The sequence below is a fragment of the Ranitomeya variabilis genome, chromosome 3 (assembly GCF_051348905.1).
Source record: "Ranitomeya variabilis isolate aRanVar5 chromosome 3, aRanVar5.hap1, whole genome shotgun sequence".
Classification (NCBI taxonomy): Eukaryota; Metazoa; Chordata; class Amphibia; order Anura; family Dendrobatidae; genus Ranitomeya; species Ranitomeya variabilis.
In genome coordinates this window covers 250,814,819-250,886,907 of record NC_135234.1, presented here as the reverse complement: position 1 = coordinate 250,886,907, position 72,089 = coordinate 250,814,819, and the positions used below count along the sequence as shown (strand labels likewise).

Here is a 72,089-nt window from a genome sequence, read left to right as displayed (position 1 = left end):
GCCCTGCCCACCACATCGGAGGCCGAGGGGCCCCGCCCACCAAATCGGAGGCCGAGGGTCCCCGCCCACCAAATCGGAGGCCGAGGGTTCCCGCCCACCAAATCGGAGGCCGAGGGTCCCCACCCACCAAATTGGAGGCCGAGGGTCCCCGCCCAGCAAATCGAAGGCCGAGGGTCCCCGCCCACCAAATCGGAGGCTGAGGGGCCCCACCAACCAAATCGGAGGCCGAGGGGCCCCACCAACCAAATCGGAGGCCGAGGGGCCCCACCCACCAAATCGGAGGCCGAGGGTCCCCGCCCACCAAATCGGAGGCCGAGGGGCCCCACCAACCAAATCGGAGGCCGAGGGGCCCCGCCCACCAAATCGGAGGCCGAGGGTCCCCGCCCACCAAATTGGAGGCCGAGAGTCCCCGCCCACCAAATCGGAGGATAAGGGGCCCCGCCAACCAAATCGGAGGCCGAGGGGCCCCGCCAACCAAATCGGAGGCCGAGGAGCCCCGCCCAACAAATCAAAGGCCAAGCGGCCCCGCCCACCGAAGCGGAGGCCGAGGGGCCCCAACCACCACATCGGAGGCCGAGGGGCCCCGCCCACCAAATTGGAGGCCGAGGGGCCCCACCCACCAAATCGGAGGCCGAGGGTCCCCGCCCACCAAATCGGAGGCCGAGGGTCCCCGCCCACCAAATTGGAGGCCGAGGGTCCCCGCCCACCAAATCGGAGGCCGAGGGGCCCCGCCTACCAAATCGGAGGCCGAGGGTCCCCGCCCACCAAATCGGAGGCCGAGGGGCCCCGCCCACCAAATCGGAGGCCGAGGGGCCCCGCCCACCAAAGCGGAGGCCGAGTGTCCCCACCCACCAAATCGGAGGTCGAGGGTCCCCGCCCACCAAATCGGAGGCTGAGGGTCCCCGCCCACCAGATCGGAGGCCGGTCCCCTCCCACCAAATCGGAGGCCGAGGGTCCCCACCCACCAAATCGGAGGACGAGGGGCCCCACCAACCAAATCGGAGGCCGAGGAGCCCCGCCCACCAAAAGTAAGTGCGGCCCCAAAAGTAAGTGCGCCCCCGGGTGCAAAAGTAAGTGCGCCCCCGGGTGCAAAAGTAAGTGCGCCCCCGGGTGCAAAAGTAAGTGCGCCCCCGGGTGCAAAAGTAAGTGCGCCCCTGGGTGCAAAAGTAAGTGCGCCCCCGGGTGCAAAAGTAAGTGCGCCTCCGGGTGCAAAAGTAAGTGCGCCCCCGGGTGCAAAAGTAAGCGCGCCCCCGGCCCCGGGTGCAAAAGTAAGCGCGCCCCCCAGTCCCGTGTGTGAAAAGTGCTGCTGTAAAGCTGGTAGCGCTGTTCAAGCACCATGTATTTCCTTCAGGAAATGCCCATCTAATATATAATTGCCTAGAATACTACTTCCTGCAATTTGTGCCAACTTCCGTGGCTTTGTCCGGAGCTAATGTCCGGAGCTAACGTCCGGAGCTAATGTCCGGAGCTAATGTCCGGAGATAAGTGACGTCACCAGTGTCCTACACCCAGGCAGAGCACAGGGGCCCCAGGCAGCATATGGGGCCCCAGGCAGAGCACAGTGGCCCCAGGCAGAGCACAGGGGCCCCAGGCAGCCTATGGGGCCCCAGGCAGAGCACAGTGGCCCCAGGCAGAGCACAGGGGCCCCAGGCAGCATATGGGGCCCCAGGCAGAGCACAGGGGCCCCAGGCAGCATATGGAGCCCCAGGCAGAGCACAGTGGCCCCAGGCAGAGCACAGGGGCCCCAGGCAGAACATGGGGCCCCAGGCAGAGCACAGGGGCCCCAGGCAGAGCACAGGGGCCCCAGGCAGCATATGGGGCCCCAGGCAGAGCACAGTGGCCCCAGGCAGAGCACAGGGGCCCCAGGCAGCATATGGGGCCCCAGGCAGAGCACAGGGGCCCCAGGCAGCATATGGGGCCCCAGGCAGAGCACAGGGGCCCCAGGCAGCATATGGGGCCCCAGGCAGAGCACAGTGGTCCCAGGCAGCATATGGGGCCCCAGGCAGAGCACAGTGGCCCCAGGCAGAGCACAGGGGCCCCAGGCAGCATATGGGGCCCCAGGCAGAGCACAGTGGTCCCAGGCAGAGCACAGGGGCCCCAGGCAGCTTATGGGGCCCCAGGCAGAGCACAGTGGCCCCAGGCAGAGCACAGTGGCCCCAGGCAGAGCACAGGGGCCCCAGGCAGAACATGGGGCCCCAGGCAGAGCACAGGGGCCCCAGGCAGAGCACAGGGGCCCCAGGCAGCATATGGGGCCCCAGGCAGAGCACAGGGGCCCCAGGCAGCATATGGGGCCCCAGGCAGAGCACAGTGGCCCCAAGCAGAGCACAGGGGCCCCAGGCAGCATATGGGGCCCCAGGCAGAGCACAGTGGTCCCAGGCAGAGCACAGTGGCCCCAGGCAGAACATGGGGCCCCAGGCAGAGCACAGGGGCCCCAGGCAGAGCACAGGGGCCCCAGGCAGCATATGGGGCCCCAGGCAGAGCACAGTGGTCCCAGGTAGAGCACAGGGGCCCCAGGCAGCCTATGGGGCCCCAGGCAGAGCACAGGGGCCCCAGGCAGCATATGGGGCCCCAGGCAGAGCACAGGGGCCCCAGGCAGCATATGGGGCCCCAGGCAGAGCACAGTGGCCCCAGGCAGAGCACAGGGGCCCCAGGCAGAACATGGGGCCCCAGGCAGAGCACAGGGGCCCCAGGCAGAGCACAGGGGCCCCAGGCAGCATATGGGGCCCCAGGCAGAGCACAGCGATATTTTGGACCACTGTGCGGTGTTTCAGACCCCCTGTGTGATGTCTGGGGCCCTGTTCTTAAGTATATTAAAGATTAAAGTAATGTATATTAAAGTATATTATAGATCAAATTTGACACGTTTATGAGCACCATTGAGTGATATACTCAAGAATGACATAATTTTTCAACATTTTATGGTTTCAAACTGTAAACACTCAGAGTTTTTTTTACTTCAACCAGAAAACCTTAACGGTTCATAAAAAACTTGACTGTTCAGGATATGATAAAAGTCATAGTATTCTGAATCTTTAACTTATAAAGATACCTTTACATGGGGTGATTATTGGTTCCAGAGAGGCTTTCGGCCGATAATCGTACACATGGCTGGTGACAGGACAATACAATATAAACGTTCAAAGGTAAACACTGATAACATTAAAATCTAATATATAATTGCCTAGAATACTACTTCCGGCAATTTGTGCCAACTTCCGTGGCTTTGTCCGGAGATAATGTCTGGAGATAAGTGACGTCACCAGCGTCCTACACCCGCTCAGGGTGGACAAAGATATATGCCTTCGTGGTGCGCGGCACTTTTCTGATTGGTTGCCGCCTGCTGCGAGCGACCAATCAGAAATGTGCCGTACTGTCAAGAATTGTCAAGAGCTGGTGAGTGCAGCCATTTTTTGTTCTTTCTTACTATTATTTATTAATTGTATTATTCTTCCATTTGAATAAATAAAGTATATATGGATTCTAGACTCCCGATTCTTTAGAATCGGGCTGCCATCTAGTAATATATAAGAGACTTCATTATGCATAATAGGAAAGGATATAGTGTTCTAAGGGACAGCACAACTCATATCAAGAGAGGACACTATATAATAATGGATTGGCGCTATATATAACAAGAGAGGACACTATACAATAATAGATTGCCACTATACATAACAAGAGAGGACACTATGTAATAATGGATTGGCACTATACATAACAAAAGACAACACTATGTAAAAATGGCAAGTGTTGAAAACTTTTTCAAGACTGTTGAAAGGACTAGACCAGAAGGATTTGGGTTCTTAAAGCAGTCAACTAACTTTTTATTGGGGTACTTGTATTCTGCAGATAAATTGCACCTGAATGAAAGGAGGTCTGCTGTGCTGGGGAACAGAATAATTGCAGGGGTGGTAGAGAAATTAAACTATGGATAAGGTGCGGGGGGTAGGACAAGGCAGAAAATAATGAAGTATATAGGTTAGAGATAGCTCAGACAATATCAAAGAGTGGAGAAGAGGACTGTGTGGGGGGAGGGAGGATTAAGCCAGTGAGTGTAAAGCATGACACTAATCCTGCCCATTGGTGACCCTGTCACATGATCGCGATTCTCAAGTCACCGATGGGTCGACATGACAACCAGAGGTTTCCAACAGATGATTTCTATGAGCGCCGCCTGGTGGTCAGCGCTCATAGCAAGTGAGCATTTATGCTACATACAGGCGTTCTGATCATCGCCTGTGCATAACAGAGGCGATCGGGTTATCGCAGCTTCTACTCTCCCATGGAGACTAATGAAGCATGCAAAAATTTAAAAAAAAATAGTTTTTAAAAATTTAAAAAAATTAAAAAATATGAAACTTCAAGTCACCCCCCCATTCAAAATAAAACAATTTAAAAAAAATAAAACATACACATAATTGGTATCACCACGTTCAGAATTGTCCATTCTAGCAAGCTATAAAAAGAATTAATCCAACTGGTAAGCGACGTAGCGAAAAAAAAAGTCAAAATGCCAGAATTACTTTTTTGTTAGCCGCAACATTGCATTAAAATTCAATAACGGGAGATTAAATATCGTATCCACACCAAAATGGTATACTTAAAAATATCAGCTCAGCACACAAAAAATAAGCCCTTACCAAGCCCGAGATCACAAAAAATGGAGACACTACGGGTCTCGGAAAATGACACAACTGTTTTTTTTTACAAACTTTGGAGTGTTTTTACCATTTAAATATAAAACAACCTATACATGTTTGGTATCTACAAACTCGTAATGACCTGGAGAGTCATAATGGCAGGTCAGTTTTAGCATTTGGTGAACATGGCAAAAAAAATAAAAAAAACAGTTGTGGAATTGCACTTTTTTTGCCAATTCACAACACTTGGAATCTTTTACCCATTTTCGAGTATCCGACATGGTAAAACTAATGGTGTCGTTCAAAAGTACAACTGATCCCACAGAAAACAATCCCTCACATGGCCATATTGATGGAAAAATAAAAAAGTTATGGCTCTGGGAAGAAGGGGAGTGAAAAACAGAAATGCAAAAACAAAAAAGGGCAGCGGCATGAAGGGGTTAAAAAGTACCATTTTTCCAGACTTAAGTTTACACTTCAGGACCTTGCCTGGAAGCAGCTACTGTAAGATAGAGATAATAATGTAAATGTTAAATGGGAGTACCTAAAGCCCATATTAGACAATTTGCCTAAGGGTACTGTCACACAGTACCATTTTGATCGCTACGACGGCACGATCCGTGACGTCGCAGCGATCGTATGAATATCGCTCCAGCGTCGTAGACTGCGGTCACACGTTGCAATCACGGCGCTGGAGCGATGCCGAAGTCCCCGGTAACCAGGGTAAACATCGGGTAACTAAGCGCAGGGCCGCGCTTAGTAACCCGATGTTTACCGTGGTTACCAGCGTAAACGCAAAAAAAACAAACAGTACATACTTACATTCCGGTGTCTGTCCCCGGCGTTCTGCTTCTCTCCACTGTGTAAGCGCCATAGCCGGCAAGCACAGCGGTGACGTCAGACGTCACCGCTGTGCTCGCTTTCTGGCTGGCAGACGCTCACACAGTGGAGAGAAGCTGAGACGCTGGAGGACTGACACCGGAATGTGAGTATGTACTGTTTGTTTTTTTACGTTTACGCTGGTAACCACGGTAAACATCGGGTTACTAAGCACGGCCCTGCGCTTAGTTACCCGATGTTTACCCTGGTTACAAGCGAACACATCGCTGGATCGCTGTCACACACAACGATCCAGCGATGTCAGCGGGTGATCAAGCGACGAAAGAAAGTTCCACACGATCTGCTACGACGTACGATTCTCAGCAGGATCCCTGATCGCTGCTGCGTGTCAGACACTGCGATATCGTAACGATATCGCTAGAACGTCACGAATCGTACCGTCGTAGCGATCAAAATGGTACTGTGTGACAGTACCCTGAGTATAGATGACAAAAAACCACATGGCTTCAATCTACTGTTAGAAAGGTCATTAACCCCTTAGAGACAGAGCCAATTTGGTACTTAATGACCGAGCCAATTTTTACAATTCTGACCAGTGTCACTTTATGAGGTTATAACTCTGGAACGCTTTATCGGATCCCGCTGATTCTGAGATTGTTTTTTTGTGACATGTTGTACTTCAAGATAGTGGTCACATTTCTTCGATATTACTTGCGATTATTTATGAAAAAAATGGAAATATGGCGAAAATTTTTAAAATTTTGCAATTTTCAAACTTTGTATTTTTATGCCCTTAAATCAGAGAGATATGTCACAAAAAATAGTTAATAAATAACATTTCTCACATGTCTACTTTACATCAGCACAATTTTGGAAACAATTTTTTTTTTGTTAGGGAGTTATAAGGGTTAAAATTTGACCAGCAATTTCTCATTTTTACAACACCATGTTTTTTTTAGGGACCACATCACCTTTGAAGTGATTTTGAGGGGTCTATATGATAGAAAATAACCAAGTGTGACACCATTCTAAAAACTGCACCCCTCAAGCTGCTCAAAACCACATTCAAGAAGTTTATTAACCCTTTACGTACTTCACAGGAACTAAAACAATGTGGAAGAAAAAAATGAACATTTAACTTTTTTTGCAAACATTTTACTTCAGAACCATTTTTTTTAATTTTCACAAGTGTAAAAACAGAAATTTAACCACAAATTTTGTTGTGCAATTTTTCCTGAGTACGCCGATACCCCATATGTGCAGGTAAACCACTGTTTGGGCGCACCGCAGAGCTTGGAAGTGAAGGAGCACCGTTTGACTGTTTCAATGCAGAATTGGCTGGAATTGAGATCGGACGCCATGTCGCGTTTGGAGAGCCCCTAATGTGCCTAAACAGTGGAAACCCCCCACAAGTGACACCATTTTGGAAACTAGACCCCCCAAGGAACTTATCTAGATGTGTGGTGAGCACTTTGAACCCCCAAGTGCTTCACAGAAGTTTATAACGTAGAGCCGTGAAAATAAAAAATCGCATTTGTTTTCACAAAAATGATTTTTTCGCCCACAAATTCTTATTTTCACAAGGGTAACAGGAGAAATTAGACCACAAAAGTTGTTGTGCAATTTCTCCTGAGTACGTCGATACCCCATATATGGGGGTAAACCACTGTTTGGGCGCACCGCAGAGCTTGGAAGAGGAGTGTCGTTTTACTTTTTCAATGTAGAATTGGCTGGAATTGAGATCGGACGCCATGTCACGTTTGGAGAGCCGCTGATGTGCCTAAACAGTGGAGACCCCCCACATATGACACCATTTTGGAAACTAGACCCCTTAAGGAACTTATCTAGATGTGTGGTGAGCACTTTAAACCCCCAGGTGCTTCACAGAAGTTTATAACGTAGAGCCGTGAAAATAAAAAAATCGCATTTTTTCTACAAAAATGATCTTTTTGCCTCCAAATTTTTATTTTACCAAGGGTAACAGGAGAAAATGGACCCCAGAAGTTGTTATACAATTTGTCTTGAGTACGCCGACACCCCATATGTGGGGGTAAACCACTGTTTGGGTGCATGGCTGAGCTCGGAAGCAAAGGAGCGCCATTTGACTTTTCAATGCAAAATTGACTGGAATTGAGATCGGACGCCATGTCGCGTTTGGAGAGCCCCTGATGTGCCTAAACAGTAGAAACCCCCCAAAAGTGACCCCATTTTGGAAACTAGACCCCCCAAGGAACTTATCTAGATGTGTAGTGAGAACTTTGAATGCCCAAGTGCATCACAGAAGTTTATAAGGCAGAGTCGTGAAAATAAAAAATATATATTTTTTAACAATAAAGATTTTTTAGCCCCCAAGTTTTTATTTTCACAAGGATAACAAGAGAAATTGGACCCCAAAAGTTGTTGTCCAATTTGTCCTGAGTATACTGGTACCCCACATGTGGGGGTAAACCACTGTTTGGGCGCACGGCAGAGCTCGGAAGGGAAGGAGCGCCATTTTGGAATGCAGACTTTGATAGAATTGTCTGCGGGCGATATGTTGCGTTTGCAGACCCCTAATGTACCTAAACAGTAGAAACCCCCAACAAGTGACCCCATTTTGGAAAATAGACCCCCCCAAGGAACTTATCTAGATATGTGGTGAGAACTTTGAATGCCCAAGTGCTTCACAGAAGTTTATAATGCAGAGTAGTGAAAATAAAAAATATTTTTTTTCCCACAAAAAAGATTTTTTTAGCCCCCAAATTTTTATTTTCACAAGGGTAACAAGAGAAATTGGACCCCAAAAGTTGTTGTCCAATTTGTCCTGAGTATGCTGGTACCCCACCTGTGGGGGTAAACCACTGTTTGGGCTCATGGCTGAGCTCGGAAGGGAAGGAGCGCCATTTTGGAATGCAGACTTTGATAGAATTGTCTGCGGGCGTTATGTTGCGTTTGCAGACCCCTAATGTACCTAAACAGTAGAAACCCCCAACAAGTGACCCCATTTTGGAAAGTAGACCCCCCAAGGAACTTATCTAGATATGTGGTGAGAACTTTGAATGCCCAAGTGCTTCACAGAAGTTTATAATGCAGAGTAGTGAAAATAAAAAATATTTTTTTTCCCACAAAAAAGATTTTTTTAGCCCCCAAATTTTTATTTTCACAAGGGTAACAAGAGAAATTGGACCCCAATAGTTGTTGTCCAATTTGTCCTGAGTATGCTGGTACCCCACATGTGGGGGTAAACCACTGTTTGGGCGCACGGCAGAGCTCGGAAGGGAAGGAGCGCCATTTTGGAATGCAGACTTTGATAGAATTGTCTGCGGGCGTTATGTTGCGTTTGCAGACCCCTAATGTACCTAAACAGTAGAAACCCCCAACAAGTGACCCCATTTTGGAAAATAGACCCCCCAAGGAACTTATCTAGATATGTGGTGAGAACTTTGAATGCCCAAGTGCTTCACAGAAGTTTATAATGCAGAGTAGTGAAAATAAAAAATATTTTTTTTCCCACAAAAAAGATTTTTTTAGCCTCCAAATTTTTATTTTCACAAAGGTAACAAGAGAAATTGGATGCCAATATTTGTTCTCCAATTTGTCCTGAGTATTCTGGTACCCCATATGTGGGGGTAAACCACTGTTTTGGCACACGGCAGAGCTCGGAAGAGAAGGAGCGCCATTTTGGAATTCAGACTTTGATAGAATTGTCTGTGGGTGTTATGTTGCGTTTGCAGAGCCCCTGATGTACCTAAACAGTAGAAACCCAACCCCCACAAGTGACCAAATTTTGGAAACTAGACCCCCTAAGGAACTTATCTAGATATGTAGTTAGAACTTTGAAAGCTCAAGTGCTTCACAGAAGTTTATAATGCAGAGTAGTGAAAATAAAAAAATATTTTTTTTTCCAACAAAAAAGATTTTTAGCCCCCAAGTTTTTATTTTCACAAGGGTAACAGGAGAAATTGGACCCCAAAAGTTGTTGTCCAATTTATCCCGAGTACGCTGATGCCCCATAGGTGGGGGTAAACCACTGTTTGGGCGCACGGCAGAGCTCAGAAGGGAGGGAGTACCATTTGACTTTTTTAGCGCAAAATTGGCTGTCGTGTTTGGAGACCCCCTGATGTACCTAAACAGTGGAAACCCCCAAATTATAACTCCAACCCTAACTCCAACACACCCCTAACCCTAATCTCAACCCGATCCATAATCCTAATCACAACCCTAACGATAATCACAACCCTAACCCCAAAACAGCCCTAATCTCAACCCTAACCATAACCCTAATCAAAACCCTAAATCCAACACACACCTAACCCTAATCCCAACCCTAACCCTAATCCCAACCCTAATCCCAAACGTAACACTAATCCCAACCCTAATCCAAACCCTAACCCTAATCCCAACTCTAACCCTAACTTTAGCCCCAACCCTAACCCTAACTTTAGCCCCAACCCTAACCATAACTTTAGCCCCCGTAGTCACAAAAAAAGTTCAATGTAACCTTTTTTTTGTACGTCGCGTCCGCCATTTCCGCGCATGCGTGGCCGTAACTCTGCCCCCTCCTCCCCAGGACATAGACTGGGCAGCGGATGCGTTGAAAAACTGCATCCGCTGCCCACGTTGTGCACAATTTTCACAACGTGCGTCGGTGCGTCGGGCCGACGCATTGCGACCTCCCCGTACCGACGCAAGTGTGAAAGAAGCCTAAGGCTACTTTCACACTAGCGTCGTACTCAGCCCATCGCAGTGTGTCGGGCCGACGTACCGACGCTAGCGTTGTAAGCGCCGCACAACGGGTGCAGCGGATGCTGTTTTTGCAACGCATCCGCTGCCCCATTGTGAGGTGTGGGGGGGCGGGGGCGGAGTTCCGGCCACGCATGCGCGGTCGGAAATGGCGGACACGTCGCACAAAAAAGTTACATGTAGCTTTTTTTGTGCCGACGGTCCGCCAAAGCACGACGCATCCGTCGCACGACGGATGCGACATGTGGCAATCCGTCGCAATGCATCGCTAATGCAAGCCAATGGAGAAAAAACGCATCCTGCAAGCACTTTTGCAGGATGCGTTTTTTCTCCAACGACGCATTGCGACGGAAGCCAAAAAACGCTAGTGTGAAAGTAGCCTAACCCTAACCCTAGCCCTAACCCTAACCCTAAATTTAGCCCCAACTCTAACCCTAACCCTAACCCTAACCCTAACTCTAACCCTAACTCTAACCCTAACCCTAACCCTAACCCTAACCCTAACTCTAACCCTAACCCTAACCCTAACTCTAACCCTAACCCTAACCCTAATTTTAGCCCCAACTCGTCTTCTCCTGCCGGCCGGCAGATGGCAGCAGATGGCGGGCGCACTGCGCATGCAAACCGACCCCGATCATGTTCTTTGGGGTCTCGGCTACCCCCGGCAGCCGAGACCCCAAAGATCTTCTGGGTGCCGGGCGGCGGGCGCACTGCGCGTGCGCCGGCCATTTTTTCCCGGAAAAAAGATGGCGGCGCCCATCGGGAGCCACGAGGAGCACCGGGGGAGGTAGGTAAGTATCGGGGGGCTATTGGGGGCCATCGGGGACCACATTTCTCTGTCCTCCGATGTGCGATCACATCGGAGGACAGAGAAATTAAACGGCAAATCGCGTTTTTTTTTTTTTGTTGCGACCGCCGGTAAACGGTTAATTACCGGCGATCGCAACTCGGGGGTCGGTAAAAAACCCCCGAATCATGTTCTCTGGGGTCTCGTCTACCCTCGGCAACCGAGACCCCAGAGAAAATCCGACTCTGGGGGGCGCTATTCACTTTTTCCACAGCGCCGTTAATTAACGGCGCTGTGGTTTAAGTACCCTTAGCGGCCGCCGTTAAAAGGCGTATCGGCGGTCGTTAAGGGGTTAATATAAATCTGAGCGGTCAGCTCTAGTATTTAAAAATTACAAAGAGCTGAATAGAAAAATATTAAAATTTGAGAGTCCTCAGTGATTGATACATTTTAATGACTAACTGAAAAGAAAAGATAGTAACAAATAGCAAGCTTTCGAAACTACACAGGTCACTTCATCAGGCATAGTATAACACAAAATCTGAAGAGTTATATTTATAAACAATGCAGTAAATAAGTGATGTGAAGCAGCTGCCAGGTCAACTTGATCTTCCCTTAGTCGATTTTACCTAGATCAACTAAATTCCCCCCTTTCTCCCTATGCCCTGTGGTAGAGATTTTCACTTAATTTGTTCTCCAAGACTTCAAAGAAATCTCCACAAGTCGAAATGTTGATAATCTGACTGAGGCCCATCTCAATGCTCTAAAAGAATTGCAGTCATATGATGATATTGTAATCAGTTTGGGTATGCCCTGCCCTGCGCATACATAGGTTTCAACAAATTTTGATCTCCACAAACTGCGTTTACAGGAGATACATATACACATTTTTTATGTTATATATATTTTTTAAATTTTATTAATTGCTTTTAATTATTTTTATCTTGTCAATATCAATAAATATTTCAAGCATATGAATTGTTGTGGTGATATAATTGTGATTCTGTTAAAATAAAATTAATTTTTATTTTAAATTTTGTTTTTTATAAAAAAAACTTTGGTCTGATTAATATTTTTTGAGGGTTGTATTTTGTAGTTATATTCATTGACTATACAAGGTTATTATTTCTGGTATTTATTTTCTATATAGGAGTTTGCTTTGTTTCAATTCAACAAGGACCTTCGTCAAGAGAGCCGGGTTCCTAGTGGTTCTGGAGCAAGGATACAAATATCACCACATCCTTGCATTTTTTAGACTGGTCCTTGCCCAGAGAACGTAAGTATTTTTTGTGGTGTAATGGGTTGTGTTGTATTGCCTAAGCTGTTTTTTTCTATTCCACAGGAGTTGGCGCTTTACTATTGTAAATGTTTGGCACTAATGGTTTTTTTTTCACAGCACATGGAGCAGCACTCTTGACCCTGGTTCTGGAGCGGTCATTTGTCAAACAGCCACGAACCCGTCTCAGTCTTCCAGAAGCGCTGCAGGAAGTGGGCCTGCAACACAAACTGGAGACCAGGAAGCTAGTCCATCAGGTGTTCCCCTGTCCCAGTCCTCTGCCTTTTTTTGGGGGGATCTTCCCGGCAGTGGCAGAGGGCCTCAGACAGGTCACTCATGCCCGAGTTTTTGCACTTGAGCTCGGTCTTTCATGATGGACTCAAGGCGATGGGTGACCGACTGGGTAGTGCCATAAACCATATGAATACACTTATCCAGGAGGTCACCAAAAGCCTTGACCAAGTGAAAGCCGACCTCCAGAGTCAGGCACATCATTTTTTCATCAAATAGAGAAGGGCCTGTCGGAACACCTTACTCCTGATCTCCAACTTAGTGTCATGCAGGCCTGCAATGCTGCTTACGTGCAGCAGTCGGTATTTTCAGCAGCCAGTGGTGTCATTTCCACCTGTGCCAACACTGTGACGCTTGACCTCAATGCCGACCTCAGCTACATGGCCTTCCGCTCTACCACCATGATGCAGCAGCAGCAGAACCCAGGCAAGGCCTTCCACTCTACCACCACGATGCAGCAGCAGGACCCTGGCATGGCCTTCCCCACGACCATGCAGCAGCAGGACCCTGGCATGGCCGTCCCCATCACTACAACAATGCAGCAGCAGTGGCACACGGACCCTGACAGGTCAGCCACCATGACCAGGCCACAAGAAATGAGCCCACTGAGGCTCCCCAGACTGCAGCACCGATTCCAAAAAGGGAAAGGGAGAAAGAAACAGCAGACTATCGCTATCCCTCCCCCTCACCTCCCAATGTGTCTGTAATGTCAGGTTTGTCTCACCCTTCCAGTGTGTCTCTGCCCTCTCATGCATCAAGCATCATCCCTGAACTCCCAGACCCCAGTACTTTAATTGCCCCTTCACCTGCCACCCCTGCGTCGTCCACAGATAGCCAGGCTTCACAGCTACACACCCCCCAGTTCCGTCACTCTACCCCAAGCAGGCGCAGTTAATTTTTTTTATGTTTAAAAATAAATGTTAATGTTTTTTGCCCCAAATACTGTTTGGTTATTTGTGTATTTCGCCACTGGCAACACACACCGTGCGCCAAATAAACACACTGCGCTGTACACTTTGATTTTTTGCCACCTCATAGCTCCTGTAGTTAACAACACTGCAGCTTTGTGTGTTTGGTATGGAGCTATGAGCTGTCAAAAAAAAGTTTTATTTTTTCTTCATAATCTTTTCGGTTTGCTTAATCTGTGTCACAGACTGAAGAGACAATGGCTGTAATACAAAGCAGAACTATACTCAACAGGTCATGTGTGAAAAAACTCATTAGTTATGACACCTGACCTGGTGAGTAGAGAACTGCCTTGTATAAAACCCATTTTCTCTTCAGTCTACATAATCTATTTCACACAAACTGAAGAGACGATGGTGGTCATACAAGGCATATCTATACTCACCTGGACAGGTGTCAGAAATAGTGAATTCATGAGGCGGGTTTTGAGTTTATTTCTGACACCTGACCTGGTGAGTATAGATCTGCTGTGTGTTATACCTCCCTCTTCTCTTCAGTCTGCATCCAATAGATACTGCAGTACAGAATCAGGACACAATGATGTCAACTACCTTACCACTAAGAACATAAGTGGTTTTTAGAGGAAATACATAGGAGACTCAGTAAAAATATCAAAACACATAGTTTATTACCAAAAAATATTAGTGACATTTAAAACATAACTGGTACAGACCCAAACCCAACAGGACATTTTGCACAATATTATCTTGCCATGCTACACGTCTGATGTCAGAAACAAAATAGGCAGCAAATTGGTCCCGCATGTGAACAACTTCAACAGTTGACCGCGGCGGGTGATGCTGGTAATCTGGCAATGGGTTTGCAACTAGTTCATCCAGTTCAATGTTGGGTTGCTCCTTAGCCATTATGTAATTGTGGAGAACCACACAGGCTTTGACCACCTCATCGACTGTCTCCATTTTTAGATTAATGGCTGTCGCAAGAATGCGCCATTTTGAGACAAGAATCCCAAAGGTACACTCCACTGTTCTTCGGGCCCTGGTCAGTCTGTAGTTATAAATCCTTTTAGTGTGGTTCAAGTCCCAACTGGAATATGGCTTCAGTAGGTTTTCACATATCTGAAAAGCCTCATCCCCAACCATAACAAATGGCATCGTTGGGCCTTGAGTGTTGGGGAGAGGTCATGGCAGGGGAAAATTAAAATTTTTGCCATACACACGTCGGCCCATATCAGAGTTCTTGAAAATCTGTGAGTCATTGCCACGGCCAAAAGCTCCAATGTCCACGGCGATGAAGCGACAGTCCGCATCTGCTATTGCCATGAGCACTACAGAAAAATATTTTTTGTAGTTGAAGTACTCAGATCCAGTTCTGGCTGGTTTGATAATGCGTATGTGCTTTTCATCCACCGCTCTCAGTTCAACAGTTGGTGAAATCACACACACTCTAGAATTTTTCTGCAATATCCATCCACATTTCCGCGGTGGGTAGGGGGATAAATTCATCCCGGAGAATGCTCACAAAGCCCGGCAGGTGTCCGCAACTATTCCAGACAAGGTGGAAATTCCAAGCTGGTACTGAAAGTGGAGAGATGACAAGCTCTCTCCGGTAGCCAGAAATCTGAAATAAAATAATTAAAAAAAAAATTACAAACAATTCTATTTATGGTGGTGTTTAGCTAAAGACATAAAGGAAAATACAAAGAATACATGGCAGACCAACAATAATTATGACTGGCATTTGTGTAGAATTATTACGTAACTTAATGTGACCAGGAGACGTTCCTCTGCAGGAATCAATGTACGGAGCTGAGTGTCCTGTCTCCGGGTGGCTCCTTGGACACAACCAAGCAAATACCGAAAAGACTCTTGAGACATCCTGGTATATTCCAGGAATTTGTCCGGGTTGGAATTAAGCTCGCCATATAGTGTGTGGTAGGCTCCATGGTTCTCCCGGAGTTCAATAATGGGGTGTCCCCAAAAACGCCGACGTCGTGTCCTTCTCTGCCATTCTCTATTTCTTTGTTGCTCCCAAGCAAACACACAGAAAAGAAACAGCTTGATACTTAAATCCAGGTTAAAATAAAAGCTCTCCATGCGAAGATCTATCATGACACAGGATACAGTAGCAAAATCTGTAGGTCCAAGGGTCTGTATAAAGACATCCCATAATACACGCCCACTGTAGTCGCATTGGCGGTGTCTGTTTATCTAGATTTTTCTCCTGCTAAATTTTCCACCATGAGCACAGAAAACGCAAACACATGCAAAATGCATGAAAAAGAGTGAAAACGCAGCTTTTTTTAACCACATGCGTTACTTTACACATCTAAAAAACGCTGCGTTTGCACGTGTTTGCATGCGGTTTATTGTGCTTTTCAGGTTGCAGTTTAAACGCTGCGGATTCTACCGCAAATGTGAAACTAGCCTAAATGAGACACACTTTCCAACAGTGCAGACAGAGTCCTGCCCACGTCTGTACTGTGCAGTCAGGGCTCAACGCAATCAGGCAGTGTTACATTTAATATAAAAAAAACGATGTTCCAGCTCCAAAATTGATAAAATGAAAAAACTTTAATGAAAAACATTAAAAACAAATTGCACAGATGCTCCTGTAGCAAGGAGCATCTGTGCAATTTGTTTTTAATGTTTTTCATTAAAGTTTTTTCATTTTATCAATTTTGGAGCTGGAACATCGTGTTTTTTCTATTGCCACACGTCTCGTCAGGATCAAGTTCCGTGCTCCATTGGAAACGGTGAGCTGGCAATTTTTTCTCTTTTTTTGCTTATTACATTTAATATGCCTTTGAAACCATAATCACACAGCTCAAGAGTTGTGGACAGCTATCCAAGTCCAGTTACAGCAATGGCTGTCTCCACTGAACCTCAAGCCAGGGAAGGCCGTGTGCAGTAACTGTGCAATTTCTCAGCCACAATCTTGGCCTTGATGAGCTGCTGCAGAAAACATAGTCGCTGTGTGCACACTTCCAACAATCGTACCCCGCAGATTGACAACTTGCATCACCACCGAGGTCTTTCGGCCAACCATTGAACCAATTGATTTGCAATGTTCCAACACAATCGAATTCCACTCTGCTCATGTTCCAGTGACTGCGGCAGCAGCGACTAGCACTGGTGCAGGATGTACTTTTGCATTGCCTGGGCCAACGCAGTATGGACAGATGAAGAACCTCTGCACCTTCTGCACAGTTTCAAAATGGCTGCCACGATGGTTATCACTGATCACTGGTCATCAGCATCACTATTCCAGTCAACTACATGCTGGAGCACATTTTGAATAGTCTGCATGAGGAGGTCTTGGTCCCAGAGGGAGAGGTGGAAGCAGAGGAGGATGTGGAAGGGATAACAATATCTGTAAGTTCCGGACTGTCATCACACAGGCCACGGCCATGGGAGGGTGGATTACAGCGATCGAGGGAGGGCTCATGGAACCAGACAAACTGTTAGTGAAGGTGCAGGAGCCAAGGAACAAATTGAGGAGGACGAGGAGGAATGTAACAATTATAGTGGAGCACTCAGGAACCTTTTGGCTTGAGACAAATGAGTCAATTGAACAAGGGTATGATAACAAGTCTGTATTTACACAAATAAACCTAGGTGCAGCACTGTTGTGAATTCCGTTCTCGGACTCCCTCCTGTGGTCATGAATGGTACTTTGGTTAATTCTGCTCTTGGACTCCCTCTGGTGGCTTTGAGCGGAACTGCTGGTCACTGAGGTTGGCTTTCTCAGCTGCCCTCGTTTATTGTTATGCTGGCTTCTCTATTTAACTCCACTCAGATCGTTACTTCATGCCAGCTGTCAATGTCTCAGTATTGGTTCAGATCTCTCTTGGACTTCTCTGAGGACCTGTCTACTCCAACAGAAGCTAAGTCCTTGCTAGTTCATTTGTTGTTACTGCTTCCTGAATATATTTCTTAGTATTGCTAAATTCTAGTCCAGCTTGCTATCATGATATTCCCTTGCTAGCTGGAAGCTCTGGGGGTGCAGAGTTGCACCTCCACACCGTGAGTCGGTGTGGGGGTCTTTTTGCATACTCTGCGTGGTTTTTGTAGTTTTTTGTGCTGACCGCATAGTTCCCTTTTCTATCCTCTGACTATTTAGTGAAGTCTGGCCTCCTTTGCTAAAACCTGTTTCATTCCTGTGTTTGTGACTTTCCTCTTAACTCACAGTCAATATATGTGGGGGGCTGCCTTTTCCTTTGGGGAATTTCTCTGAGGCAAGGTAAGGCTTTTATTTCTATCTTTAGGGGTAGTTAGCTCTTAGGCTGTGAAGAGGCGTCTAGAGTTAGGTACGCTCCACGGCTATTTCTAGTGTGTATGATAGGAGTAGGGTTTGCGGTTAGCAGAGTTCCTACTTCTCCAGAGCTTGTCCCGATTTCTAGTTTACTCATCAGGTCATTTCGGGTGCTCCTAACCACCAGGTCCATAACACAGCACGTGAGCAACAGTTGAAGAAAACACAGTAAACAGGGAGATACTAAAGGTATTTCATATGCAGTACTGCTGCAATCAGAGTCTCTTGGGAGAGGCAAAAACACTGGGGAATGCTGATCAGAAGACACAGTACACAACAGAACTGGCAGTCACTGAATAAGAGTCCAAAAGCACTGCAGAGCGGAGAGTCTCTTATGAAGTCCAGAGCAGTAAAATATACCGCCACTGCACACGAGCAATATTAGCTGAAGCAGGCCAAGCTTACGAGTCCTAGGCAGGCAGGCTGAGGCAGATGAGAGAAACACAGACACACAACTTGTAGCACCACTGCGAGTTGGGAAGCTTTGCTGGAAGGGCTGAACCGGTTTCTCTGGTGAGGAACAGTCTCTTGCAACACAGAGCCAGGAATTCAAGCAGAATACACAAGCATGGACTGGAAGGCAAACTAGGGTTATAAAGACAGAGAAGGCAGATCACATGAGCAGGAGCGAGGCAGCAGATGCCATCTTGAAAAAGGGCTATAAAGCACAAAAGATGAACACGGAATCCTGACAAGGAATGATCGGGCAACAATCAGCAGATGAAGAGGATAATGATTCCCTCTCTATTGTCCGTGGTTGGCGGGAGGGGATATGTTGTGAATTCTGCTCTTGGGCTCCCTCCGGTGGTTATAAGTGGTAGCGCTGCTGTCTGTCCTTCACAGCAGTCATCAGGTGTGTCCACTTCGGACTGGGCTATTTAGTCTGGCGTCACCCTTTAGTCAGTGCCAGTTGTTCATTGTTTCTGGAGGATTCACATCCCTTCTGGTCTCTCCTGCTTGCTGTTCATTTCAACCATGATAAGTTCTGCTTGTTTTTGCAGCCCACATTTTGTGGGCCTTATTGTTCAGTGCATTTCATGTTTTTTCTTGTCCAGCTTAATCTGTGTAAGGATTTATGCAGCCAAGCTGGAATCTCTGGAGAGGCAGATATACCCTCCATGTCTTTAGTTAGATGTGGAGTTTTTGTATTTTCTGTGGTGGATATTTCCTAGTATTTTAATACTGACCGCATAGTTCTCTGTCCTATCCTTCCTATTTAGCTAGATTGGCCTCCTTTGCTAAATCCTGTTTTCAGTCTGTGTATGTTTTTTCCTCTCCTCTCACAGTCAATATTTGTGGGGGGCTGTCTATCCTTTGGGAATTTTCTCTGAGGCAAGATAGTTTTCCCTTTTCTAGCTATAGGGTTAATTAGTCCTGTGTCGAGGTATCTAGGATTGGTAGGTACATCCCACGGCTACTTCTAGTTGCGGTGTTAAGTTCAGGGTCTGCTTTCAGTACAGATACCACCTTCTCCAGAGTACGTCTCATGCTGCTCCTAGGCCACCAGATCATAACAGGGATGGAGGTGGATCGCCCCCACATAAGGGCAATGGGTACTTGGTACCGGGTCCTTCGGTTCGGGGGATTTCAGGGTGGCTGACCCGGTCCGTGGCCCTTAGGGGTGTCCAGTAAAAGAGTTTATATATGGGCAAGGTGCAATGAAGAATGAGGAGACAGGTTTGCAGTCTTTTACCTTGTTTACTGAAGACTTCAGATGGCTTCCTCAGCCCAGAGCGCCAGATGACAGGGCAGACAGTCCGGTCGGTCTGAAGGCAAATCCAGTGTCCCCTTATCCAGGTGGAAATCAGTAGCCTTCCTCTAGCGCCTGGGTGTTGTAGTACCTCTATGCTGAGCTTCTCGGTAAGGTCTCACAACTGTTGTAGATGTTCTGGATGTTATGTCTTCCTCTCTGTCCCTCAGATGGTATGGATAGGACAAACCCGTATGACTGATGGCCTGAGGCTTTTTACAGGGACCCTAGAGTCGCCCCGGCCCCCACAGTTGCCACCGTGCCTCCTGGGTATACGGTCAGGCAGCCAACGTGGAATTAACTGTCCTGCAAGTCTCTGAAGCAAGACTTGGAGACAATTGCTTCCTCGGTATCCTGGCTACCGGCTCCTGTGCCTCAGAAGGAGGCAGCCTTCTACAGGGCAGAACTCCTTCTATTTCTCTCCTGTGCTCTGCTTTCCTGCACACTCCCTGCAGTATGTTCACCTTTTAGTGTCTTTTCCCAGGAGTTACAGCACTTCATGCCAGCAGAGCTCCTCTCCTTCTGTCTGCCTGACAGGAACTGCACTCTGAACCCCTTTTTCCTCCAGATCAGGATGTTAAATTGGGGAGTTCACCCTAAACAGGCTTAGAGCTCCCCCTTCTTGTCTGGAGTGTGAACATGTTGCATGTGTGTGGATCGCCCCCACGTGTAGGGCAATGGGGTACTCGTTATTCGGTTCGGGGGATGTCACGGTGGCCCGACCCGGTCCGTGGCCCTTTGAGGGGCGTCCAATTAAAGGTGTATTTTGTCTGGTGTTCGTGACGCCACCTGTGGTATTCCGTCAGGGTGACCGCTGCTTAGGGGTCCGCTGGGGTGATGGAATGGCAGCTAGATGGTATACCTTCCCACAGGTGAAGTATGTCCCCAGGGCTTCCCAGATGTGTAGGTGGAAATAGTGGACGATGTAAGGCGCAATGAATAACGAAGACACAAGGTTGCAGTCTCTTTACCATTTACTGAAGACTTCAGCGTCCACAGTCCAAAGTACAGATCACAGGGCAGGCAGAGTCCAGCCGGTCCGAAGGCAAATCCAGAGCACTCTTATCCAGGTGGAAATCAGTAGCATTCCTACTAGCGCCTGTGTGTTGTAGTACCTCCCTGCTGAGCACCACGGGATAGTCCTCACAACCTTTGTAGATGTTTCTGATGTTCTCTCTCTCTGTCCCCCAGATGGTATGGATAGGACAACCCATATGACGGGGTAGGCCTGGAGCTTGTTTATAGGGACCCTAGAGATGCCCCTCTCCCACCATTTGCCTCCGTGTCTTCTTAGGTGTTAAGGTCGGGCAGCCAACTTGGAATTGACTGTCCTGCCGGTCTCTGAAGTAATGCGTAGAGTCAATTACTCCCTCGGTGTTCCAGTCACCGGCTACACGCCTCAGAAGGAGGCTGCTGATCTCGGGGCAAAACTCCTCCCGGTGTTTTCTCCTTGTGCTGTGACTTAGTTTCTCACTCTCTACAATACAATTCGCTTCGTGTCCTTTCTTAGGATGCTGCCGCACGTGGGGCTCCGTAGCTTTCTGCCTCGCTAGGCCTCTGTCAGGATCCCACCCCTGACAGGGACCCTCTGTCTGCAGCTCAGATGTTCCTCCTTTCCCCCTGTCTGCCTGACAGGTGTTGCCTGGGCAAAGCCCAGCCAGCGACTCCCTAACTTTCTATCCAAATCACCAGTTTTACCCTTCTGTGAGGAGTGCCCTACTAGATAGGAGCATGGCTCCCCCTGGTGGTCTGGAGTGTGAAGTGTGTTGTGATGCCGTGATACCTGGAAAGATGAACTCCTTTATTACCTTCAGATGTAATATCACTCCCCCTGGTGGAAGAATGACATTACTGCAGCAACCAGGACTCTGGGGCGCTGCATGTGTGATACCTGAATGTGGTAATCTTTCATTGCCTTCAGACATGACATCACTTCTCCCCTGAAAGGATAATGAAATCACTACGACGACCAGGACACTGGGGCGCCGCAGAGGAATCATCCTTGAGTGTTAGCATGCCACCAGCACACCATGGACTTGGACCACATGGAAGCACCCGACACATGAGCGCCTTCTTGCTGCACTATCTTGATGCTCATATTCTTAGGGTTAGAAATAATGCTGACTACTCGGTTGCCACTCTGTTAGATCCATAGTACAAGAGTAAATTTTGCCAGATGCTTCACTCCCTGGAAACGGACGCTCACATGCTAGAGTATCGAAACACGCTTGTAGACAATCTTAAGAGTGGTTTTCTCCAAGACAGCAGTGACGCTCACAGTGTGCATCCCAGTTCTAGACTTCTAACCCTGGGAACGTCAATGCATCATTTCAAAAACATTAGCAGCAGCCGCAGTATAAGTGGCATAACTAATTTCTGTGAGTCATTTCACACATTTTTTTTAGACCAGCCTGTGCACCAGCAAAACAAAGTACAAGTCTAACAGTAAACGACTTGAAAGGATGGTGCAGGAGTATCTTGAGTTCAATATAAATGCCATCAGGGGGAACTTGGACCCTTTTGGGAAACTAGAAGCTGTGATTTTTAGTAAGAAACTAAAAAATGAAAGTGTTGGCCCCCTTAAAAATAGTCTGGGGGAAATGGTGGATGAGGATGAGGAAAAAGCCAATATGCTAAATGACTTTTTTTCATCAGTATTTACACAAGAAAATCCCATGGCAGACAATATGATCAGTGATAACAAAAATTCCCCTTTAAGTGTCACCTGCTTAACCCAGCAGGAAGTACGGCGGCGTCTAAAAATCACTAAAATTGACAAATCTCCGGGCCCGGATGGGATACACCCCCGAGTACTGCAGGAATTAAGTACAGTCATTGACAGACCATTATTTTTAATCTTTAAAGAGTCCATAATAACAGGGTCTGTACCACAGGACTGGCGTATAGCAAATGTGGTGCCAATATTCAAAAAGGGGACAAAAACTGAACTCGGAAATTATAGGCCAGTAAGCTTATCCTCTACTGTGGGTAAAATCCTGGAGGGCATTCTAAGGGAGGCTATACTGGAGTATCTGAAGAGGAATAACCTCATGACCCAGTATCAGCACGGGTTTACTAGGGACCGTTCATGTCAGACTAATTTGATCAGCTTCTATGAAGAGGTAAGTTCCGGACTGGACCAAGGGAACCCAGTAGATGTAGTGTATATGGACTTTTCAAAAGCTTTTGATACGGTGCCACACAAAAGGTTGATACATAAAATGAGAATAATGGGGATACGGGAAAATATGTGTAAGTGGGTTGAGAGCTGGCTCAGGGATAGGAAACAAAGGGTGGTTATTAATGGAGCACACTCGGACTGGGTCACGGTTAGCAGTGGGGTACCACAGGTGTCAGGATTGGGCCCTCTTCTTTTTAACATATTTATTAATGACCTTGTAGGGGGCATTCAGAGTAGAATTACAATATTTGCAGATGACACTAAACTCTGCAGGGTAATCAATACAGGGGAGGACAATTTTATATTACAGAATGATTTATGTAAACTAGAAGCTTGGGCTGATAAATGGCAAATGAGCTTTAATGGGGATAAATGTAAGGTCATGCACTTGGGGAGAAGTAATAAGATGTATAACTATGTGCTTAATTCTAAAACTCTGGGCAAAACCGTCAATGAAAAAGACCTGGGTGTATGGGTGGATGACAAACTCATATTCAGTGGCCAGTGTCAGGCAGCTGCTACAAAGGCAAATAAAATAATGGGATGCATTAAAAGAGGCATAGATGCTCATGAGGAGAACATAATTTTACCTCTATACAAGTCACTAGTTCGACCACACTTAGAATACTGTGCACAGTTCTGGTCTCCGGTGTATAAGAAAGACATAGCTGAACTAGAGAGGGTGCAGAGAAGAGCGACCAAGGTTATTAGAGGACTGGGGGGTCTGCAATACCAAGATAGATTATTACACTTGGGGCTATTTAGTTTGGAAAAATGAAGGCTAAGGGGTGATCTTATTTTAATATATAAATATATGAGGGGACAGTACAAAGACCTTTCTGATGATCTTTTTAATCATAGACCTGAGACAGGGACAAGGGGGCATCCTCTACGTCTGGAGGAAAGTAGGTTTAAGCATAATAACAGACGCGGATTCTTTACTGTAAGAGCAGTGAGACTATGGAACTATCTGCCGTATGATGTTGTAATGAGTGGTTCGTTACTTAAATTTAAGAGGGGACTGGATGCCTTTCTTGAAAAGTATAATGTTACAGAGTATATACACTAGATTCCTTGATAGGGCGTTGATCCAGGGAACTAGTCTGACTGCCGTATGTGGAGTCGGGAAGTAATTTTTTTCCCCAATGTGGAGCTTACTCTTTGCCACATGGTTTTTTTTTGCCTTCCTCTGGATCAACATGTTAGGGCATGTTAGGTTAGGCTATGGTTTGAACTAGATGGACTTAAAGTCTTCCTTCAACCTTAATAACTATGTAACTATGTAACTATGTAACTATGTAACTATCATCTGATTGCTTGTGTTACACACAGCAGGGGTTCAGCCCTGCACTAGGTAGCTAAAATGCTCACTTGCTATGAGCGCCGACTGCTGGGCGTTGCTCAATGACAACCAGTGGTGTTTGCTGCAGACCCCGGGTTGTCATGCCAACCCATTGGCATCTATCCATCATGGCATCCGGCATTCTTACCATCTTTGTAACCTCCTGATAAACCGTGCTATTGACGGGGAAACGCTTCTGGATACATCTGATTCATGAATTCATACTCCAAACTATTCATAATGTTTATTTATCTGTTATATATGGGCCTATATTATCTATTTTTTTCACCAAGTTTATCATATGAGTTGTTGCATTGTGGAATATCAGTCATGATTTTGGATGTCAGTTTGGGGTGTATCTAATCCTTCCCATATTTTTAATTCTAAATCAATTATTCAGACTTCCTATTTAGATGTTATATTTGGGCCTGTGTTATGTGATTGTCAATTTTATCATATGGCATGTTACATTGTGCAGCATTAGTCCTGATCTTGTATGATAATTTCTGTTATCTGTTTCCATTGCAAGATACCCGCTGGGAACCTACATAGATTATAGTTATCAAAACTTTCTTTATTTCTGCTCTATAATACATTGTTTTCCCACCTATAATTGATAGGGCTGTGATAGGGAAGAGAGGGATAGCCTACATTGAGTGGGGGCACCAAAAAATCATTCTTTAGGGTGCCATCCTCCACAGCCAGGTAGGGGCATAATTAAGCCTATTGAAGGGTATCTGTTTAGGCTAGTCTTTTTCTAGGTCAGTATATATATTTTGTTTGGTATATTGCTTTTTTCACTGGGTAGGTGTTTTTTTAAGAATCTAATTATTAAAGATTGTTTTTAAAGGGAATATATGTTCAGAAAACCCATTGGAAATCCCCGGACATGTGACACAGACACCAATGGGCAGGATTGGTGACAATCTTCCAGCATGAGCATATTACATGCCACTGTCAGAAATTAACAGGGGTATTTAACATGTTAGCAGCCATGGGTGGATCACGATTCCTCCCGGGGTTGTTGGGGGCACATGTCAGCTATTCAAATTAGTTGACATGTGCCGGAAACTTTGCAGGCGTACCACACTGCAGCAAACAGGGGGAGCTCACCTTAGACGTGGGAAAGGAGTTAAACTTTCTACTGTGTGGAAATTGATGCCACTTTAGTGGTATGTGACAAAAAAAATTTGAAATGTGGAAACTCCAAGTTGGGTCTCCATCTGCTGGGTTGCCTGTATTGGAAGAAGTGTCAGAAATAGTGTTGAGCATTCCGATACTGCAAATATCGGGTATCGGCCGATATTCGCTGTATTGGAATTCCGATACCGAGTTCTGATATTTTTGCGATATCGGATACCGGAATCTGAAGTTCCCATAGTGCAATAATGCACTATATAATGAGTGTGGGCAGTGCGTGGGCGGAGACTGCGTGTCTCTGTGCGGGCGGAGTCTGTGCAGGACCGTGCAGGGTCTGTGCAGCCTGCCGGGGGGTCTGTGCGGCCGGACGGGGGGGTCTGTGCGGCCTGCCGGGTGGTCTGTGTGGCCTGCCGGGGGGGTCTGTGTGGCCTGCTGGGTGGTCTGTGCGGGCTGCCAGGGGCTCTATGCGGGCTGCCGGGGGCTCCGGGCAGGCTGCCGGGGCTCTATGCGGGCTGCCGGGGGTCTGTGAGTGTGTGTACTGCTACAGTGACAGTGATTGACACATTAGCCAATGATGGGACAGTAGTAGTCCCATCATCTGGCTGATGTGTTGAATGTAAAAAAAAATACTACCGTGTTTCCCCGATAGTAAGACAGCGTCTTACTTTCTTTTACCACTCAAAAGTCCCACTATGTCTTACTATCGGGGGGGTGTCTTACATTGAAAAAAAAACCTGTGTGGTCGCTGGAGAGCTGTCACACAGACAGCTCTCCAGCGACCAACTATGCGAAGTCCCCTGGTAACCAGGGTAAACATCGGGTTACTAAGCGCAGGGACTCGCTTAGTAACCCGATGTTTACCCTGGTTACCAGTGTAAATGTAAAAAAAAAAAAAAAAAAAAGTGAGGTGTCATATCTTGTTTTTTCCAGAGGTGATTTTGGAGTTTTTGGGCTGTCAGAAAGATACTGTTGACTTCCATCTCCGAGGGCGCCCCAGTGCAGGCTGCAGTAGGCCGGCTCTGGCGGCGGGTCCATGCAGGGTGGAGTAGATGAAGCTGGCCGCTGCTTGCTGCCCCGGAGCGCACAGTCCGTGCGGGGGATGGTGCACCGGGCCGGGGGAGGACAGGACGTGCAGGTATCCGCCGCCTCCTGCGCCAACCACAGCGCCGCCCCCGGCCACGAACTCCCCGGAGAAGCTGGAGCATTTGTCGGGGAGCAGCAGCTGGTCGTGCCCGAGGTGGCTTCCCTTTCTCATGGTACGGAGCCGCCGCCTTCTCCGCTCTCCTCCTTGTGACCCCAGTAATCCGCACTGCCCGGCCTGCACCCTACAAATAGCCGGGGCTGCAGTTAGAGCAGGTCCCCTCGGTGCTGAGGTGAGCTCGTCGGAGCGGGGGAGGCAGATGGAGGCGGATTGTACGGCTGTGTGTGCTCGGGCCCCAGCTCCGACCTCCCTGCCACCGCCGCGGCTGAAAAATGGCTCCAGGAAGCTGACAATGAATGAAGGGATGCGGTTCACGCGCGAAGGTCGGAGCTGGGGCCCGAGCACACACAGCCGTACAATCCGCCTCACGAGGAGAGCGTAGAAGTCGGCGGCTCCGTACCATGAGAAAGGGAAGCCACCTCGGGCACGACCAGCTGCTGCTCCCCGACAAATGCTCCGGGGGGTTCGTGACCGGGGGCGGCGCTGTGGTTGGCGCAGGAGGCGGCGGATACCTGCACGTCCTGTCCTCCCCCGGCCCGGTGCACCATCCCCCGCACGGACTGTGCGCTCCGGAGCAGCAAGCAGCGGCCAGCTTCATCTACTCCACCCCGCATGGACCCGCCGCCAGAGCCAGCCTACTGCAGCCTGCACTGGGGTGCCCTCGGAGATGGAAGTCAACAGTATCTTTCTGACAGCCCAAAAACTCCAAAATCACCTCTGGAAAAAACAAGATATGACACCTCACTTTTTTTTTTTTACATTTACACTGGTAACCAGGGTAAACATCGGGTAGCTAAGCGTGGCCCTGCGCTTAATAACCCGATGTTTACCCTGGTTACCAGTGAAGCCTTAGCTGAATTGTCTGCATCCCGCAGTTAATGCAGCAAAAGGTACCGGTACGGCTTATATTTTTCCAACGTGCAGTACTATGTCTTACTTTCGGGGGTGCGTCTTACATTAGCCGACCCCGCTAAAACCCCCACTACGTCTTACTATCGGGGGTGTCTTACTATCGGGGAAACACAGTAAATACATGCTACATACATACTACATACATACAACATACATACTACATACATACTACATACATGTTACATACATACTACATACATGCTACATACATGCTACATACATGCTACAAACATACAACATACATACTACATACATGCTACATACATGCTACATACATACTACATACATACTACATACATAATGCATACTGTACATGCTACATACATACTACATACATGCTACATACATACATACATACATACTACATACATACATACTACATACATACATACATACTACATACATACATACTACATACATACTACATACATTACATACATACTACATACATACATACTACATGCATACATACATACTACATACATACTACATACATTACATACATACTACATACATACATACTACATACATACTACATACATTGCATACATACTACATACATACATACTACATAATACTACATACATTACATACATACTACATACATACATACTACATACATACTACATACATTACATACATACTACATACATTACATACATAATACATACATACAACATACATACTACATAACTACTTCATACATACATACTACATACATACTAGATACATACTACATACATACTACATACAATACATTCATACCATACAATACATACATACAGACATACAGTACATTAAACATAGAGTTCATACTCACCATTACTTGTCACTTTGTTCCCCGAAGCCAGTGTCATCTGTAAAAAAGATTAAAATAACAAACAACCAATATACTCCGTGTCCGCAGAAATCCACGAGTGTCCCATGACGATCTCCCGTGGAAAATGGCAGCATCAGCTGATGCGACCACTCTCCAGGGGTTCCAGAAACACAATGACATCCACAGCTGTCTGCGTAGCCTTTACTGGCTATTAAAATAGGGGGACCCCCAAAAAATGACGTGGGGTCCCCCTATATTTTGTAGCCAGAAAGGCTATGCAGACAGCTGCGGGCTGATATTCATAGCCTAGAGAGGAGTCATGGATATTGCCCCCCGGCTACAAATACCAGTCCGCAACCGCCCCGGAAATGGTGCATCTGTAAGATGCGCCAATTCCGGCACTTAGCCCCTCTCTTCCCACTCCCATGTAGCGGTGGGATATGGAGTAATAAGGGGTTAATGTCACCTTGCTATTGTAAGGTGACATTAAGCCAGGTTAATAACGGAGAGGCGTCAATAAGACGCCTATCCATTATTAATCCAATACTAGTAAAGGGTTAATAAAACACACACACATTAGGAAAAAAGTATTTTAATAGTCTTCATTTCACCATACTTACCATACTTCAGCGCCTGCAAAAAACGTAAAATAATAAACCGTATACTACCTGTCCGCCACAGTCCAATTAACGAGCGTCCCATGACGATCTCCCCTATAGAACAGTGACATCGGGTGATGTCACTGCTCTATAGGACCTTCAGTGACACACTGACAGGAGACAATGGCTCCTGCAGTGCATCACTGAACTATAGTAACCTCTGAGTCTCACTTTGTGGCAATTGCTGCATGGGAAAATTTCTCACACAGCAATGGCATAAAGTGAGACTAGGGACTATTTTTTTACAGCAGCGGAGGAATACAGTGCAGAAGGATACCTTCCTCCCGCCATTGTGTTCCTGGAGCCCCTGGAGAGGGGTCGCATCAGCTGATGCTGCAGTTCTCCACGGGAGATCGTCGTGGGACACTCATGGATTTCTGTGGACAGGGAGTATATTGGTTGTTTGTTATTTTAATCTTTTTTACAGATGACACTGGCTTCGGGGAACAAAGTGACAAGTAATGGTGAGTATGAATGTACTGTATGTCTGTATGTATGTATTGTATGTAATGTATGAATGTATTGTATGTAGTATGTATGTATGTAGTATGTATGTATTATGTATCTAGTATGTATGTAGTATGTAGTATGCATGTAATGTATGTATGTAGTATGTATGTATGTAGTATGTATGTAATGTATGTAGTATGTATGTAGTATGTATGTAATGTATGTAGTATGTATGTAGTATGTAGTATGTATGTAATGTATGTAGTATGTATGTAGTATGTATGTAATGTATGTAGTGTGTATGTATGTAGTATGTATGTAGTATGTATGTTGTATGTATGCATGTATGTAGTATGTATGTAGTATGTAGGTATGTAGCATGTATGTAACATGTATGTAGCATGTAGTATGCATGTAGTATGTATGTAGCATGTATGTAGCAAGTATGTAATATGTATGTATGTATGTAGTATGTATGTTGTCTGTATGTAGCATGTATGTAGTATGTATGATGTATGTAGTATGTTGTATGTAGTATGTATGTAGTATGTATGTTGTATGTATGTAGTATGTATGTAGCATGTATGTAGTATTTTTTTTTTACATTCAACATATTAGCCGGATGAAGGGACTACTACTGTCCCATCATTGGCTAATGTATCAATCACTGTCACTGTAGCAGGCATCATCCGATGGGACTTGTAGTCCCATCAGACGATGCCTGCATACACACACAGACCCCTGGCAGCCCGCACAGAGCCCTGGCAGCCCGCACAGAGCCCCCGGCAGCCTGCAGCCTGCACAGAGCCCTGGCAACCCGTATAGAGCCCCAGGCAGCCCGCACAGAGCCCTCGACAGCCCGTACAGAGCCCCCGGCAGCCCGCACAGAGCCCCGAGAGGCCTGTACAGATCCCCGGCAGGCCCGCACAGACCCCCCAGCAGGCTGCACAGACCACCCGGTAGACCGCACAGACCACCCGGCAGGCTGCACAGACCCACTGGCAGGCCGCACAGACCCCCTGGCAGGCCGCACAGAGCCCCGGCAGCCCACACAGAGCCCGCGGCAACCTACACAGAGCCCCGAGAGGCCTGTACAGATCCCCGGCAGGCCCGCACAGACCCCGCCCGCACACACAGATACGCACAGTGTCCCGCAACGCACTGCTCACACTCTTCCCCCCTCTGGAACAGGATGTAGAAGGACAGAAAGGGCTTATTTACGTTCCGATATGTTTGTCCTTGCATTGGTATCGGGTCTCGGTATCGACGATATCCGATATTTTTTGGATATCGGCCGATCCAATCCGATAACGATACTTCTGGATATCGGAAGGTATCGCTCAACACTAGTCAGAAACCTATTATACTGTTTCTCTCAGAACAGGTCTTCATTAAAACTTCAATTCAAAGCTGTAAATTCTAGCCCAGACCCTGATACCTCATGCATGTCCCATGGTTGACTGCTTCAGTGTCATTATGAAAAGTTCTACTGTGGGTCAATTGATCAGTCAATTGGCTGACTGCTGCTGTGCCATTAGCAAATTTCTACTGTGGGTTAATTGATGCCACTTTGCATGGTGTATGCCCATTTAGCTGTTTGGGAAGCTTTTTGTCACCTGTTAAAGTGTTGTGTATATGTTTGGTTTGGCCTACCATTGAATTTAATGTGGTTTGGGTACGTTCATCAAAATGTTCGGCGAACATCAGGACATTTGGCGAACGGAACCATAAAAGGTTCGCTCATCTCTACTTACCACTAATACCACATGATGAACCTCACAAAAATAAAAATAAGAACTATTCTTGTACTGCTGTCTATTTGTTCATTCCACCTCTCAAAAATCAGAAAAAGGATTGGTTCACATTTATCCTGTGCTCTCTGCTGAGCGTTTCCTTTGGGGTTTCCGTGTAAATCCCAAAAATTGTGATTCAAAACCGCTGACGAAACCACTCACTATAATGAGGTAGATGGAGTCACTTTGGACTCCGTCTGGTCTCTGTTCTGGCAGTGTCCCATCATTTTAGGAGTCTTTTTAGCACACAAGTGTGGTTGATTACAGTTCTGTGATCACCTAAAAAGATGGCTACCACCGGAATACATACCAGAGTCCAAAATGTCTCCATCTGCCTCATTATACTAAGTGGTTCTGTCGGGAGTTTCACCTGAATTGCTATTTTGTGGGATTTACTTAGAAACCCCGACATAAGTGCTCATTGTAGAACACAGGAATGTAATCACAGCCTTGTACAGAAAGCGATCAAAAAAAGTTATGTACCCCAATATGTTGCCAATAAAAATCCTAAATTATCCAGCACAAAACCAGCCCCCATTCAGGTCCATCATTTGTCATGGAAATATGGGGGGTTCCCACGTCGCTGGTAGAACAAAGACTCTGGAAAAGCGACATGACTCCAAGCTCCTTAAATGAAATTCACTGGCATCTGTGCTCCCAAATCCAAATACCCCCCTGCCTCTGAAAACTCTGTGCCTAAACCACAGTAAGTGGTCACATGTTTGACATTATTGTAGTGGGGAGAACCCACTTAAAAATGTACAGGGTGAATGTCTTCAGAAGCACAAACTGGGCACAATGTATGGGCACTAAATTGGCATATTTTCAATTCTCCCGAAAGAAGCATAGCGTGGATGTTATAAAATCGTAACCGCATCTATAGATTATTTCATTGAGAGTTGCAATTTCTACAATGGTGTCACTTTTGGGGCGTTTCATGTAAACGGGAGAAAAAGACCAATACAAAAATAGGTGTGCACACCTGGTAAATAATCAAAGAATACAAAACTTTATTTCATAATTATGGATACACAAACCCATCAAAAACATTTAAAAACATGTAAACACAACACAATCATTATCCAACACCCCTGGTACTACATCAAATGCCTAAATGGCCACAAATGTAGTAAGGAGCAATAAACAAACAATATTTGTAAGACTCATGAATGGTATATGCATATATTCACCCCTATGTAGAATGGAAATAATAATCATGCATGGTATAGAGGTCACACATAGACCGGGAAACAAGTGCTGTTTACGCATACGAATGGAAGGAAAACCACCAAAGAAGGCTGAATAATAGGAGCAAATCAAATAGTGCTGCACTTGCATGAATACTACCTCATGTGCTCCATAAGCGCTCCAGGCCACTGGAAAATACCTTAGTGAGCAAAAGGAGCGCAAGGATCAGGGTGTGTGGAGAACCCCATGCATATCACTGTCCTGCGACAGCTTCGTCAGGAGTAGTATGTCCATAGACAGAAATAAGCAGGATATAAAGTGAGCCTAATAAGGGAGAAATGCTTACCGATGTGCAAAGTCCACACAATCAATGAAACCCAGGGAGGCGTATACATCAAGAAGCGTGCCCGGTAACCGGTGAGAACGGAGCCGCCGGCCTGGAAGTAGACGTCTCCGCAATCAGCTGCTGGGGTAAACATGCCCACAGCTGCTCAAAATAGTAAGAAAATGGCAACTATATGTGCCCGTACTTATATACTACATTCAATGTTGCGGAGAAGAATCTGGCAGATATACATAACAGAGAGGAGCCCAGTGACATTATTATGGGCTTCCCTGCAGGGAATGCATGGGCCAAAGAAAACTGTTAAACATACAATATATAATACATAAAAGCAATGCCCACTGAGTATTACAAATACCAAAGGAAGGAAATAACGATAGTGATTAACCATAAAAACAAAAACAAACATTATAATAGACATGTATTGCAACAGGGAGCACAGCAACATTAATATAAACCCCCATGGAGCAAACACAAATGTCAGAGAGATATTTATATCCACAATGTCTAACTAGACAATACATAATGAAAAAAATCACAACGATATTCATTAACCCTGCTATTCTCCTGGTCACCACTATACACTTGTTATCTTCCGGTCATTTTTGACCGGACCTAATAAAGTCTTGATTTTTAGCTAATTTAAGTGTTTTAATTGAATAATTTTTGCAGTATTATATTGTATGTGAACCTGCTTGTTTATAAACAAATGAAAAATGGAAAGAAAAACTTACTTTTAATTTTTTTGTGTGTCAAAACATTTAACATGGCTTTATTGGAATATTTATGCATATTGCATATTTGCACATACAAAAATAATTATTCATCCAACTGTAAACTATAACTAATAACAATAAATTAAATGTAATTATATTATTTTCTAACAAAAAAACCAAAACAAAACAAATTAACAGTTAATTTTTTTTTAATGTAAAATGATAAATAAGTCACATGGTGCAAAATTTACTGTTTGCCATTGTCACAGGTATAATTGACATGTCTTTTGCATAAATATTTTTCACATCTGTAACATATCACATTTGATTTGTGATTGCTTGATGTTGGACAGAAGTCGCATCGTTTCCGTTTTAGGCTGGTTGCGTTGCTGGTGGCGTCCGTGGGTATTGTAGCAGTGCTGGTGTAAGCTGTTGGTTCACTTTCTTTATCTTGCTGTTGGATCCTGTGGACAATGGCTGCCGCTCCATCAGCTCTGGGTGTTACCTTTCGTTCTTCAATATATGGGCTAACCAGTGATTTTCCCAACTCCTCTATAAAAAGTCTTCTCTTATATAGTTTATTTTTTTTCAATTTGGGTCTATTTCCTTCCATATCACGGATGCATTGTATGCTGACACATCAAGCATATTGTAAAAAATCACCATTGGCCAGTAAAGCAAACACACTTTTCAGACAGAATTTATTAGTACTCTTTCAGGTCAGCTTTTCACAGAAATTAGATCAGGGAACACAAGTAAAAAAAGAGAATATATTAATTTACAATATGAAATGTTGAGAACTGAATTGAACTATTTTACAGGAACAGCAGGGTAAAAATATTTGGCACATAACTATACTGGAAGGTAATCCATCAGCAGTATTGTAATGAGAAAATGTATGTATGTGTAAATCTGCATGGACCAAAAGGACCTAAATAAATTGATAAATAGTAGTAGATGTAATATATAGTCCAAAATGAGATTATAGCTCCTTTATTTTACTCATAAAATGGCTGGAGATCACTATAAAAGGCTATCGGTCATTTTTGACCGAAGAGTACAAGTGTATAAAAAATTGTGGAGCAAAAAGTAAACATAAAAAAAATATATAACAATACGCATAGTAAGAACCCCTCAAATGAGGATAAGTCAATCAACCACAAGTTTCAGAACCGCATCTTGAATATTTTAAAAAATATTAAAGTTCAAAATCGGTCATTTTTGACCGAAGACAACAGCAGGGTTAAAGAAGGCCTCGAGATGTTTTATACCCTTACAATAGATGTGAGGTGTAACACCAAGAAGTAAAGAGTATGCATTTATCGTATGGATCATAAGATAATTTGAACCATCAAAAGAAGAGCTATGACTATCATCAACCCAGTGTCATAGCGGGAAATGAGGCCCCCAATAATATAGGCCTCGAGACACCGTAATAATTACCGTAAATTTATACGAGAAAAATGCGCAAAAAAGCTTTTTGTGACATACTGTATACCATGCATGAGCAAAAAAGCGGGTGAAACATCATTGCCCAAACTCAGGAATAAGTATCATATGGTGGTGGAACCCTAGAATGGGGGGTACAAATAATTGTAACTCAGCACCATGTATGTAATCCATATGCAGAAAAAACCATGAAATATGTGCCATGCCGATAAAAGGAAATTTTTTTAATATTTTTCTTAGGCTGGTTTCGCATTTGAGTCTCTGTGTGCAGCGTAAGATCCGCATAGATCCGCATGTGTCATGCATACCTATCTTTAACATGTTGTACGCATGCTTTTGCGTACACATGCATTTTTCGCGGCAGAGCGCATCGAATGCAACATATTGCATTTTTGGAACCATCAAAAATACAGGACAGACCAAAGTTTGGACACACCTTCTCATTTAAAGATTTTTCTGTATTTTCATGACTATGAAAATTGTACATTCACACTGAAGGCATCAATACTATGAATTAACACATGTGGAATTATATACATAACAAAAAAGTGAGAAACAACTGAAATTATGTCTTATATTCTAGGTTCTTCAAAGTAGCCACCTTTTTGCTTTGATGACTGCTTTGCACACGCTTGGCATTCTCTTGATGAGCTTCAAGAGGTAGTCACCCGGAATGGTTTTCACTCGACAGGTGTTCCCTGTCAGGTTTAATAAGTGGGATTTCTTGCCTTATTAATGGTGTTAGGACCATCAGTTGTGTTGTGCAGAAATCTGGTGGTCCTACTGAATAGACTGTTAGAATTTGTATTATGGCAAGAAAAAAGCAGCTAACTAAAGAAAAATGAGTGGCCATCATTACTTTAAGAAATGAAGGTCAGTCAGTCCGAAAAATTGGGAAAACTTTTAAAGTGTCCCCAAGTTCAGTGGCAAAAACCATCAAGCGCTACAAAGAAACTGGCTCACATGAGGACGGCCCCAGAAAAGGAAGACCAAGAGTCACCTCTGCTTCTGAGGATAAGTTTATTCGTGTCACCAGCCTCAGAAATCGCAGGTTAACTGCAGCTCAGATTAGAGACCAGGTCAATGCCACACAGAGTTCTAGCAGCAAACACATCTCTACAACAACTGTTAAGAGACGACTTTGTGCAGCAGGCCTTCATGGTAAAATAGCTGCTAGGAAACCACTTCTAAGGACAGGCAACACGCAAAAGAGACTTGTTTGGGCTAAAGAACACAAGGAATGGACATTAGACCAGTGGAAATCTGTGCTTTGGTCTGATGAGTCCAAATTTGAGATCTTTGGTTCCAACCACCGTGTCTTTGTGCGACGCAGAAAAGGTGAACGGATGGACTCTACATGCCTGTTTCCCACCATGAAGCATGGAGGAAGAGGTGTGATGGTGTGGGGGTTCTTTGCTGGTGACACTTTTGGGAATTTATTCAAAATTGAAGGCATACTGAACCAGCATGGCTATCACAGCATCTTGCAGTGGCATGCTATTCCATCCGGTTTGCGTTTAGTTGGACCATCATTTAATTTTCAACAGGACAATGACCCCAAACACACCTCCTCCAGGCTGTGTAAGGGCTATTTGACCAAGAAGGAGAGTGATGGGGTGCTACGCCAGATGACCTGGCCTCCACAGTCACCAGACCTGGAACCCAATCGAGATGGTTGGGGTGAGCTGGACCGCAGAGTGAAGGCAAAAGGGCCAACAAGTGCTAAGCATCTCTGGGAACTCCTTCATAATTGTTGGAAGACCATTCCCTGTGACTACCTCTTGAAGCTCATCAAGAGAATGCCAAGAGTGTGCAAAGCAGTCATCCTAGCAAAAGGTGGCTGCTTTGAAGAACCTAGAATATAAGACATATTTCAGTTGTTTCACACTTTTTTGTTAAGTATATAATTCCACGTGTTAATTCATAGTTTTGGTCCCTTCAGTGTGAATTTACAATTTTCATAGTCATGAAAATACAGAAAAATCTTTAAATGAGAAGGTGTGTCCAAACTTTTGGTCTGTACTGTAAGTCAAATATGCTCAGGCATGCGCATGCGGATGAGTGCGTTAAAATACGCATTACTGTCTATGGGAACGCATGCGTACACAAGGACATGCGTACGCATGCGTTCGATGTGCTTGCGTACTTCGGACAGCGCATGTCCAGGAACTGTTTTGAGACACGCCCTCCGGGAAATATCAAACGCATGCGCATAAAAAGTGCAATCGCAGGCAAATACTCATGCAAACACTGCATTTTTTTGCCGTCATGTGTAAGCTGATGCGGATAAAAAAACTCTGTGTTAGCATGCGTTTGCATGCGTCTTTGCATGTGTTTGCAGTTGCGGATGATACGCTGCACACATAGACGCAAATGTGAAACTAGCCTTACTGTGCAAAGGAACACACATCAAGGCGAGTATTTTTTGTAAGGTACTGTGCTAGAAATCCCTTGGCCATTGTAACGCCATATGTGTCCATCAATAAAGTTTGAAAAGGATTGCATAAAGAGGTACATATGGTAATTTCCAAAGTCCTCCGGAAGTTGTCATCAACTCAACGCTATATACGGCCCAGCGCAGAGCTGGGGGAAAGTCCATGAAGGACTGTATGGCTCAGAAAGGTAAAGACATATGTGGTCATATGGATACAGCAGAACTGATCCTTTGTATAGGACCCAAAGCCGATGGTAGGATAGGAGCTTCACTCTTGTTGGGTTCATCATCCTAGTTCCGAATTCAGCTAAATTCAGAGTATCCAGATCATAAGAAGAGGGCTATCTGAAAGTTCAGTCAATCTAATCCTGAATAAGGCCCCCAGAGGCACAGTGAAGGCCATAAAGGTTTCATGTGTCACAGACAACCAGACCTAAGCAATAAGAAAACGTAGGAACACTAATTAGTTAACATTGACAGTGCTATAGGGGAGTCATCAGAGCCATATGGAAAAACAGGGAAAATGTGGACCCCCAAGAAAAAAAGGCGAGAAAAGATGGCAATGAGTCTCAGCCCAGGAAGCCCGTAAACAATAATTCCTCGTTGAGCCCAGTAGGGGTCACAGACTGAAGCTCAAAAATCCATTTGTATTCAGCTTGCAGTAGTTTTTCCTTTTGCTGCCACCCCTTGCATTGCTAATTATTTTTTGGAGCCCTAAATATCTGATATTATTTGTTTTTATTTGTTTTGCCCTGATGTAGAGAGAGAAAATGGGCAGCCATGGGAGTGAGCACTTTACCTTTTTTCTCATCTGTAGCAGCCAGGTTGATGGTGTATATGTACTTTTGGGCTCTCCTCCTGAATTCTTGTGAAGTTTGACCAACATACACCTTCCTACATGGACAAATCAGTGCATAGATGATGTTTTTGCTTTTACAATTAATGTAGGACCTCAATGGATGTTTTTTAGAATCTAGGGGATTAACCTAGGTTAATCTTTTTTGTGCATTTTTCTGCTATATACGTAATTATTATGGTGGCTCAAGGCCTATATTATTGGGGGCCTCATTTCCCCCTATGACACTACATTTAGGATAGTCATAGCTCTTCTCTTGATTGTTCAAATTATCTTATGATTCACACGATAAATGTATAGTCTTTACTTCTTGGTGTTACACCTAACACCTATTGTAAGGGTATAAACCCTCTCATATATACATCTTGAGGCCTTCTTTAAATGAATATCCCCGTGATCTTTTTCATTATGTATAGTCTACATAGGTGTCGCTTATATAAATATCTCCCCGACATGTGTGTTTGCTTCATGGGGGTTCATATTAATGTCGCTGTGCTCCCTGTCGCAATACACATCTATTATAATGAGGGGCTTTTTTGTTTGTTTGTTGTTTTTTTTTTTTTTTTTGCGTTCTGAATTTGCAAATATGCCACTGCCCCTTATCCATTATGTTAAACAATTACACATACATGTATACATATACTCATTCATTGTGCCGGACACTGACTCTGGTTAATCACTACTGTTGGTTCCTTCCTTTGGTATTTGTGCAGCGCCCCAGAGTCCTGGTCATTGCAGTACTGATGCTCCGCCGCTAAGGGGGGCTATGGTACGTCTGATGGCACTGAAGGAGTTCACCTGACCAGGTATCACAGACACCAATACACTTCACAGTCTGGCCTCCAGGGGGAGCTAAGGGTGCTATGTATTAGGCCACTCCTCACAATCTGGTAAAACTGGGGGTTAGATAGAAAGTTAGAACAGAAGCTGACTGGGTTGGAACCAGGCAACATCCTGTGGCAGAGGGTGTTGCAGGGGAAGATTCAGGGGGGTCCCTGTCAGGGGTGGGATCCTGACAGAGGCCTAGTGAACAGAAAGAACGTTACGGGACCGCGCCTGCACGTCATTGCGGCGGTACCCCAAGAAAGGACAAGAAGCGAGGTTTATTGTGCTGAGTGAGAAACGAGATCAACGCAACAAAGAGAAACACCAGTAGGAGACGTGCTGTAAGACGAGGCAACATCCTACTGAGGCGCGTAGCCGGTGGCCGGAAACGCCGAGGAAGTATTGAGCTCCAAGCCTTACTTCAAACCTACGGCAGGACAGTCAGTTATAGGCGGGCTGTCTCACTCAAATCACCTAAGAAGACATAGGGGGCAACATTTGGAGAGGGGCGACACTAGGGTCCCGGAAGAGCTCCGAGCCTACCCGTCATAGGGGTGCGTCCTAGCCATATCATCTGGGGGGACGAAGAAGAACATCATAATCGACTTGTGAGGGAACTTCAGAAACAGACACAACAGTTGTGGGGACTATCCCGTAAGCACAGCAGGGGAGGACCGCAACACACAAGCGCTAGAAGGTAGGCACAGATTTCCACCTGCAAAGGGAACTCTGGAGGTGCCATCGGACCGGCCGGACTCAGGTAGCCTGGTTAACCATATTCCGGACTGAGGATCCTGAAGCCTTCAGTAAAGAGGTAAAGAGACTGCAACCTGGTGTCCTCATTATTCACCGCGACCTGCACCACACCACAACAGCATCACTCTCCACCTTCATTGGACGCCCCTCAGCAGGGTCACGGGCCGGGTCTAGCCACCGTGACAACCCCAGAACTGCGACAGAGAGGCCCGGTACCGGGTACCCCTCGGCCATGCGGCAGTGGGGGCGCTCCATTTGCAATACTCAGCGGGCATTGCTTTTATGTATTATATATTGTATGTTTAACAATTTTCTTTGGCCCATGCATTCCCTGCAGGGAAGCCCATAATAATGTCACTGGGCTCCTCTCTGTTATGTATATCTGCCAGATTCTTCTTCGCAACATTGAATGTAGTATATAAGTACGGGCACATATAGTAGCAATTTTCTTACTATTTTGAGCAGCTGCACACTCAGGCATGTTTACCCCATCAGCTGATTGCGGGAGATGCCTACTTCCAGGCCGGCGGCTCCATTCTCACCGGTTACCAGGCACGCTTCTTGATGTATACGCCTCCCTGGGCTTTATTGAGTGTGTGGACTTTGCACACCGGTAAGCATTTCTCCATTATTAGGCTCGCATTAGATCCTGCATATTTCTGTCTATGGACACACTACTCCTGAGAAGCTGTCTCAGGACAGTGATACACGTGGGGTCCTCCCCACACCCCTGATCTTGCGCTCCTTTTGCTCACTATGGTATTTTTCTGTGGCCTGGAGCGCTTATGGAGCACATGAGGTAGTATTGACTACAGGCTCTTTCTATCTATCGTTATGCATGCAAGTGCAGCACTATTTGATTTGCTCCTATTATTCAGCCTTCTTTGGAGGTTTTCATTCCATTCATATATATAAACAGCACATGTTACCCGGTCAATGTGTGACCTCTATACCATGATTATTATTTCCATTCTACATAGCGGTGAATATATGCATAAACCATTCATGAGTCTTATAAATATTGTTTGTTTATTGCTCCTTACTACATTTGTGGCCATTTAGGCATTTGATGTAGTACCAGGGATATTGGATAATGATTGTGTTGTGTTTACATGTTTTTAATAGGTTTGTGTATCCATAATTATGAAATAAAGCTTTGTATTCTTTGGGTGTGCACACCTATTTTTGCATTGGTCTTTTTCTCCCTTTTACGTGTACTTTGTCTCCCATACAAAGTGTAGCACCTGGATGTGTATTTAGCTTTGTGTTTCTCTATATTATTCCATCATAAGTGTTCCCTAGTTTCTTTATTATACTTTTGGGGCTTTTCTCTGCAAATTTCACCCACAAACCAATGTACCAAAATCTGTGCTCCAAAAGCCAAATTGTGCTCCTTCCTAGTAAAGCCCTGATGTGTGGCCTAACAGTAGTTTCTGAGAATAGGGCATGACTGCATTCAGGAGAAATGGCACAATAAATTATGGGGTCCAGTTTCACCTATTATTTTTACCCCTATAATGTTGTACTTCCATATACCAATGTTACAAAATTATGTGAGATACATGTGGGTTCTAAATACTCACTACACCCCTTGATGAATTCCTTAAGCGGTGAAGTTTGCAATATGGGGTCACTTGTGGGAGTTTCTAATGATCTGGCACCTCAGTGGCTCGGCTAATGGAGCTCACAATCTATTCAAAAGGAATCTACATTTTAAAAACCAAGTAGTGCTCATCCCATCCGAACCCTGCCATGTGCTCAAACAATAGCATGCAACCACATACAGTAACAGTTTTTGATCGCTTTCTATTACAATATTTGAGAGGCAGAATTAACAAAAACCAGCAAGTCAGGAACTGCTTTCAGGTTTTTTTTTCATGCCGTTTCTTGTGTGGTAATATTGATAAGGTATCTTTAATTCCTCAGGTTACTACAATTACAGCAATACCACATATATATTTTTTTTTATGTTTTGGCACTTTTACACTATCAAAAACTATTTTATAGAAAAAATTATTCTTTAATTGCTTTATTCTGAGAGCTATAATTTTTGCACTGATGGAGTTGTATGTTGACTTGTTTTTGAAGGACAAGATGGTGTTTTCAGAGATACCATTTTGTTTTACTTTTTTTTTTTTAATTGCGCTTTATTCCACTTTTTGTTTGGCGGTATGATGAAAAACCATAGGTTTTTGTCCCCTTTTTTTATGGTGTTCACTGGGGTTTAACTAGTGCGACAGTTTTATGGGACTGGTTGTTCCAGACGCGGCAAGGCTAAATGTGTACTTTCTGTTTATTTAAACATTATATTACATAAAATACAAATATATGGGTACAATTTGTTTATATTTTTTTATTATTTTGTGATTTTTTTTTTTTTTTATGTTTTTATAATTTTTTTAACTTTATTTTTACTTAGGTCCTCTATAGGCTATTCAATTTTAGCAGGCTGATCACTCTGATAAAACATTGCAATGCACTGACACACAAGGTTGCTAGTCTGGTGACCCAAGGATCGTCATGACTACCTCGGGTCTTAATGTCAATGATCGAGCCCTCGCGATGACGTCGTGGGGGTGCCCATCGGAAGGGAGAGGGAGCCTTCTTGCTCTCCCTGCCTTCTAAATGCTGCAATGATATCAATTGCAGCACTTAGGGGATTACACTGCAGGGAGCGGTGTTGGCACCCCTCCAGGCAGTGAGGGTAAGGTGTCAGCTATAATGCTAGGTGAACACCCAGGGGCTATTGCGCACTCACAACTCCTGTGCGCGCAAAATTGCCATGACGTATTCGTCCAAGGTCAAGAAGTCATTCCCTTCCATTACATACTGGATATGTCCAAGGTCCGAAAGGAGTTAACAAATCCAGTTGTATAGCCATCAGGGTTTTTCCCAAATTTCAATTCTTTAATAGCTGTGGTCACCTCTCGCAATGTGAAATTATCTTCAAATCCTTTTAGTAACTCAATCGGCAAGGACGGGAGCCTATGTGAATGAATATATGACTTGTCTTTAAGTTGAGGGATCGAAAGATCATTGAAATGGTCTATGATTTTATAATGAGATTGGTCAAAATTTCTGAAACTGGAAAGGATGTCCTGGGAGTTATGCACCTTTTTTCCTATCTGAACTATTGATAAAGGAAATATTAGTAGTTAAAGAGCATGGATGTAGGACTTTATTACCTAGATGATAAATGTGACTAGGTTTCCACATATAATGAGATTTCTGCTCTAAAATGGCTAGAAGTTTATAATGAGTAGTGGAAAGTTTAGCATATGTAGGGGGTGTTGGATGACATTTATATTGGAGCTCTGCTAAGATGACCGAAACGTTATTTCCTCAGCACGTTCCTTCTTTAGATGTGTACCATGTGAAATGGGAAACCCAGTAGAACACTTTTAAGCATTTCCAACTTGATGGCGGGAGAGGTGAGATCCCCAAAATGATCAGACATGAAATTTTGAATATATTCTTTCAGATCCGAAACAGAGAAATGATCCTGAAGTAGGTTCTCATTCAGATGCCTTATACAGTTAGGTTTCAAATTAGTTCCAAACTGCATTAAAAAAAAATACATAGGAGCATAATCTGAACATAATACTGATCCCACCTCTGCCCCTACCTGGGGATCAAGGAGTGAATGGAAAATAAATAATATATCAATAGTATTATACATAGAATGACCTTGGAAATAAAAACTAAAACCCTTAGTCTCTAGATGAAGGCTCCTCCTAACGGCCATTAGACTCAGGCTAATGAGGAGTCTATTGACTCTCTGTATGGATGACACAGGATGAGAAGACCTACCTGTAGACACAACAATCATGGAATTAGATTTTTTTTTTTGCGTCTTGAGAAGAGACATCTAAGGGGGAGATGATTAACTTGTACAAGTGCATAAAGAGTCCATATAAAACCAAATGGTTAAAAAGCTGTTTCATATGTAAAGTCTCCTCAAAAGACATAGAAGGTCTCCGTTTGTTAAAAATTCTACCAATAGATCATGATTATGAACACTCCAAAGGGTTATAAATGGAAGACAACACTTGACAACATTCAGTATTGCATTTTACATTCAATTACTTTATTTACAACATACAAACTTAAATGAGTATTATATGAGTTTGTATTACATTCAGGTACAAAGTTTCTTCAGGTCCACAAGGCCAGTAACCTAGAATTGGTTCTAATTTAACTTAATATCAGTCTTTATGCACTAATAGGCCACAGAGCATCACACGTATCTACTCACAAACACCATGTCCCCAGTGAGTAATAAATTAAGTGACTCTAATAGGATAGGCAGGTTTGTAAATATGCTTAGATCAAGTGGCTAGATGTGAGAAATTTTACTTTCTTCCCTATTGTAGATGTAATGAGACATTGGAAATCCAACCTTAGCATATGGACATGAATGTGGTAAAATCTGATACATGTGTAAATGGTTTATCCATGAGAGGGATTTAAGGCATAACTAAAATAGTGGTTGCAACACTATGATCTCCTCTGTTGTAATAGTTGTTGTTGTAGTGGTGCTTGTAAAATTGACCTTATCAACTGTAAAGGTCTCAGTTATGGTTTTGGTTTGTGCAGGCTCATCTGTGTACATATTAGCCTGGAAAAGTTGCTGGTTGGGAGTAACAGTTTCATTTTCTGAGTTTTGAGGTTGTGGTCTGTCAATGAATGTGTCAGGGTTACCAGACCCAATTATTGTTCTGGAGTAAAAAGGTATGACTGTGCTATTGATATAGGTTGTTATATTGGTGGGACTAATGTTTTTCACTTCAATATAGAGAGATGTAGTCTCATTCAGCTCTAAACTTGTGATTTCAGTGCCATTCACAAGTTCTGTTGTGGATGTGACATTCATTATGCTTGTGCTCCTTAATGTGGTCACAGTGATATTTTGCTCTGGTTGAATGGTAGTTGGCAATGATGTTGTTGTAATTAGTGTGGTAGTTGGGGTGGTGGTTATTGGGGTTGTTGGTGTGGTAGTTGGGATGGTAGTTGTAGAGGTTGTAGTAGTTGGGGTGGTAGTGGTTTGAGTTGTAGTAGCTGGAGTAGTGGTTGTTGGAATAGTAGTGGTTGGAGTTGTGGTAGTTGGGGTAGTAGTAGTTGGGGTAGTAGTAGTTGGAGTTGTGGTAGTTGGAGTTGTGGTAGTTGGGGTAGTAGTAGTTGGGGTAGTAGTAGTTGGAGTTGTGGTAGTTGGGGTAGTAGTAGTTGGAGTTGTGGTAGTTGGGGTAGTAGTAGTTGGGGTAGTAGTAGTTGGAGTTGTGGTAGTTGGGGTAGTAGTTGTTGGGGTAGTAGTAGTTGGAGTTGTGGTAGTTGGAGTAGTAGTAGTTGGGGTAGTAGTAGTTGGAGTTGTAGTCATTGGAGTTGTTGTAGTTGGGGTGGTAGTCGTTGGTGTGGTTGTTGTCGTGGTAATAATAGTTGTAGTTGGAGCCAGAGTTGGAACAACAAATGGAGATGCATCTGAAATGAAACATCAATCATGAAAAAATCAATAATGACTCAAGGCAAACAGTAAACATAATTTATCCTATACCATAAAATATTTTAAACCTTTAGCCTCATAGTGTAAATTGGTTCAATGCAAGGTGAAACATACAATTGAAGGAAGGTGCATGCATATTTATTGAAAGTCATGAAACCATTTTTAATAAGATTAAGGTTGCATTAAAATTGCATGTAAACTGCTAAAGCCCGTTTCAAAAGATCACTAATAGGGATGAGCGAAGCTTTGGATAACTCTTTATCCGAATAGCTATAGTGCTTACCGAATAACTGCATTGGGAACCTGGATACCAGGAGCTCTCCTAATAATCAGCTGTTCAGCATCGTGGCTGTGTGACAGTCACAACACATGCATGGAGATCCTGAAGGTTGTGACCGTCACACAGCCGGTACTCGTGCAGCTGCGGTGCCGAACAGCTGATTTTTGGGAGCGCTCCAAGTAATGTGTATCACTACTGATTTATTATAATCTACGGGAAAACCTGGCAAGAGTTTAGTTCCCCTGTAATACAAACACAGGGAAAGTAACCATTGAATTATGGGGGGTTTTTCAACAAACTATCCATTTAATGCAAGCACAGACCTAGTATTCTAGAAAGGCTGACTTTCTGTTTCCTCAGTCTAATTGATGGGAGTCCTAAATATGTAATTCACTTTTAGAAGCTTAGATGATTTTAACAAATCATTTGACTACGGGTTTTCTTATAATAAGACAAATCATTTAGTTTAGTCATATGGGGTCATTGAGCCTCACTTACCTGTGCAATAATCCTCAGACTTTAAGCTTCCAGAGAATTTATAGACATAGTATTGCCCTGGGCAGGCTTTCACAGGGATGGTTCCTGCGGCTGTGCATCCAGTTGCAGTGTTAGCTATAAGATTCATCAACACAACTCCTTGTCCAATCGCTGGATGGCTGCTGTTAAGGGTAAAGGGTTCAGCTGATCCACATTTTGTGGAACCAATACAACCTTCTTTCATTCTCAAACCAGTTCCATTGTATCGGAACCAACCAAAGTTGTATCGATCAGTGGTGAACACACCGGTGGAGTTTATTGTAGACAATCGATTGGTTCCATTTAGCTGCTGGTAGTTTTGACATGGGTCTGCACATTGTACAGTACCTCCAACATTTAGACAGTCTTGGTCAAAAGCGCAGACTCCAGTGTTGCATGCAATATTTTTGGTGCTGCCACAAAGATAGATGCCAATCTTGTTTACACAAGTTGTTGAAGGGACACACTTGTTCAAAGTCACATCGGTGCATTCATTGATATCTGTGCAGATTTTATAACCTACCCTGTTATCCCAGTAATAGCCTTCGGAGCAGCATGTTTCTGTAGTGCATGAGGCAATGGGGGTGCAGTTAATGCCATTCCCTGCAAAGCCAGACATACAGCTGCATGTCACATAGTCTGTTTTCTGGGTGCACAGGCCAGCCGTAGGATGACAGGAAGCACAAGTCTTTGCATCTGTGTTAAACGAAGAGACAAAGAATATAGCAGTTACAGGAAAAAAATTGTAACAGAATATCTTCCAAAGCAGACGAAGTATAGAATTCAGAGGCATAAAGGGTTGTGCAAAGGTAACACTGAAGCCTGGCCGCTCATGCTTCAGGCTCCTCTACCCATGACAAAATACCAGTGCTATAAATGGCACATGTGGGGTGCTGAAGAGCTAGGCACATAAGCTTCAAATTAAGCCTCTGACCATAGTACACACATATATCTCTACAAGGATGGGACTAATAAGACAAAAGTCTTATGTAGGGATCATTGCGCTATAAAATGAGAACCTCTCGTGATAGATGCCTATTTCAAACATGGTTGGGTATGGCATACTTGCCTAAAAATATCAATAACAACTGAATTTTCATAGTATACATATAAAAAGCTTCTACATTACCTAATATTTAGTAGAATCAATGATTTGGAGCAACTTTTTGTACATATTGTTGGGAAGCTTAGTACCATATAAAATCTTTATATTAAATCATTGTATTTAGTATCTAACAGATTTCATGTAATCTAGCCTTGAACTGCCCTGCCTCCACCCAGAAAGGACTAACTGGAAGCTTAAATGGGTTGTTCATCACTGGAAAACCCCTTATCAATGGCCTCATAGATCTACAGAAAATATAGAAACCCTTTGGTCATATATGCTAATGAGGTGAACTCTTGCCCAGGCCAAGCAGTTCAGTGCAACTTCCCACTACTTGCTTTCCATCTATTTCTAGCCCTCTTGCTTGATTGATAGCTCTGGTTTTACTGGAGCCAGAAGAAAGTGGAGAGAGAGTATAAGCTAAGTAGGTGAGAATTTAATCAGAACTGCTTGGACACTGCAAGGGTGCACCGAGTGCCTCATTAGCATAGCTGAATTAAGAATAATTTTGGCAAATGCAGCATTTGATGTGGATACAGGAGGGACAATTTTTATTAGGGCTATGTTCTCTACATTGTGTTCTTTTTGGTTTGAACAGTCATTTTGTGCTGATAACCAGATAATTTCCACTTTTAAAATTGGTGCGATTATCATAAAAACAATATCTCAATGAATTGCTAAATATTAATTTCACAGATTACCGTAAGTGTACGTTCACACTGGTTGCAAACCTTCCAACCAGAAATTCCACATTTTAGTGAACCAACATTGCGCAGGAGTTTTTTTTTTTTTAAATCTTGTACATACACTGCAGATAATATCCACAGCGCAAATGGCACAAATCTGACAAAAAGGAAACTCTGATTTTACACAAAGACCTCAAAAATCTTTATATCATGACTTCATATAATTCAGAGCCTGCATGGAGTCGTTATACAACCATTTCTTTGTATGAGGCTTTATAGTAATAGCCGTATTAATCTACACTCAGTTTTAAACCACATCAACAGTATCCAATAAGCATATTACCCAGGGCCCATTTTCCTCACACGAGGAGCGGGCAACACTCTATATAAGTTAGAACCAATTAGGCAGCATGAAGATCAAAAAGTGCTTTAGCAATGGCAACATAAAATAAAACACTTTATTTCAACATACACACGTGGTCAAAATTGTTGGTACCCCTCGTTTAATGACAGAAAAAAACCCACAATGGTCACAGAAATAGCTTGAATCTGACAAAAGTAATAATAAATAAAAGATCTATGAAAATGAACAAATGAAAGTCAGACATTGCTTTTCAACCCTGCTTCTCAGAATTTTTGAATAAATTGTGACCTTTGTGGGTTTTTCTGTCATTAAACGAAGGGTACCAACAATTTTGACCATGTGTGTATGTTAAAAAATTCACAAAACACAGACAATAAGAATAAAAAGGTGCCTCAAACCATAACACACACAACGGGAAGGACAGCTACACACCACTTACCACCAGTGTATTGGTATATGTATGCCTTATGTTTTATTTTCTGTCGCCTTTGTTAAAACACTTTTTGATCTTCATGCTGCATAATTGCTGCTTGATCGATATGGTTCTATCAAGAGTATCCACCATAATTATTGTCAGATTCTGCTTCCTTTTTGGCAGCTTTGGCTAAATTATTAATTAGCATGGTTGTTTTAGATCTAGAATAAGGCTATTGTGTCTATAGGTTTTGTCTGGCATTGCTGTTCAGTCCTACTGCCTGAAAGGGGGTTACGTTGCGATACAGCCTATGGACAAGAATGGTGCTGATTCTGGACAAAAGCAGATCCTGATTGTAAATTCAAGAAAAACAGATCTAAATAATGTTTTTTAATGAACGTTGGCAATCATTTTGATTGTTAATCATTCTGGTATATCTGGACAGAGAAGAAAAGTCTATAGTCACAGTATGTGAGTGTAGACTGCCAAGATGTGACAGTGTGTGCACTGGCAATCACAAGATCGCATATATGCAATTTGCATATTTTTGGCCATATGTCAACTTTCTTCCATAGAAAGAAGCTGAGGAGAGTCTTTTTGGCACCTGGCTTCAAGTATTCAATATGAAAATTGTCTCCAGAGAGGAAGAGGACTTGAACTCTAGTGCCACCTATAGGAAGTTGCAATCCTACAAGTCAATATCGATTCTTTAATAAGCCTTGCAATATGACTTAGGATGTCAATCTCAATTTGCAGACACAGTGTTTTGGGGTATTGACCCTCATCAGTGCAAAGCATGAGATCTGATTTGGACAGGTTAGAGGCTTAGAATGGGATCTAAGGGGTAAAGTTTCTCCTTCTGGAGAGTGACATGCTAGGTCTGGCACACCAGTATGAGGAGACTTAAACACCTTGCATGCTCCTCTGGGAAATTAAATATGCAAATTGTCTTTTCAGAGACGAAGAGGACTTGAACTTTAGTGCAACGTATTGGAAATCCTACAAGTCAGTCTCAACTCTTTAACGAGCCTTGCAATATGCATATTTAATTTCCCAGAGGAGCATGCAAGGCTTTTAAGTCTCCTTATGCTTCCATGCCAAACCTGGCTTGTCGCTCTCAACAAGGAAAAACCTTACTCCTTAGATCAGTGTTCCCCAAGTCTGGTCCTCAAGAGCCACCAACAGGTCATGTTTTGAGGATTTCCTTAGTATTGCACAGGTCATTGAATGCTTGCCTGTCCAGGTGATGCAATTATCACCTGTGCAATACGAAGAAAATCCTGAAAACATTACCTGTTGGTGGCTCTTGAGGAACGGACTTGGGGAACACTGCCTTAGATTTAGAGATGAACGAATTTGTTCGGATTTGTTTCCGAGTACGATCGGCATCGAATATTGTCGAATATTTGTCAAACACATCCGAATGTCATTAGAGTCAATGGCAGTAGATATTACTGATTATGTTGGGAACCGATCATTAAAGGGAACCTGTCACCACGTTTTTGGAAGATGGGATAAAAATAGCGTTAAATAGGGGCAGAGGTGGGCATTACATTAGTGTGTTTGTTATGCGTTTATTACCCACCTAAGTTGCCGAAATACCTTTGCAAAGTCTCCGTTTTCGCCTGTCAATCAGGCTGGTCTGGTCAAAAGGGCGTTGTCTTCCCCCAGATTTTGCGTAGTTTTCCGTTGGTGGCGTAGTGGTGTGCGCATGCCCAAGGTCCCGAATCCTCTGCCAGGGGATTTAAAAGAGCGCGCTGTTCGTTTTCATTGGTGATCGGTGGGCGCGGCCATCTTCCTTTGGCCGCGCGTGCGCAGAAGCGGCGCTCTGCTGGCCGCGGCTTCAGGAAAATGGCCGCCGCGATATCCATCTGCGCACGCGCGGCATCCCGCGGCCATTTTCCTGAAGCCGCGGCCAGCAGAGCGCCGCTTCTGCGCACGCGCGGCCAAAGCAAGATGGCCACGCCCACCGATCACCAATGAAAACGAACAGCGCACTCTTTTAAATCCCCTGGCAGAGGATTCAGGACTTTGGGCATGCGCACACCACTACGCCACCAACGGAAAACTACGCAAAATCTGGGGGAAGACAACGCCCTTTTGACCAGACCAGCCTGATTGACAGGCGAAAACGGAGACTTTGCAAAGGTATTTCGGCAACTTAGGTGGGTAATAAACGCATAACAAACACACTAATGTAACGCCCACCTCTGCCCCTATTTAACGCTATTTTTATCCCATCTTCCAAAAACGGGGTGACAGGTTCCCTTTAAACATACATTCGGCACAAATAGTGTTTGAATATGGCACAAATATGTCAAAATCAGATTTGGGGACAAAAACCGAACAAATTCGCTCATCTCTACTTAGATTCAAGTATTCATATCGCATACATTTAGCTCACCCTGTCACTGTCACGATTTGGTAGACTGCAGTCAATTAGAGTGGCTGTAAACTTTTCTTCTCAGCCCAGAAAATGTTTTCATTTTTGAATTGAGACAATCTTATCCCCTTTCCGACATCGGGCGTACATTTACGCCAATGTCGGACTTCCTCCCTTCGATGTGGGCTCCAGCGGTGAACCCACATCTTTCCCAGAACAAGTTAGCTGTTATTAACAGCTGACATGTGCCCGAAACAGCGGTGGGTGGAATCGCGATCCACCTGTGGCTATTAACCCATTAACCCGGTAAATGCCACTGTCAAACTCTGACAGCGGCATTTAACGCATTCATCGGGACGGAAATCCGCCCATCGGTGACCCCCGTCATGTGATCGTGGGTCATCGATAGGTTGGCATGACAACCAGAGGTCTCCTGGAGACCTCTATGGTTGTCACTGCTGGATTGCTATGAGCGCCGCCCGGTGGTCCACGCTCATAGCAAGACAGCAATTCTGCTACATACAGGTGATTTGATCATCACCTGTATGTAGCAAAGCCGATCGGATTATGGCAGCTTCTAGTCCCATGGATACTATTGAAGCATGCCAAAAGTAAAAAAAAAAAAGTTTTAAAAAATATTTTAAAAATAAGAAAAATACAAAAGTTCAAATAACCCCCCTTTTGCCTCATTCAAAATAAAACAATAAAAAAACAAACATACACATATTTGGTATCGTTGTGTTCAGAATCGCCCGATCTATCAATAAAGAAAGAATTAACCTGATTGCTAAACGGCGTAGCGAGGAAAAAAAGTAAAAACGCCAGAATTACTTTTTTTGGTCGTGGTGACATTGAATTAAAATACAATAACGGGCGATTAAAATATTGTATCTGCACCAAAATTGTAACACTAAAAACGTCAGCTCGACGCACCAAAAATAAGCCATAACCTGACCAGAGATCACGAAAAATGGAGAAGCTACGGGTATCAGAAAATGGTGCAATTTTTTTTAATTTTTTCTTTTTTAAAGGAACTTTGGATTTTTTTTTCACCACTTAGACAAAAAAGAACCTAGACATGTTAGGTGTCTATGAACTCATAATGACCTGGAGAATCAAAACAGCAGGTCAGGTTTAGCATTCAATGAACATGGTGACAAAAAAAAAAAAAAACAACTGTTGGATTGCACTTTTTTTGCAATTTCACTGCACTTGGAATTTTTTTTCCTCTTTCGAGTACATGATATGGTAAACCCAATGGAGTCGTTCAAAAGTACAACTCGTCCCGCAAAAAACAAGCCCTGACATGGCCATTTTGATAAAAAAAAGTTATGGCTCTGGGAAAAAGGGGAGCAACAAATGTAAATGCAAAACCAAAAATACCTCTAGTCGTTAAGGGGTTAAAAAACTGGTGGCTACTAAAACTTCACTAACCATTAAAGGGAATTTGTCACCTCATTTTTCGTATATAAGCTGCGGCCACCGCCATTAGGGGCTTATCTACAGCATTCTGTAATGCTGTAGATAAGTCCCCGATGTAACCTAAAAGATAAGAAAAACAAGTTTGATTATACTCACCCAGGGGTGGTCCCGGAGCGGTCCGGGTCCAGCGCCTCCCATCTTCATACGATTACATCCTCTTCCTTGCTTCTGTCGCGGCTCCTGCACAAGCATGAATCTCTGCCCTGTCGAGGGCAGAGCAAAGTACTGCAGTGCGCAGGTGCGGGGAAGGTCAGAGAGGCCCGGTGCCTGCGCACTGCAGTACTTTACATTGCCCTCAACAGGGCAGACAAAGTACACCTGCGCAAGTGCCACAACAGAAGCAAGGAAGAGGACGACATCGCATGAAGATGGGAAGCGCCGGACCTGGAACTGCGATGCCCATCAGACCCGGACTGCAGGGGGACCGCCCCTGGGTGAGTATAATCTAAGTTGTTTTTATTATCTTACATCTGGGGCTTATTTACAGCATTACAGAAAGCTGTAGTTAAGACCCTGATGGCGGTGGCCGCAGCTTATATGCGAAAAATGAGGTGACAGATTCCCTTTAATAATAGTTCGGCATTTTTTGGGCAGTTTTTGTGTGAGGCAAACTTATCCTCATAAAGAATACACTGACTTTGTGATGAGATGTTGATGAAATAGAGATACAGATCTCATGTAATTAAACAATGATCATCGTAAATAATCACATTATATGCAATATATCCTATAATGTCAGTTTATTATACCTATACATATCACTTTCTGGTATAAGAATCATTGATGGTTTTACTTAATACATTTTTAACATATCACATTTGTATATTAATTTCTTAAAGGAAATCCAATCTTAGCTTACTTTGGGAGTAGGCAACTCCTAACCAGAGGGCCAGGGTGGATAGCCAGAGCAATGCATTCATGTTCTATCCTATGGAAGTAAAAGATGGGAAATAAGCCAAAAATAACATCGAGTTTCAACATTTTAGCCACAGATAACGTTAATGAAATGAAAAACTCATCACTACAATATAATGGTAGAAGAACATGAATAGTTGTTGCGAAGGTCAGATTACCATTGGAGTCAGTTTACCATAATGCCTTAGTTTTGGTCATACATGATGGACTTTAATTTACCACTTCTATGAAATGTCAACCTACATACTAATAAAATACTTGGTGTCTCTCTTACCTTGTTGCTCTATCCAATTCCTATCCTGAGTATAAGACTCTGACTTCTGTGTCCCTGCTTCCAGAATTTGGAATTAAACCTCTCTGAACACAACGGACTCACCGATTTGACCAATCAGAGACCAGGGGCTGTGCTACATGCAAAAGCATATAATAGTAAGTGATGGCACATTGGTGAAGAGAAGGCATACAATTTCTATTTAGTTTAGAACAATACGGAAATCCATTTTGTTTGCTTTTACACATAGTTTTGTCTTTTATCGTCTATGACCATGAGATCTAACGTCACACCCATACTTCAACTTGGAATTTGGTCTAAAATCATTACCATCTTTTTTTTGTCAATAGATTGAGGTCACAAATGGCCTTTTCTTCTTTACATCTATCAGCAAGCATTTATGTAGGAATTAGATGCGGTTTCTCATAATAGTGACATACAATTGCTACGTCATTGTAATGCAGTTATCTGTACAACACCATAGGTGATAAGATCTGATTAATCTGACATACTATATCAGACATTTGAAATATATAGATATCCTATTTGTGAACTGAGACTCAGGGACAACATAGTGAACTCAGGTGTAGAAAGCAGTATAAGAAAAAAAGATTTTAGAATAACTTCCCAGTGACCTAATTAGAGGAGACTATAAGGTCATTAGCACTGTTGACCCAAGTTATTGTACCTTCCTTGTTAGGCACAGGACAATTCTAGTCATAACAGGTCATAATTTTAGGCTATCCTAAAACATCATCTAAGCAATACTAAAGAAACCATGAAAGCATGACTTGTTGGGGAACATGTGGACTTACGAGGAGCGTTCATTAAAGAGTTCCCCTGAACCACTTCCTGTTGGCTGAGAGCAATGAAACTTAGCACAGTTATTAGTCCTTCTCTACATAGGTCCTTCTCTACATAGGAGAAGACACACTTCTCCCATCTCTTTAAGCAACTGTAAACACCTCACTTGTAGAAGTGGACAGGTTGCTCCAAAAGCCTCATTGTGACTTTGGAAATCAGAATCTCATCATCTGGTAAATGCTTTCCCTTCAAAAATAGCTTAATTGTTGGAAAGAGGTGGAAGTCTGATGGTGCAAGGTAAGGTGAATAAGGGGAATGCTGTAGAATTTCAAAGCCACAGGAGCATGCTTCCATTTGGGCAACATGTGAGTTGTGATCTGGTGCACTGTCTTGCAGAAGGTGGACACCTTTGGTTAGCATGCCACTCTGGTTTTGATGGCCTCCTGCAATTTCCGCAGCAGAGAAGCATAGTATGCCACAGTGATCATGGTACCCTTTGCTAGGAAATCCATCAATACTACTCTGTGCTGGTCCAAAAATACTATGAGCATGACCTTGCCTGCCGAGGGTTGGGCACGTACTTTCTTTAGAGGCGGTGAGTCATGATGTTTCCATTGCATCAACTGGACTTTAGTCTCAGGGTCATAGTGATGGACCCAGCTTTCATCCTGTGTGATCAGTCTGTTGAAAAAGTCCTCCTGGTTTCCATGACACATCGTCAATAGAGCCTGAGAGCATTTGACTCGTTCCAGCTTCTGGAAAGGTGTGAGCAGCCGGGGAACCCAGCAAGCGGATACCTTATGCATGTGAAGATGGTCTTGGATGAGGTTTTCACGGACCCCACACTAGTCTTTACATTTTGGGCTAGGTGGCGAATGGTTACGTGGCGATTTTACAAACTGGTGACCTCCACTTGCTGGATGGTGTGTTCATCAATAGCAGAGTGGGGTTGCTCTGGAATTGGAGCTGTTTTCACCAAAGTCCGACCACATTTTAATTGATGATGCTAGTTCTTGACGATGGGGAATCATCACCATAAACCTCTTTCATCTCATTGAACGTCTCCTTTGGTGTGCAGCCTTTCAAGTTAAGGAACTTGATGACTGCTCTGTATTCCACTGGATCCATTATCAAACCTCACACCACTTCAGCACCTGCAAAATCAAGACCATTATCAGTTCTGAGTTGCAAATTGGCGTGTAACCTATAGAGACTTATATCATTACACATGTGCAGTTTTAGCATCCTGTGATAAATAGAAGTTGTTCTGGGGAAATCTTTAATGAATTCTCCTCATAGGTTGACACATGCTGGTTAAGGATAAAAAGTGGCTATATATTTGTTTATTTGGGTGTTCTACAGTAAATGAGAAGGGTTCTTATTTTATTGTCTGGCGGGATGAGATAGAAAAACATGTTAATGCCTGGTGCTCTTGTGTATAAGTGGTGAAAATTCTATTCCCTGGTGGTCACGAATGAAGGAAAGGGCTAATACCTGGTGGTTTATGCACCTAACCAGGCGCCAGAATTGGGTCCTGCAGTTCCCTGTCTCTAACAGGAAATAGAACACATTGTAAATGTGGCATTCAAAATTACTTCCTTCCCTGATCATACAATGCAGTGCTAGCCTAATGGGGTATCCGATCTTCTGATAAAAATCTGTATTCACTTTAAATCACTATAAACTTCTGAATGCTGGTGGTAGAATATGGTGCACACTCCGTCAGGAATCATTGGCATTTCCATTGAATCGAGCAGTTACATGACTACAAGTATGTGATTTGCATACTTCCAGTCACTTTCTGACTAGACATGCCTGGCATCTCTCAATATAAGTGAATTGAGAAAGGCCGAATAGGTCTAGTCTGCATATGAACCTCATGTATGCAAATCTCTTACTTCCATTCACATGACCGCCTGATCTCACTGGCATTATTTTTTTAATGCAAATTGAGAAAAGTCAAGAACATCTAGGCAGCATGTGACAGCATAAATGCAAATCGCATACTGAAGTTGTGGTCACATGACCGCCTACACTGGCAATATCTGTCAATACAAAAGAATTGCCAATTATGTCTAGTCAGTACATGACCGCATGTATGCAAGTCTCATATTTGTGGTCACATGACCAACCACTCTATCCGGCAATACCGGTGAATACTGACAATGTGCATACATGCTGTCAGGATTTGGATTTGTACAGTAACTTATAGTGGCTGCAGACTTTTATCAGAAGATCGGACAACCCCTTTAAGAGTGGGGACTTTTCAACTGTGAACAAGCAAAGTGCTTTATAAAAGTTCTGCCTTATCATTAAAGGGAATCTATCAGCAGGCAGACCCATGGATGTTCGGGGCCGTCGGGTTAAGCCGAACATTTAAAATAAGTTTGGTTCAAGTACCAGAACTGTACCCAAACTCGATCCCGAAGCTCATTAAAAAATGAATAGGGGGTCCGAACATCCGGTGTTTCCCATGCTCTCATCTATATGACAGAATGAGAAACACCAGCTCTGATCGTTGGTAAGTTCGTTACCGCTGTCAGAGCGCTGCGGTTGCCATGATGTCACGCAGATGACAATGTATGAGCCAGCAGCTGTGACCAGTGGTAAAAAGGTTACTGCCAGTCCAGGTGTTAGCTGACAAGAGGACTAATCTCATCAGCATATAAAAGCAAAATTATACTCACCTTTCTGCAGTTAAATCATTAATAGCCATGTCCCGTGACGATGCGAATGGTTTGGAGAGCAGTTACATCAGTGATGCAACCACTCTCCACGCCATCCGGAACACACTAAGCAGAGGGTGAGAGGCTCTTCCTATGACCGGCGGTAACCTTAATGACGTGTTCTTACTCTCTGTTCAGTGAACCCTGGATGCAGGGCTGAGTAGTTGCATCATGCCATCGCTCAGCAATGCATCCAGATGTAACTGAGCTGGAGCATGTGGTGGGACATATAGAATATTGATGGACAGGTGAAGAATTATTTTTTTTATTTTTATTTTATTTATCTCCATTACTAATCCCTGGGCTTGATCTCAGTGGACATAAAACAGCTGACATAACCACAAAACCATTACATTACTTGCCACCGCACCCTGACAAGTGGAAAGAGCCAAGGTTAAGCTCCAGATTTGGAGCATCTTATGGATGCACCATTTGTGGAGTGGCTGAGGGCTGATATGGGCAGTATCATATGGCGAGGCCAGATGTTGTGGCATGCTCATAAAGTTTTGCCGAATTGCAGTGCCTTTTGAAGTGGTTGCAGTGCCACAGCTGTGTTGTCGACTTCCTGCTCCGCCTCTGCCTTGTTGTTCCACGGAGTCTCCACTGTCAGTTGGGAAAGCCATTAATAGTTTCTCTACCAGCGCATTCTTGTATTCATGCATTTTTCTATCCCGCGCCAGTGACGGAAGCAATGATGTGATGATACATTGTCCTTGTACCGGAGATCCAGCAGGGTGGCCACCCAGTAATCTGTACTTGTGACAATACAGCCAACTCGGCTGTTGTTGTGCAGGCACTGCAGCAAATATTGGCTCATGTGTGCCCGGATGCCCAGAGACAACGACAAGCTGTCCTCGGTGGGAAGTGTATCGTCTGAGTGCTCACTATCCCCCCAGCCACGCTCCAGTGATACCCATGAACTGAACTAGGGGCCACCCTGCTGTGAACACAGCTGTTCCTCCTCTTTCTCTTCCTCCTCATCCTCCAAAACTGTCCCATGGCTGTACACTTGTGTACCTGTTGGCTGTTGGTATAACAACACACCCTTCGAGCCATGTGTGGCTGAAAGGCCTGATGATGTTGAAAATGGTCTCTGTCCCTCCTGCTCATGTTCATCCTGCACCACTACCTCATGCATCATTGCCTGAAGTGTTGTTTGCAACAGGCATACAAGTGGTATTGTAGCTCTGATGATGGTGCCCATGTTGCTGGAATATTCAAAGCAAAGCAGAACACCACACACATTCTGCATGGAGGCTCACTCATTGGTGGTAAAGTGGGGTTGTTCAGCCGGGCAACTCACCCGTGCGTGCTGCAGTTGGAATTCAACTATCGCCTACAGCTGCTCACCCAGCCTCTCCAGCATATGCAGGGTGGAGTTCCATCTTGTTCGAATATTATATATGAGGCAGTGACAAGGAATACAGAAGTGGCGTTGCAACGCAGATAGGCGAGCAGCAGCAGGGTGAGAACGCTGAAAGTGCTCACACACTGCCATCACTTTCACCAGCAGATTAGACATATCTGAGAAATTTTTGAGGAAGGTCTGCACAACCAAATTAAACCCATGTGCCAGGTAAGGTATGTGTGACAGTCCAGGTAGGCCCACAGCTACTACCAAATTTCGCCTACTATCGCACATTAACAGGCCAGAATTGAAGTGCTGCTGTCACATCCTCTCTTTGCGAGGAAGCAGGTGGCCCTGTAGATCGTGAATGGTAGGAAGAGGCCAAGACAGCCACAGAAGAGGAAACAGGAGGAAGCTCACATCTGTCATGCTTTCTAAGATGTGTACTCCTGCATCCCATGCTTAGATTTCAGATGCCTCATCATGCAGGTTGTGCTCAGGTTCAAAAGATTAACGCCTTGCTTCAGGCTCTGGTGGCACAGCGTGCAAGCCACCCGTGTCTTGGCATCAGCCCCCTGTATCATTTTCCACCCATTTCGCACAACTGCCCTCTTTGCCGGTCGTCACACTGCAGAAAGAAGCTGCAGTTGGCACCTGTGCTTCCTCATCCTCAGAGATGTGCCGTAGTTGTCCACCTACTGTGTGCACCGACCCACCCATGTACTTATCCTCCAACTTAACAAGTGGTTGGCCATCTGTGCACTAAGTCTCTTCCACTTGTGGGGCAGGGCCAGGTGAATGGGCTATGAAATCCTAGACAGAGTAGTCATCAAATAGCAGAAGAGATTATTGCTTGATCATGGTCCTCACGTGCCAAATAAGCACCTTCTGCAGGGGAATGGGTGAAAGACAATGCCAAGGAAATGGAGCCATTGTCACCCATGCAATCTACGACCTTTTCAGCATTTGTGTTCTCACTATTTTAGCATTACTCGGACCTACAAAAAAATGCCAAATGTCTGAACGCCTGTGTGCACCAGAAGAAGGTGTTTTGTCACTCGGGCCCTTAGAAGTCACCAAACGACCATTGCCTCTCCCTGCAGCAGCTCCACCATCACCACCAGCAGCACCACAACCATGTCCCTTATTTGATGCTCTCTTCATATGTACTTCCCCCGGAAGAAGGCACACAAACCGAAACGCGCGTAGGGGTTGTGGGACCGCAGGTCTGAGGTAATTATTGTTTACTTCCTTTCATTTACCCTTCCATTTTCCACTATCTTTTGATGATACTTACCAGTGGTTTTACTCAGTTTCATAATGGCATAATATGATATATGCACACAACTGTTGTTTGGTGTGGGTATTTGGATTCATAATTTTTTTTTGCCTCTGACCTGTGGTTCAACTAGTAGTTTTCATTGTCTTATCTTCCTATACTATTGTATCAGCTATAATTTTTTAATTTAAAGTTGTTTAATACAAATTCATTTATAATACCTTTTGGTTTTTCCGTGTGCAATCCTTTCTCTATACGGGTTATTGATTTTCTTGCACTGGACTTCTTATAATTCCCTGAATGGGCACAGGTTTTCATATTTGTTCAACACTGTGCATTGTTGTCTATATTTGTTCATATGTACTGACAATATACACTACACTGGAGGTGGACGTGCACCAGGCTGGGCAGGCACTATACTCCACACTGGAAGTGGACTAGGACATAGGGGCACTATACACCAAGCTGAAGGTGGACTGTGCACCAGACTGGATGTGCACTATAAACGATGCTGAAAGTGCACTGTGCATCAGGCTGGATGGGCACTATACACCATGCTAGGAGTGGACTGTGTACCAGACTGAAAGAGTACTATACACCGCGCTGGAAGTGGACTTGACTGTACGGCCACTATACACCACGCTGGAGGTGGACTGTGCACCAGATTGGACAGGCACTGTAAACCACTCTGGAAGTACACTGTTCACCAGGCTGGATGGGCGCTATGCCCAAGGCTGGATATTCATTCTGTAATAGGCTGTAATCAGGCTGTAAAAATGTAATATAGGGGCTGTATGCACTAAGCTGTACTACACTCTATTCTCCTCTCACACAACGCTGATAGTGACGGCGCAACCCTTGATCCTGCCTGTACATGGTTTAAATGAATGAATGAATAAATAAATATATAAATAAATAATTTTTAAAAATGGCATAGGGTCCCCTCTATTCTTGATAACCAGTGCAGGCACAGTTGACAGCTGCAGGCTGAAGCTCTCAGTTGTCTACGTTATTTTGACTAGTTATAAAAAATAGAGAGATCCCCACGCCATTTTTTTAAATAATTTGAATAATTAAAAAATGGTGTGGGGTCCCCATGTTTGACCAAAAGGGGAGCTAAAGTGGATAGCTGGAGGCTGGTATTCTCAGACTGATAAGGGGCACAGGATATTGGCCCTCCCCAACCTTAAAATAAGAGCCCACAGCTGCCACAGAAAAGGCGCATCTATTAGATGTGTCAATTCTGGCACTTTGCCCGGCTCTTACCACTTGTCCTCGCCTCGTGCATTGGCAAGTAGGGTAATAGTATTGGAGTTGATGTCAGCTTTATAATGTCAGCTGATATCAAGCCCAGAGGTTAATAATGGAGAGGCATCAATAAGACACCCCCATTACTAACCCCATAGTCAAATGTAATAAAGTCACTGATGTGACCACTCTCCACACCATCCCGATCTTCATGGGACATGAGCTTTATGGATTATCTGCAGATATGTCTTTATTAAATTTGACTATGGGGTTATTAATGGAGGTGTCTGATAGACATCTCTCCATTAATAACTAGTGGGCGTGAGATCAGCGGCCAGTTGACATCAACACTACAACTATTACCCCACTTGTCATCAAACTAGGGCAAGTGGGAAGAGCTGGGGAATTGGCAAATCTAATAGATGTGCCTCTTCTGGGGTGGCTGCAGGCTGCTATTTTTGTGCTGGGGAGGGCCAATATCCATGGCCTTTTCCCAGTCTGAGAATACCAGCCCCCAGCTATCTCCAGCTTGGCTGGTTATCAACAATGAGGGGGACCCCATGCACTTTTTTTAAAATTATTTAAATAATTTAAAAAAAAACAGCCAGGAGTCAGGACATCTCTATTTTTGATGTCCGGCCAAGATAAAAGTCACAGCTTTGAGCTGCAGCCCGCAGCTTTTGGTTGTACCTGCGCTGGTTATCAAAGTAATCCTTTTTGATTGGCTGCACTGCAGCTTTTTAACTAGCTTTGTTGGGCTGATGAACCTGAACAGTGATTGGAAAAGTCTGTGTATGGACACTAGGTGTCATTCTTATAATTTCTAAGCAATGAAAAAAACATAATATCTTGTTGTGGCCAATTTTGAATTTGCACAACAATTGGTAATTTGTGTGTGCACATGAAAGAACTGGTCAATGCTCATAATCCTTATGCAGGTTGAAAGAGTTTGAAATGTTTGCAAACAAGAAACGGAAGCAATTACTGCAAAAAAATATGAGTCATAATATTGAAATGTTGACTTAAGGTGATGTTTTATAAGTTATTATATTATTTTGTAACAAATGTAGACCAGTTAGTACAAATGCTATATGATGTAGAAATTAACAAAATTCACCATATATTTTTACAATTACTGAGGCCACCATGCAAGAAACTGTTCTAGCAAAAGCACTTGGCAAGTAACAAAATTGAATATTTCATTTTCTTCAGGGGAGAAATGAACATAAAATAAATCATCTAAATTGATGGCATCAGAAGCAGCACAGACACTTTTTAGCATATAATAAAATTTAGTCCCTAGTGTTTGTAAATTTATGAAGTGATTAAGTATGCGCATTTTGGTGCAACATCACAAACTAAAGTCGAGAGACACTGGTTTTTAAAGAGGCTGTACAGGATTAAAAAATGGTTTGCTTTATCCGTAGAAACAGCACCATGATTTGTGTTAACGTTTGACCATATCTACACTAGTATGAGGTTTGTATGCTCTCCCCAAGTTCTCATGGCTGTCCAACAGGTTAGTTGACTTCTTTCAAAATTGTGAGAAGGTTTTCACAAGGGCTAGAATAGTGCTAGTAATTTTGGGGAAAAAACACCAAGGGGCCAATACACAAAAAATTGGTGTAAATCACTGAAACACAACGCAAAATTGTGCAAAAACTGTACGATTCTTGGGTTTTTCATATCAGTTTCAGGGAAAATGGGGGGAGCTGAGGAGGAGTAGGAGCAGGGTAACGCATGGCTACATCCATCCAACAAATTATTCAATATAGGCAGGGTTTGTTACACAAGAAATGTTACTCTAAGGGTACTGTCACACAGTGGCACTTTGGTCGCTACAACGGCACGATCCGTGACGTTCCAGCGATATAGTTACGATATCGCTGTGTCTGACACGCTACTGCGATCAGGGACCCCGCTGAGAATCGTACGTCGTAGCAGATCGTTTGAAACTTTATTTCGTCGTCAAGTGTCCCGCTGTGGCGGCATGATCGCATCGTGTAAGGTGTGCACGATATTCCCAATGTCCCGTATGACTTCTACATCACAACTACGTCATGAAATTATCGCTCCAGCGCCGTGCATTGCAAAGTGTGACCGCAGTCTACGACGCTGGAGCGATAATCAAGCGACGCTGCAACGTCTCGGATCGTGCCGTCGGAGCGATCAAAGTGCCACTGTGTGACAGTACCCTTACTGGAGTAACATTTTTGGGGAGGCACACTCCACTGCTGAGATGTGTTGAATTTACTAAGCGTAGTGCACCTTTAGACTGACGTACAAAATGCCAGTCTTTTTAATGAATCGTGGACCATGTTTCAGAAATCTTGAAACAACGCTCCAAGAAGAATTGATCCACTGTACCCTTAGGTCCCGCAGTGAAAAAAAACAAACTGTTTTGTCCAGAGCTCATTTAACCCCTTAATGTCCACCCAGGCTTGGAGCTAAATGAGTCAGTAATGTTTTGATTCTGCATTTTGGCAGCCATAACTCTTAAACTTGTTGTGTGACTTGGCTGTACGATTATGCATGTTGTTTTTTTTTTGTGTCACCTATATACAACAGTATTGATGTTTCTTATTATTATTTTGCGGGACAGTCACAAAAAAATTTTAATTTCTTAATGTTTCATTTTTTTACATTGTTTACAACCAATAGTAAATCAGTTCTTTATATTATTGCTGTAATATAATTACAATACATTATTCTGTGTCATTAATACATAGGCTGCTGTTAGGGCAAAAATCAGGGGAAACATCACAGAAAACAGGACATACTTACCAATGCCTGGTTACAATGTCCTTTTCTAAGAATTGCACCATTCAGTGTACCCCAACACCTGGCAAGGTTTTATAATCCCCAATCACATAATTGAGAAGCCCAGTTGTCCTCTCAAAACTTTGACCACTGACCATGAAGATCAAAGTGTTATTAGATAATCATTAGGAACAGGGTGAAACTCGGTCAAAGGAGCGCCGAAAGGAAACTCTGACACCCAAATGGGGTTTAAGCCACAACGCGTTTCAACAGAAGTACCGTCTTCATCAGGTGGACATTTATTGGTAACAATAAGGAGGCAGTATATAAATACAAAACAACCAATAACAACACTATTAAAATTACGGTACATATGCAAATTGTGTCACATATAACACAGCCTGTCACAAAATATGGCCATGAACTTGTATTGAACACATTTGGAAACCTGCAAGGTAAATGCAATGGAATCCCTATAAAAAAAAGCAATATAAACAAAGCAATATAAAAAATAATAAAAATGAATAAATAAATAATAAAAAAAAGAGTAATGAAGGAAAATAAAAAATAAATAGAAGAAATAAAAAAATGTTTATCTGGTCACTTTTTCTATCATAAGATTCAGTCCCTTGGGGGCCAAATTGCCGAGCTTAAATATCCAAAAGCTTTCTTTGTTTATTAGGCTACTAAAACGGTCTGACACAGTGTCAGGTATGTGGTCAATCATTGTTAGTTTCAGAGATTTTAAAATTTTTATGGGTATTAATTAAAACACACGCGTGGCCACTTCTTATTGGCCTTATATGATAGTTGAATTGCCACTAGACTGTCTCCATTTTCCTAAGATGTGGGGATCACAGATATAAGTAGTTTATGTATTACTATAGCCATTTACCCCATACAATTATAAGATAGGTAGTTATGAAATAGATAAATAGAAAGAGAGATAGACCTAAATGCTCTTTCATGAGTTTTTAAAAACCCCATTTGGAGGTCACTTCATAATCTTTACTTGGGTAGACCTTGCTTGCAGGGCATATAACTTTTTTAATGTGGAATTGCTCTGTGCATAATCAATGAATATACCGTAATACAGAAGAATAAATGCCCTTCTTATGTTGACGCTAGGCTTCCATGGATGGCACCATTAAAACACTTTGCCTTGGGGTATGTAGAACAACCAGGTGACATTAACACATATGGTATGTATAGTTGAAAAAAATCATTTATGACTTTGTCCTTGACACAGCTATTTTAGTCACATTTTGAATGGCCTTTATTGAAAGATTTGTGTATGGCCAACAAGTGGCATTCAGCAAAGACATCTTTTCAGCAGAGTATGTGTGGTTAGGTCTTCATATTTGCTGCACCCTTCCTTTGCACTCGAAGCATTTAAGAAATGTTTACACTCAACACAAAATGCCTACCTAGTTCTTTTGTTCTCTTCTGAAATAGAAGAATTTCCTAGAGCTATTAGCTGAATCAAGCAAATAGCAGGCACCGATGTATACAAACATGCTTTGAAGAACAACACTCCTCAAATTGTGACGTTAGTTCGAACATTGCCTGTAGCTAACCTTAACTAAGTATGCTGGCCACTCACCAGCTATAACTGCAAGAGCATGTTTCTCTTTCTTTGGCCCTACCTAGGTGATTTCCATTACCGTTCCACCCTATGTACTATGCGGAAGGTTTAATCACGAAAAGGTTGTGACATATTGAAAATATCAAAGCTGTTGCTCTTTCTCAACTTTTGACATTAAAAGTTAATTTGCACTCAGATAACAAGGAAGCAATAACAATAAATGTCTATTAATGAGTGATATAAAATCCCCCTTGAAATGTCCCATAACATGGTGTTACCTTCTATTTTTTCTACTAGTGCACCAGTAATTGATGACCTTATTTCATGATTAGAGACGTGGATGTTCAAGAAATTAGAAAAAAAGTTTTAGCAGGACGCTAGCCCAGTTGCAACAAAGGTTGTCTGTGGACATCGCGAATCTCCTAAAATTTGTGGTATCCCAGCACCCCTTTCAGATTAGTAGACTCAGAATTACATCATGTCTGTGTGATGACTAAAATTAGTCACTGGTGAGGGGGATGGAGGAGGAGGAGGAAAGAAACAGGGGAAACTCTCCCCTTAAGGCCGGGATCACACACACAGGGAGATATGGCCAAGTCTTGCAGGTTAAAACCAAGCTCTGGCACCGGCACTCTGGAGCGGAGCGTGCAGCCGCATAGCAATACATGGAGCTGCACGCTCCGCTGCGGAGTGCCCGAGCCAGAGCTTGTTTTTAACCTGCGAGACTCGGCCGTATCTCGCTGTAGTGTGACCACGGCCTAAGAATAAAGCCGATTCCTTCATATTGTTCATTAGGTTTTATCAGTGGCAGAACATTTTTGGTCTCATTCAGGATAATAGTAGAGAATATCTTTTAAGTTTATGTTGCTTTTACAAATAGCAGTTGTTAGTAGCTGACCGTAGAGCAGGTTGACCATAGCGTTTTTCAACTGTGCCCTGGTCCCCAAAATGGCCCAAAAGCTATTTTCTCTGATGTAGCCTCCTTCACACTTTTTTAAGACATTTGTAAGAATGATTGTCTGGAGAATAAAAGGTGAGCGCTACCATGAGACAAGTGTCATAGTGGCAGTAAAGCATCCTGAGACCATGCATGTGTGGGAGTGTTTTTCATCCAAGGGAAGTGGACTCTGACACTTCTACCTAAGAACACTGCCATGAATAAAGATTGATATCTAAACATCCTCCAAGAGCAGCTTTTCCTAATGATCCAGAAGCAATTCGGCGATGAACAATGCTTTTTCCAGCATGATGGAGCAGCATGTAAAGCAAAAATGATAACTAAGTGGTTCACTAAACAAAACATTGAAAGTTTGGGTCCATGGCCAGGAAACTCCCCAGATCTCAATCCCTTTGAGAACCTGTGGTCAATCCTCAAGAAGTGGGCTGGCAAACAAAAATACAGAAATTGTGATAAACGCCAAGCACCGATTAGGCAAGAACTGATTTTCCTCAGTCAGGGTATGGCCCAGAAGCTGCTATGCAGAGCACATTGACGAATGTTTGAAAAATAAGGGACAACACTGTGAATATTGATTCTTTGAAGAAACTTGATGTTTTTGGTAATGAAAGTATAAAAACTTATGAAATGCTTATAATTGTACTTCAGTAACCATACAAATACCTGACTAAAATATCTGGAAACACTGAGACTGCAAACTCTGTGAAAACCAAAATGTGTATCAATCTCAAAATTGTTGGCCATGACTGTAACTACACTTGCACAGTCAGGGATTTTGTAGGTTTATAGTCAGATGCATGAGTAACCAATTATATCAAACAGGTGGTCATCATGATCATTTTCTTATCTAGTTTGAAATACAGTCATTACTTGAATAAGATATAGTTGTATAGGCGCCTTAAAACTGTGTGAGGAATATCCAAACTCCCCTACAATGAGGGGGTTGTGGAAGACCGTTTCATGTGATGTGACATGTCATTTACCATGGCAAAACACGGCATAGCATCAAGACACAAAGTAGTTATACTGCATCAACAACATCTCTCCAAAGCATAAGATTTAAATGAAGACTGAAGTGGTAAGATGTGCTGTTGAAGCTCTTTTGAAGACACATCAAGAAATGGGCAACATTGAAAACTGTAAACAATGTGATTGTAAGGTACTATCATGTTTTTTTTTGCAGGCAATAGTGAAGCATGGAGGAGGTTCCTCACAGGTTTGGGCTGTATTTCAGCAAATGGAATTGGGAATTTGGTCAGAATTAATGGTGTCCTCAATGTTGAGCATTCAAGGTAGATACTTATCCAACATTCAGTCATTCAATACTAGAGATGAGGTAATAAATTCAAGTGGAATTGCATTCTACTCTCAAATTTAACAAAAATTTGCATTTGCCAAAATGCAGGATTTTTGTAATTAACTTCAGCACAGATTACGCAAAATGGATATTTTTCTGAATCATGAAAGGCCATCAATACGTTAAAAAATAACCCTTATACTCATAAACCGAACCCTCTTCTACTCACCGCACGCCATAACAAACTGTAAAGCGCTGTGGAATATGTTGGCGCTATGTAAATAAAGATTATTATTATTATAACGTCATGGACCTTGACCTTTGCAGGTGCATGCACAGAGCCCTCTTGGGCCTAGCAAACAGAGAATCCTTAACCAAGAGTATGTTTCCACGGTCAGTAAACGCAGCGGGTTGGATGCTGCGTTCATCCGCAGCGTCAAACCCACAGCGGCCAGATGTTAAAGCATAGTGCATGCACTGACGTCTCCGGCTTCCCTGCAGAGATGAACATGCTGCGCGTCTTTCCAGACTGCAGCATGTCTAATTATGTTGCGGAGATGCTCCGTCTCTGCAACATAAATTTCTCATACACTATCATTAGATGTGGTAAAACTTTATAGTCACATGCGTATTAAATGCAAAAACGCAGCTTACTACACATGTGAACTAATTTAAATAATGTCTTACCTTGTGACACAGCTGGAACTTCACATCCAATGCAGTTCTCGCGATGAGCTGAGCTGAATTCTGAACTGCCATGCATGTGACCGCCAGAGATATCTCCGGTCACTTGCCAAGTTCTCACGATCAGCTGATCGTGAGAACTGCAGTGCAGGTGACCTCCGGTGGTCATCTACAAGCTCCGCTGTGTCTGGATGTCAGGCTGGATGGTAGCATAATTCATGGGACATTATGGATTATCTTCTATGCGGACAGGTATGGTATACTGTTGCTTTTTTATTTTACTATTTTTTACAGGAGATCGAGGGCTTCGGGGAATTAGGTGATGCAGTAAGTATGGCTTAATTTAGGATATTAAAGAAGTCTGGGTCTTTATTTCAATTAAAGGACTTTATTCTGGCTGTGTCTTTATTTACCATATAACTATAGGATTAGTAATGGATAGGTGTCTTATAGATGCTTCTCCATTTCTAAGCCATGGGCTTGATGTCACCTGAAAGGTGACATCAACCCACAAATATTACCCCACTTGCCACCGCTACAGGGCAAGTGGGAAGAGCCAGGTAAAGTGCCACATTTGGCGCATCTTTGGATGTGGGCTGCTATATTTTTAGGCTGGTGAGGGCCAAAATCCACGGGCCTTGCCATCCTGAGAATACCAGGCCGCAGCTGTCTGCTTTTTATTTGACTGGTTAACAAATATAGGGGGACCCCACGCTATTTTTTTGGAGAGGATCCTATTGTTTTTGCTAACCATCGAAGGTAATCAGACTGCTGCAGCCTGGTATTATCAGGCTGGTAAGGTACATGGATATTGGATCCTTATCAGCCTGAATTACCAGTCATAGTAGTCTGCTTTACTCTGGCTGGTTAACAAATATAGGGGACCCCACACCGTTTTACTTTTTTAATTATTATTTATTTATTAAAGAGGGGGCCTCCATGCTTTCCTCCAATTCCTGTGTCGTGTATGTCCGGCTGTGTCACAAGATTCACCATTATGTAAATTGGTTCACATGCGTAGTAAGCTGTGTTCCCGCACTTAATACGCATGTGATTAGGAAGATAATGTGGTTTTACCACATCTAATAAAAGTCTATGGGTTATTTACGCAGCGGAGACTACATAAATTGACATGCTGCAGTCTGGAAAGATGCTCCGCATGTCCGTCTCGGCATCGGGGCATGCATAGTGGACAAGAGATTTCTTGAAATCCCATTCACTACGCTGTAACATCTGGCTGCTGCAGGTTGGACGCTGCGGATGTACGCAGCGTCCAACCAGCAGCGCTTACTGACTGTGGGAACATACCCCAATATATCTGCCAACAGAAAATCACTTTTTTCCTTCCCAGAAGCCAACGTTCAATTAGATTCATTTCAAGTGACAAAAAAATACATGCAATGAAAAAACGCATGTAAAAAACGCATCAAAAATGCAGGTGACCTGCCAGTGACCTAAGATGCAGATTTGGTGCAGATTTCACCTGTGTCAAATCCTGAGCAAATACTGAGCCATTCCTGACCGTGGAAACATACCCTTAAGGCCCTGGGAATTTCAGTGCCGTCGCCGATCTGGAAATGCGACTAGGACCAGACAGGTGGTGATGAGCTGCAGAGGGGCTGAAAAGGTGAGCGGTAATGTGAGTATAAACTTTTTTTAAAACAATTATGGTTATTATTCTCCAGGGTGTGGAATCCCTAGAGCTTAGTAAGGCACATGAAATTTACTGAGAATAACTTATTCGTGAATTTTTTGTGAAACATTTTGCACATGAAAGTATTGGATAAATTCAATTTAAGCATAATCATTAGATGTCAGATTTCTATTGAATTAGAAAAATAATAGTCAAGAAAGATAGATGTGTCCTATATTAATCCACATTTATAAAATGGTAAGAATTGAAGTGTGCAGAAAACAGCAAAGTTTCTTCATATTATGATGACCAATATTTTCTTCACATACAGCATACATAGAGGAAAGTTCTAACAGAAGGCACATCTTCCCTGAGTAGCCATCCTCTGGAGGACCTTCCTTCTGAAGAAGACTTTAACTGATTCCATGTAAGTGTATGTCATTTTGTCAAGTGTTGGACCTGTAATTTATTTTTATGGCATTCCCCTAGTCATTAGACCTCACCCACCGAAGAATGCATGAGTAGTTTGTCCTAAAGCTATCGTTTCGTTTAAGAAACAGATATCATTTGGACAAAAGTTCACACTGATTGTCCAGGCGCTGCACTGATCTTATGAATTCCTAAAAATCAGTTGTGTCGTCATATTCTCTTCCATACTCCCTCAACAAGTTTCTAGGAATATGCTAGTAGTGCTGCAATAAATTCAGAACTCTCCACCTTTGCCTGGCACATAGGTCATTACAATGTGGCAGAAATAAGTATTTGATGCACTGCTGATTTTGCAAGTTTTCCCACCTACAAAGAATGGAGAGGTCTATAATGTTTATAGTAGGTACACTTCAACTGTGAGAGACAGAATCTTTAGAAAAAAAATCAGAAAATTGCATGGTATGATTTTTAAATAATTAAACTGCATTTTATTTCATGAAATAAGTATTTGATCCCCTACTAACCAGCAAAAATTCTGTCTATCACAGACCTGTTAGTTTTTCTTTAACCCCTTAATATATGATGTACTATCCCGTCGAGGTGGGGTGGGCCTTAATTCCCACCGACGGGATAGTACGTCATATGCGATCGGCCGCGCTCACGGGCCGCTCCTGGCACATTAACCCCCAGAACACTGCGATCAAACATGGTCTCAGTGTTTCGGCGGTATAGGGAAGCATCGCGCAGGGAGGGGGCTCCCTGCGGGCTTCCCTGAGACCCTCGGAGCAACGCGATGTGATTGCGTTGCTCCGAGCGTCTCTTACCTCCTCACCCTGCAGTCCCCGGATCCAAAATGGCCCAGTGCAGGCGCTGGTAAGCCAGGAGTGCTGTAAGTCAGATCGCCGATCTGACAGAGTGCTGTGCAAACTGTCAGATCAGCGATCTGTGATGTCCCCCCCGGGACAAAGTAAAAAAAGTTTTAAAAAAATTTTCCATATGTGTAAAAAAAAAAAAAAAAAATCCTAAATAAAGAAAAAAAATATATATATATTATTCCCATAAATACATTTCTTTATCTAAATAAAAAAAACAATAAAAGTACACATATTTAATATCGCCGCGTCCGTAACGACCCAACCTATAAAACTGTCCCACTAGTTAACCCCTTCAGTGAACACCGTAAAAAAGATTAAAAAAAACGAGGCAGAAAACAACGCTTTATTATCATACCGCCGAACAAAAAGTGGAATAACACGCGATCACAAAGACAGATATAAATAACCATGGTACCGCAGAAAACGTCATCTTGTCCCGCAAAAAACGAGCTGCCATACAGCATCATCAGCAAAAAAATAAAAAAGTTATAGTTTTCAGAATAAAGCGATGCCAAAATAATTATTTTTTCTATAAAATAGTTTTTATCGTATAAAAGCGCCAAAACATAAAAAAATGATATAAATGAGGTATCGCTGCAATCGTACTGACCCCAAGAATAAAACTGCTTTATCCATTTTACCAAACGCGGAACGGTATAAACGCACCCCCCCCCAAAAGAAATTCATGAATAGCTGGTTTTTGGTCATTCTGCCTCACAAAAATCGGAATAAAAAGCGATCAAAAAATGTCACGTGCCCGAAAATGTTACCCATAAAAAGTCAACTTGTCCCGCAAAAAACAAGACCTCACATGACTCTGTGGACCAAAATATGGAAAATTAATAATTCTCAAAATGTGGAGACGCAAAAACTTTTTTGCTATAAAAAGCGTCTTTTAGTGTGTGACAGCTGCCAATCATAAAAATCCGCTATAAAA

The 72,089-nt window shown here is 43.6% G+C and overlaps 1 protein-coding gene across 1 annotated transcript; it reads right to left on the bottom strand.

Annotated features, from left to right (window-relative positions):
- Positions 1–43,672: 43,672 nt before the first annotated feature.
- Positions 43,673–53,583, bottom strand: LOC143818136 (uncharacterized). Its single transcript, XM_077299547.1, has 4 exons — positions 53,530–53,583; positions 53,200–53,268; positions 45,888–46,601; positions 43,673–45,087 (listed from the first exon to the last, which is right to left on the bottom strand). Exons 2-4 carry the CDS (start codon positions 53,258–53,260, stop codon positions 44,090–44,092), a joined length of 1,773 nt encoding a protein of 590 aa, XP_077155662.1. The 5' UTR covers positions 53,261–53,268; positions 53,530–53,583; the 3' UTR covers positions 43,673–44,089.
- Positions 53,584–72,089: the final 18,506 nt, after the last annotated feature.

Excerpts from the sequence above, each read along its gene's own strand:
- LOC143818136 (XM_077299547.1), bottom strand. The coding sequence starts at position 53,260 with ATGAATGCATTGCTCTGGCTATCCACCCTGGCCCTCTGGTTAGGAGTT. Across the intron at positions 46,602-53,199 it reads AGGAGTTGCCTACTCCCAAA|ATGCAAAGACTTGTGCTTCC; the intron begins GTAAGCTAAGAT and ends CGTTTAACACAG. Across the intron at positions 45,088-45,887 it reads GTCTGAGGATTATTGCACAG|ATGCATCTCCATTTGTTGTT; the intron begins GTAAGTGAGGCT and ends GTTTCATTTCAG.